Genomic DNA, 72,089 nt, shown 5'->3' with positions numbered 1-72,089 from the left:
AAGAGCATGATATTGTGTACTTTAAAGTATCAAAAATGTAACTTTTGTAAATTGATTCAAATAATCCAACATAGAAGTAAGTCACAAAGGAAAAGGGAGAACTGTGGAAGTGTTTTCCTTGAGAAAGGAAGGAAGGATAGACTTTAATCTAATACAAGTTAAGACACAGACAAGGAGAAGACGTGAAGTTTTACTCTGATTGCTTTTATCTATGAAACAGGAAGCAGGGTTGTGAGGTGGGAGTTGGTGAGACACATTGGAGGATTTAAACAGAAAGATATTTGTTTCTCCGCTCAAAGCTCACTTAGCAAGATCCACCTGTGATCCATTCTGAATTTCTGATTTTATGTTAATAGGAACTGTTAAGCAGTTTCTGGAATGTGAACTCTACTCTTCTGAGTATCCAGTTTTATCACAAGAATAGCAAGAAAGTCTCTTTAAGAGAGTGCAAAGTGCTGGTCTCCCCCAAAAGTTGCCTTTGGCAAGATCAAAGTATCAAGCCCCATTCCTTTGAATATGGATTCTGGCGCTTAGATGATTTTTGGGTCCCCAGTTTCTGATGGTTAGCTGCTGTTCTATTTTCCCTAAAAAATGTATGCTTGACAGACTATTTTTGGTTTTCTTCTCTTGGAGTTCCCCACCTGATTGCTGTGGCAGGAAGTTTCTGGTGTTAATAGATATCTCTGCTCACTGCAAGAAAAAAAGCAGCAGAGAGGGATACACAGAAAAAGCACAATAATTCAGGAGATGCAAGGAATTAGTAAATTGGTAGGATGGCTGGCAGCATAAAGTTCAGCCCCCAAATTAATGATCATGTGTTCAAAATGAAATCAATCATTTTTACTGTGCATTTTATTTCAGGTACCCAAGATAGTAGTCAGGAAGCTTGTTTTAACTTGCTTTTAAGATTGTGTGTTAAGGGGGTATCACAAAAGGAACCAGAATGGACAACAGAAAGAATTTATAAGCAAAGGCGAATAATGATTGACTATAGAATTCAAACTTGCTAAGGGATTAGGAGGGGAGATTAGAGAAAGCAAAAAAGCAATACCAAATATACAAGTATGAAACTGAAGGAATAAACTGGGAATATAGGGTAGTAATCATTTGACGAAATGTTTGAAGTTGAGATAATGTGACAATCCAGATAATAGAAAATGTTGAAAATAAGGCTAGGCCTCCTGAAACATTCTGGAACATGTCCATAATCTGACTTTTGCTATAACCTTGGGTTCTTAGAAAGTCCCAAGAAAGAAAAGTGAGGGTGCCTATCTCATCCAGCATGAGATCTTTTCTTTTACAGCTCAGGAAGGAAGCAATAAGCTGACTGAACCAAATTGTTTTCTGTAAATAGAATTGGAAGTTCCTGTTTGCCTGGTTCTGTTGCTCACTACTAGGTGGGCTACTAATTGGATAGTTCAAAGTGCATGACGTTTAAACTGGGTACCTGTGTTCCACATCAATATAGTTGATTGGGTCATTCATATTGTACACTGATGTGAGTTTGGTTGATTGAATGACTTGCTTAATGTGCTACTGCTCTCTTAGTTGATTGGATGATCATTGCTTAGGAACCCCTGAACACAGCTGATCGGGGCTGGCTCCCCTCTTCCATTTGTGGTGGAGTGGGATAGTCGAATAGTCAACACCAGCTAGTGAATAAAGACTCCTGAGATTCAATCAGTTTCCCTCTGACTCATTTTTGGGAACAGATTTGATCAACTCACAACAATACGCTTGAGTAGAGATATTTAAAAGATCCAAACTATGTAGCTGTAGAAGTGGTTCCTTGGCTGAGTATAGGATCAGAGGGATCATTCTCAGGAAACATTCCTGGATAGTGTTTTTACCCCCATAGTGAGCCTTTCACAGCACTACCATCACTCCTTGGTTTTCCAACACAGCCCTGGATAAACATTCTACAGATTTTTATCCCAACAGACATTTGGAAAAAAGTGAAAGATGGAAGCTGGAAGAAACTCTTGCCAGTGAATTGCTTGAGAATTTCTCATTTGAATACAAAGGATTTAAGACATCATGCTAAGCCTGCCACTTCTGTCCTATTTACTTAGAGCAGAGATGATGCATCCTGATTACTGAAGGTTAGAAGCTACCAGACCATAGCATGTGTCATGCTACCTAACGACATAAGTCGTATCAGTAGCTGAAACATGAAAGAAATGCAATTTATTAAAATTTATTATCAGTCCAGTAGGGAAGAGCCAGCTGGATAAATCAGCATAGACTTCAAATAATCATGATAGACGAACCTGAAAATTTATCCACATCCCTATCTCAAAAGCTAACACATTTTATGCTCTTTCTCATATTTAAATCTAGATAAGTGAATTTCCAATATCCTTTGAGGATGCAGCTGTTGTTTAACACTGTGATTTCATATTTACAAAGCTCTTCTGCTCATAGGATCTTAGGCAATTTTACCAGCATAATTCAGTATTGATAACTATAAAAATAATCATTTCAGCTACATTTTTCTACTGGGTAACTAGTCAGGAACACATTTATTTTCCTGTGCACTTAGAAGTTTGCACTTTACTATCAAAGAGAAAAAGCAACCAAATATTTTCATCCATGAAAGGAAAATGAAAATAATTAAATCCACCTAATAGACAAAAGAAGGATGTTTTCAAACAAACTCCACTTGTCAAAACCTTAGAAAAGTACTTAATATGATCCATGAAGGAGGAAATTGACTTAGCAATGAGGTGAAAATTTTTGACAATCATGTAGGAAAGAATAGCAAAATTATTATACAGATTAGACTATTTGGATAATATTTTTTGACTAACAGAATGTTCCCCAATATAATAATAAAAAAAAAGTAACTTGCGGATGTTTTTAACTGAATGAATGACTGGACCCAACCTCCTCTGGGAACCCCAAGGCGATTTTGTGTTCTCACTGTACCCCATGCTTTCCCCCCTCCAAAAGAGTAGCGGGACAGTTTTGGGGTCACTAACTACTGATGTTAATGCTGATGCAGTGTCATGTTTATTGTCAAATCCTCTGGTGACGTCCCTCTTTGCGTGCTGGATAAATCTAATCCTCTTCTATTTTTCTAACCCGCTCACCATTTATTTAAATCTGTCTCAAGATAGCTTTTTCTCAAATACTTATATATTGCTGCTCCCAATTTTTAACACAGGAGCATAAGCAAAACAGGCTTTGGCAGAGTGTACCAATTCCTGACTCCTCAGAGAATGACCACTGAGAATTGAAATCCAAATTAATGGAAAAAGAGGAGGAAGACCATCAAGCAGGAAAATGAATAAGTGCATTCTATTCAGGCTTTGTAACTGATATGCAGCTAACAAAGATTTTTAAATCGATCAAATAATCAGGACCACTATCCCTCATTCAATAACACTGTCCATGTCAAACACCTTCCTAGCGTTTTATTTTGGTTGATGTACATGTAAAAATCTTCTTGGGACTATACAATTTCTCACACTTTAAAATGAAATCTTCTTTTGAGAATATTCTTTTCTTCCCTCTTGTTTAACTCATTCACACAACAGTCCTTCCCCACAAAATGTATGTCATTCACTCAAATTAGATCACAAACTGAAGCAGGAGCATCCCAGAAGACAGGCTGAACACTGGACATTATTGGACTCTGTGGGGTTACTTAAATGGCTCCATAGAAAGAAACTGCATTTCCATGTCACGGTACTCTGAGATGGATTTAAGACGAGACAAGGCAAGTAATAAGGATGTCTGTTGAATGTCATGAATCCCACTCAACCAATTAGTTGCTAAGATATAAGAAGATTTTCTCTCCCCTCTTTCTCACCCCCGGTGCAGCAGAGGCCACGAAGTTATCAAGCACAGGGGACAGGAGTGCTCTGCCAGGGTCCAGCTGCTGCAGAAGGCTTCTAAATGGAAAATTACTCTGATTGTGAAAGTGCAATTTCATATGGCAAGCATCATCGACAATACCAAACCTCTCAGCTGAAACACAGAGAAAAGACCCAAGTATTTATCCCAACCTAACGACACAATTAGCTGAAGGTTTTATCTTCACATCTGAAGAGCCTAAATCAGACAAATGCCCTATGAGCTTTTCTGGTGGGGAAAGGAACAACAGCCTCACACTTGGGTTAGTTTCTTTTTCTTTCTACAAAGTGACTCTCTACCACTCAACCCTGTATAAAAGGCAAATTAGAGCTTTGTGTGCTAACTCCAGTTTGATGAACACTTAACAAAACAGTTTTCAATCTTTACAAAAGTCCATCATTTCCTCATAAAAAATTTCAAAAAAAAAAGTAACTATCATATCTAGGGGTTTATAAAGTTACAATACATATATTATTAGTGACTTCATGAAAAAAGTATGAAGAATATATAAACCAGGGGCTATTTTTTTTTTATCAAATAACACTAATTCTGAGAGGCTATAATACTTTATGCTAATTCTGAGAGATTATGTTAATCAAAACATTCTTTCATTTAACATTTTGGAAACTTTGTTTTTAATATAAAGATTACGGTGTGTTCACTCTGTCTATCCTTTGAGGCTGAATTTGATTTTTGAAAACTTCCAAAGTTCATTTGAACATTCATCAGTCAAGTCTGATGAACCAGAATCCCTGGTGATGACTTTTCAAAAACCAATACTCATTCCTTAATGAACAGCATGTTTATCAGGTCCATTCACTTAGAAACAAGCATTTATTGACTGATATATTGCTATACATCAGGTGCCAAGACTGAGAGTTACAAATAAGAAAACACATGCACTAGCCCCATTAAGGAGCTTAAAGTCTGTTGGGGAGAGAGAAATGGATATGTTGACAATTTCAATACTTTAAATGATTTACAAACAAAGTGTTCTGAGACCACTTACAAATGGGTGATTAATTGCAACTGAAGGGATCATAGGAAGATTGGTGGAGAAAGTTGAATTTAATCTGGGCCCTGAAAGATGAGTAAGATTTCAACAGGGGAAATCAGTCAAGGATAGGATAGGAAGTATATGCCAACAAATATAATAGCAAAACCACAAATCAAGGGATAGTGTAACGTTTATGATATTACAGGTATCCTGCAGTAAGTCAAGAGTTCCTTGTAAAATGTAAAGACTGGAAAACAGAATCATGGCCAGCTAGAATTGCACAGGTGGCTAGGAGCCATCAGAACGTCTAATGCTGGCTACAGAAAGTAGCCAGAGTGACTTGTAAAGGTCATGAGGAAAGCTGGTCCTAGTCAGAGCCAAACCCTTGTCTTTTGCCATCCAAGCCAATTGCTTGTGCACCATCTCATGTGTAGTGAGACATCACAATTGTAGAAAGTGACTCTTGCAAGAAATCATGAACTGGAAGAGTAAAAGTTTAGTACTCATTTGCTATCAACTTGTGATAACAGGGAAAGATTGTTATTCTCAGCAAGGTAGAATCAGTCAGGAGATGATATCATAGAGTGATATGATATGCAAAAGCTCCTAAAGACTATCCTGAAAACAGAGATAGAACTTTCAAGATATTGATTGAAAAGTTTCTACAGTCATCTAAGTAGGAGATAATGGGAGCCTGAACCAGAACCCGATGATTGACATACAAAGAAGTGATGGATTCAAGTGCTTTTTTCATGGATGAAATTGCTGTGATTTGGTGATGAGAGGGAAGGAAGGATTACAGACGGTGATCAATCTTGTGGAGCCTGAATGAAGGCAAATAGTACCCTACCTTCTAAGAAAGACATTTTTCTTTTAAGAGTAGAGGCTGTGCATCTGGCCTGGGCATCATGATGCCAGTTAAGACACTCTCATCCTGTCTCAGAGCACCTTGGTTTGAATCTCAGCTCTTTGCTGACCCTAGCTTCCTGCTCATGATCACTCCAGGAAGCAGCTGGTACTAGCTAATGTAGTTAGGTTCCTGTCACCCACCAGAAGACCACATTCAATTCCCAGCCTCCGACACTTGTCCAGTCCTAGATATTGTTGCAGTCTGGAGAATACACACACATTCTCTCCACTTGTTTCTGCGTAGAGGCCTCACCATGTTCTTTTCTCATTCAGTCTTCTTCTTCTTACTCATCTCCCTTTCAAATAAATTCTGAATAATCAAAAAAGGAACACAGAAAGATAAAGAGTCAACTCAATGGTCCCTTATCTAGGTGAATACCACTCAAGCACTTGCTATAAAAATTGGGACATAAGCCTCTACCAGTAAAATATGCATGCAAAGGTCAATGGCAACTGGGGAGAAAACAGACACTTTACTAATGGCTAATGAAAATAACAATAAGGAAGCTTTGGTATACTGGACCAGAAATTTCCCAAGAGCACCCATAGTTTTAACCTGTTCACCATATGAGTGATGTGTCTGCAAGGCAGGCCCTGAAAGACTTCGCAGTCAGCATCAAGAAGCAGCTTCCCACAACCAAATGCATCCAAAAGAAAGACATCACTCAAAAAAGAGAGGTTTTTGTCTGTGGATATTGATGGAAGCAAGATACAAGGAGGGCCTCTCCTCATAAGGCAGGACAAAGAAAGGGGAGGTCTCCTACTTGGTTCTGCTTTTTTTGGGAATAACAACTTTTCCCTAATGTCACAACTCAATGTCTAATGAGTACCAAACTCCAACAAAACCAACTAAACAATCCTCTTCCTGAAAAGAAAAAGTCAGAGAGGCAAGAGTTTTCTTTCTGTTGCCCTTGCAGAGACCAAATTCACAAAGAAATAAAAGAACAAAACAGGACTGGCCTTCTTTTCCAATACCTCTTTCTCCCAAACAGTCAAGCAATCCTATGCCCACCACTCAAGTATACCTTCTAAACTGAACACAGTCCAGTCACCCTTTGCCTAGCTATACTGTGTATTTTCTTATTTAATTTTACATCAGTGTAGAAGAGCCTCCTAAATAATATCTAGTCACTTTGTTTATAAAGCCGAGTTACTCTAAAATGTACTGCATCACACTAGCCTCCACTTAAAACCCTCTAGGCTGACATTTAAACACTGGCCAACATCATGCTTAATGTAATTATTTGTTGTCATGACTTTCTCTCCTGCTAAATTTTGGTTCCTTTTGCTCTATTCATTTTTGTTTCATCAATAACTAGCCATGCACCAAAGTCTTCAGAAAAGATATTTTGATCAATAAAAAATACTTCTGTACCCAACCCTGCCTATTTCTTCAACTTTCTGTCACATTCCTACAAATCCCTAACTCCCATACCAGTTCTAATTTCAGATTTACCAAATTACCTATAGGTGTCTGAGTATTATTAACTATCTTCTCCAACCTATGCACACTGTCTTCATCCTCTTCTTTATATTCCTAATTTCTAGCTATGTATATTTCTGATATATTGGCTATATCTTGAAATATCAGTTTATACCTTTCTTTATTCAAATAGTTTTTCTTATTCTTAATCCAAAGCCTTTCTTCTTATCAAAATAATGAGCCCAGATTGAGTAGAAATCTCTTTCCCCAAAAGCCTTTTTGTAATACTGCATTTATCAAACTGCTTTATACTGGTTATTTACCTTCCTTCTTCCAATGTAGATATTAAATTCTTCACTGGCACTTCCTCTGGAAGAAGTACTCAACCATGTATATAACCTAAATGAATGCTGAATGAAGAAGAAAAGCTGCAAGGAGGAAGAGAAAGGAGGAAAGGGGGAAAAGGGTGGAGTGATGTTCAACTTTCTACGTAGCAAGTTTTTCTACTGAATATTCCTATGAAATATTCAAAACAGCCACAAGTGCAGTGGACAGAAGTTTGAGTACTTATGCTCCTCTCTCCTTGCTGATTACTCGGCTTAATAGATTTTTCAGAAACAATTCAATAAAATAGAAGATTCATTCTAAATTATAACTTAATTTTTAGGAGACAGAGTAAAACCAAATAGTTTAGGAAAACTGATCTTTTTCTAGCAAGTAATTAACTTCTTTCACTTTGGCTTAAGGTTTATAGAGTAAAATAAGTATGAAAAGTGTTTACTACCCTCCAAAAAAAAAAAAAGCTATCCCTATGTAAAACAGGCAGGAGGAAAGGTGGACATTCATCGACACTTATAAAGTTCTTGGAAATTCTCAAAAAACTGGATAAAATTCTCAAAAAAAAAAAAAAACAGTGGACAATAATTGTTTAACTCTAGTACACTGCCTGATCGTGATTTTATGGTTGTGGTCACAATGACAAGATACATCATTCCAAAGACTAAACTACAGTCCCTGTTGTCTTGAAATGCAAGGTCCAAGTTTTGCTAACAGCTGCCACTAAACTGCCATAGCTGTCTCTAGCACAGAACTGTCTCTGCTCTCCGCTCCAGGCAGAGGAAGTGGTAAGCAAGGAGCCATTCAAACCTCAGCACCTACAAAGCAGACTGCCTGTAAACCAACTTGTAGCATAACACCTTGGAAGTCATTGTCTGTATAGGCTGCCAGCAAAAGAGCACATTTTATTAGAAGGGTATAGGAATCTCATTGCTACTCATCTGTTTTCATGGCATGCAATGGCATCAGATGGCATTACCAGTCCATAGAACTCCTGATTTCCAAACTCCCCTTCCAGCATCTGGTATGAGAATTTGTTCAAGACTTCAAAACAGACCTGCGCTTCTAGAATTTCACTCTGCATGTTTTACAGCAAGCAAGGAAGGCCTATCTGAAGATGCCAATTCATAACAATTATGCCAAAAAACCCTACTAACATATCACATACCTAGAGAATTTGCTCAAGAATCCACTATGATGCAATTTCACCCTCAAAAAAAAAGTAATCTTCCAGTTACTGGCAGTTCTGTCTTCATTTAAATGTTTTCTCCCTATTCAGTCAAAAAGAAACTAAGTACATAATTATGAGTTGAAAAAAAAGAAGACAGAAATCAGGTATTGGCAGTTTTTCCATTTTCATTTAGGTGTAAATTTAAATGCAAGTCAAAATGTTTCAGTGAGGAAAATTCAGTAGTCCAACTTTATCAGTTATAAACAAACCTGCTAATTTTTTTTCTAGATAAAACCAGCATTTTTAGCTTTTCAATAAGTAAATTTATTTATGGCAATGAAACAGTATTTGTATTATTCTCATCATGCAGAATATTCCATATATTCACTCTTCTTTTCTGAGATATCCTACATGAAAATACATGATTTTAACATTACCTTTGGTGCTAGTCTTATAAGTTTGCAAGTTAAGATATATTGAACTATAAAAATAAGAAAAAGAAATGAAGTCCCTTTAAAATTTTTACAGCAATAAATGTGAAGCTATGAAATACTTTTTAGAAATAAAATCATTACAGTTAATTTCCATGAGTTAAAGCTGAAGAGTTTATGATGATAACAGACACCATTTACTAAAACCAATTTAGAGTATTACATATAAGAAAGTTGAAGATAACAAGAAGCTTTAGTCTGCAAAGGGCTGCTGATAACACATTTACTTCTTTGGAGAAGAAAGCAGAGCAAATAAAATTAAGCTTCCTCTCGGTGACAGCTGTTCTTATTTTCATGACAAACTCTTTTGACTGGAGTTCTTTTTTCTGTTAATAAAGGTTCCTTGCATTCCTGTAATACGAACACAATGGTTAACAAAACACAGTCCTTGCCCTAAAGCTTAACAGTCATATCTTTAAAAAAAAAATCAAATACAAGAGCAAGATGCAACAAGTGCTAAACCGAGGAAGCAGGTGGAAGCAGTGAAAGTTGTTTTTAAGCCGCACACTGTGCTCAATGGCTAAGGATGGAGAGAAGGAATCTGAGAACAAAGAGAGGAATTTCCCATGAAGGACCAGCAAATGAGGAAACAAGGGAAAATATACTGCTAAGGGATTAATACACATCTCAGTTTCTTGCACAGCCTAGTATGGTGGAAGAAGGACTAGGAGATGAGGCTGAAAAAATAAATGAGTTAAGGAGTTTTGATTTTATCCTGATGATTGTGGGTTGCTCTGCAAGCTTTTAAGCAAGGAAATCAGGTAATTTGGGTTTTGGAAAGGCCACAGGCTATTAGTGTGGAAACAGATAAAACTAGACACAGCTAGAAGAATGTTCTGAAACCTCAGTTAAGAGGTATGATGGCCTAACCCTAGAGAGTAATAATGATTTGGACAGATGCAGACACATTGGAATGGTATTAGAGAGGAAGTAGCAATGAGACTTGAAATGGAGGATAAGAGACTAAAAAAGCAAAAAAATGTCTCTTCAGGTTTATACTGTCTTATTTTTGTTTGTTTTTATAAAGATAATCTCTGAAAATTAATCCCCAATGGAAGTTAAATACTCCCTGAAGTCACCCAAGCCTGTGTGGGCTGCAACTGGCCATTTATATTGTTGGGCTAAGAATACTGATAGAAGGAAGGGAAACTTCCTGCCCAATTAGCAATCAATGTTTTCCCTTGTTTCAGGAAAAAAAGAGTGTATAACATTCTGCCTATGGGAAAAAAGGAAAAACCAAAAGATAAGAACAGTGACTCAAGTTTGTGACTCTTAATCCCCTACAAGTTAATAGTAGCTTTAAAATCAGCCAGAATCTGTGAATCTGATTTGTTTCTGAATGTATTTTTGTTGTTTTTACTCAAATCAAAAGGAGTTTCTAGAGTTAGTATTTCAACATGAATTCATATCCCATGACTTTTTCTTTGTACTTAGAGTTCAATTGAACCTCAAATCTAATCTTTTGATTTAGGCTTTTTCCTCCAAAATCCTGGCAATAGACTGGAATCCTTTCCTTATTTGCATGAAATCTGTAGGGCAAACATAATTCCCTATTAAGAGACATCTCAGACAAAGGGGGACATAAGCCAACTTCAAAATATCTCAAAATCCATCCAATCTTTGTTGCTTTTAACCATGACACCACCTCCTCCCCCCGAAAAAAGAGTTTGTGCCTTTAGCAAACAGAAAGAATAACAGTGAAAATCCAAACAGACTACTTTGATCCTTTCTTTTAAAAAAAATAAAGGTAACACAGACTTTTGATAAGATATATGTGCCATGATGTACTAAAAATATCAGTTATATAACATGAAGGGAGAAGAGGCAAGAGAGTTGTTCATAAAGAAAGAACTCTCCCCAAGCCCTACATAACAGGCCAACCCACACAATACTCTAGAGAACTTTATTCTTTCCCGGCTCTTTCCCTGGGTGGTCAAAACTATAAATTTATTAAATGCATGTTGATGGAACTGGGTTTGGGAAAAGCAATATTGTAACATTACAATCTTTTGGATATTGTGCAGAAAATACAGGGTCAACCCAGAAAAGTATCCAATCATTACGAAAGAACTCTACAACAAACACCAGGATTATGTTAAATTCTGCTGCCTAGAAATTCACCACCATTATGACTCTAACAAAGATACTGCCTTGTGTTCTTGAGATGAAACTTGTTTAAGAAGTTTATTATTAGAGAAGTAAGAAATTATACAAATATAATTTTAGAATATAACATTCTAAAACCCTGCCTTAAAAAAATCATTCCCAAACAATAGAACATCCAAATTCCTAAAATGTGTGAGTTTCATAAAAAAAAAAGAAAGAAAGAAAAAAAATTCCACTGATATAATAAAGTTCATGATTTTGAGATGGAGAAATGACCCTAATTGCAATCACAAAGTAGAAGTAGTGGAAATCATAAAAACAAGTAGTGGGATTTTTTTTTTAAATAAGAGAAAACGGGATGAGACCACAGAGCCTGGGATGACAAGGATGCAGCCACAAATCTAAGTGACCATTGAAGCCACCAGAAGCTAGAAGAGTCAACAAGCTTCTGGATTCTCCCTTTGGACCTCCAGAGAAACACATTTACCCACACCTGGGTTTCAACCCAGTGACACTGGAACCTAATGCAGACCTGTAGGAGAAATTTCTCTCATCACTCCCTTTCCTACTCAGCTGTTCCATGAGGCCTTGGGCATGTAACCACTTCAAACAGGCGAAGCTGTAGCTGTTTCCACTGAAGACCATGGAGCCAAGGCAGTGCCCTGGCTATTCTCACACCAGCAAAAGTGCTCACAGCAGTGGAATCGGAACAACTAAGCCTAATCCACAGCAGTTAGGCAGGGGGTGGCAGCCCCATCCCTCTCTGTGCAAAGCACTGCAAGTTATTTGGGAGCTAGCTGGTATCTGACTCACCAGTGGGAAGAATTCAAGGACTGGCATGAGTGAAAGGAGGGCTTTTAGAGCAGGAAACTCCTCTCTGGCACAATGTTCTTAAGGAAAGTGACTTTGAGCAAGTTGCTAAACCTACTTCACAAGTGTCACAGGGCAGCTTTGCAATTAATTTTCAAGTGCCCTTTGGCCCAGAGAAAATCCATTCAGCCTGTGAGATTTGTATCTCCCAGAGCTACTGATTTGCATAACATACAGCTATGCCAAGAAAGCAAGTATCTACTGCAGTAAATACATGCTCAGAGTTCTCTTATACACAAAGATTTGCTGGAAGATTCAAAATAAAATTGAAAGAAAAGAGGAAGTGAAAGACTCCATTTCAGTTCCCACTGACTCAATTCTATTTGACGCATTCCAATTCTGTTTAGCAAACAGGTAGATTGGCAAGCATTTATTTCCTTGGACACTGTGAAATGAGGACTAAAATGTGCTGGGGTGCTTTCAGATCCTCAGGGAAAGGGCACTGTATAATTCCAGGCACTATTACGTGAGAGACACACAGCCTTTATCTCCAAGTCTTAATAAAGAATTGCGCATGAGGCCTATCTGACTTCTAGTACAGACATCAAATTGACCCCTCTGGGAGCTTGGTAAGTCTCCACCTCCTGCCCGCCTCACACAGCAGTTGTAATAAAGGAGCACACACTAAGGATTAACTAAAGTTCACATACTGCCTGGAAGAGAAAAGTCTTGATTTAAGTGCTGAAAATTTATATTAGTCAGAGGGGGAAGACTAAAGAATGGCAAAAGGAATGGAAATACAGAAAGTTATAATGAGAAATGTAAATTGATGCAGGTTTCAGGGAAAGAGATCATATATAAGGTAGGGATATAGGAAAAGCTGGCAAAGAAAAGCAAAAGAGTTCAGAATTTTTCACCTTATGTGTTCGTGGGGGTTAGCTGCTCAAACCCAGGAGAAAAGGACGCCCTTTGGGCAACAAAAAGCCATGTGATTCAAGGTGAAAAGAGAAAATGGTAGCAGAATTCTGGAAAATGAAAGAAAGAAAGGAGAGCAAAGAGCCAAAGTTTCAAATGGGGTTGGACATGACAAGAAAACAGAGAATGCGAAAGTAGACAATAGAGAATGTAATTCATAGATCCTCTAATAAGACCTACAAAGGAAAAGAAAAACCTTCAGTATCTTATTCATTGTAGGTCAACAGAGCTAGTTCAGCATGTCAACTTCCTGTCAACAAAAATTAGTGGCCAAATAACAAAGTATTATGGTCTAGAATATTGGCACATACCAAAAAGAAGTATTTTGCTCTGATTCAGATTTTCCTAATGTTAAAACACAATGATCACTAAGGTTGCATGTACATAAAAAAAGACAGCAATTTGGCAGAATTTAGTCAAAAAGTTGAACAAAATTAAATTGCTTTCTAGGAGCTATAATCAAGCAAATGTTTAGGTGTTTTTATGTTTGTTTGTTTTTATGTCCAAATCACTTGAACTTCACATACAAATTGCAAATGCCATTGGAGCTTATGAAAGATAAGCATTTTAACATTTAACTAAATTGTTAGGTGCAAAGATATCATACATTGCTATTTTTTTGTATATAGGCAATTCCAAAATCAAGCTTATGTTTTTGTAAAAACCTTGGTCAAAATTCATGAGATAATAAACACTTCACTGTTGGTGACATGAACTTAAACAGGGGGAGAGAGTGAATGTTATTTAATTGGTATCTGCTTCATTGTCCAAAGGAAAGTTAAAATTTCACAGATCTGAGACTTTGCATTCTGCCAAGTTCTGCTTTTTTCAAAAGAACTCAATTCTCCTCACCTGTTCCAAACATATAAGTAAACCATATCATCAAGATAGCATTATAAGCATCTCAATTTTCTAGAATCCTCATTCAGTTACTCAACAAAAGTATCAAACAAGACATATAGTTGAGAAATAGAAACAACACTGGTTATTTCAATAAAGAAGGTTTAATGCAAGGAACTGTTCATCAGGCATTTCTAGAAACATGGACATACAAGAGATTGTAATATTAGAAGTAACCATCCATCCTGCAACTGGAGAACAAGAGGGAGACATCGAGAATAGTAAACGCAGCACTCCATTATCTTAGATGGTAACCACTAGCCACATGTGTGTGAGGTTTATTTTTTAATAATCTTTGTTTGTTTATTTGTTTGTTTATAATTTGAAAGGCAGAGTGTCAGAAGGAAAGAAAGAAACAGAGAAACCTATTTCCTGGTTTACTCCCCAAATGGTCACAATAGCCAAAGATGGGAGATGCCAATGTCAGGAGGTAGGAATACCATCTGGGTTTCCCACATGCCTGCAAGGCGCTCACGTACTTGGATAATCATCCAGTGCTTAAGCACATTACTAGGAAGACAGATGCGGAGAAGAGCAGCTAGGACTAACACTAACATTTCAATCTGGGTGGAGGCACCATAATGGCAGGCTAACTCACTGTTTCATAGTACTGGCCTTTGTTTATGGCATTTGAGAATTTCAAATATGACCGCTCAAATTTCAACAGATGAAAACCTAATATACGCATATCATAATTCAAAATCTTTGTATGAAAAAGAAGATAAAATATTTCATTAATGGGCTGGCGAGGCAGCCTAGCAGCTAAATTTCTTGTCTTGAATGCACCAGGATCCCATATAGGCACAGATTCTAATCCTGGCGACACTGTTTCCTATCCAGCTCCCTGATTGTGGCCTGGGAAAGCAGTCGAGGATAGCCCAAAGCCTTGGGACCCTGCACCCACGTGGGAGACCCAGAAGAAGCTTGGGTTCCTGGCTTTGGATTGGCTCAGCTCCAGCCATTGCAGTCACTTGGGGAGTGAATCATCGGACAAAAGATCTTCCTCTCTGTCTCTCCTCCTCTCTGTATATCTGACTTTCCGATAAAAATAAATACATCTTTAAATATATATAGTCATAAAATGATATATAGTCATTAGTAAACTTTAAGTGATTATATGTTGAAATAATATTTTATGCACTAAATTAAATAAAACACACTATTCATTTCTTTTGAATTTATTGTATAATTTCTAGGAAATTTAAAAATTCATATACGACTTGCATTTTATTTCTACCAGACAATGCTCATTTGCAAGTCTCAGATGAGCTTGGGTTGTGTTTTCGGAATGACTCTGGAGGTTGGTGTGGGTGTATCTCCGAAAGAATGATGAAACTGGTTCTGAAAGTGTTAGGATCTGAAAATTGAAAGCAGTTGTTGCTAAATCAACTGTTCCTACCAGAATGAAGTTGTTACTTCACAGATGCAGATAGCAACAACAGAAAAACAGGAAGACAGGAGTCTTGGCCGTCCCTTGCTTTGCTTTGCTTGGCCATTCCTTGCTTTGATGTTTCCCTATCAACTCCCCACCTGCCACCCTAATTGGAAAGTCTAATAGGGAATCAACTGTGGAAGAGAATTGTGATTCTCTGAGTTCCAACCCAGCTGCACAAACTGTAATATATAAAGGCAAGTTTTTTGTCAAGACACAAACAGCTTAATAATTATACAATAAATATTCACTATTAGTCACAATCAACTAGACAAAGTCCCTTTCCTCGTATAGCTAGTAAGACAAAGTGGATAATATGCAAATACATAAGATGATTTCTGCATCAACACTACAGAACAAGATGATGATAGGGCAGACCTAGCTCCTGAAGGTCAAGGATACCTCGTTGCACAGCTGCAGGAAGTCTCAGCACACTTCCACACTAATTTTACCACCAGGATCTTTTGGAGAGAAACTGCCACAGTAGAGGGTTTCTGCTATACACTAATAGATTCTACAATTATCAACAGAGATAAAACTGTTCACCAAAGTGCAAGTCAATGTTGTCACTAGACAGGGACATGTCAAAAGAAACTGGACTGCAAGGTTATCTACCTCAGTATTCCAAAAGAAAAAAAATTAAATAATTTTTTGTTTGTTTCCATTGGTTGGACATATTTTTGTATAACCTGGATTCTAAGAGGTGTGAAAGCTATCTGGATCCACCAGAAAGAAGTCATTGAAATTTGCTTTTCTTTGGATGTGTCACAAGGCAAAACTAATAAGCTGAATAATTCCAAAACCACTCTTTGTTGTTACCAGCCAAGAATAATGCCAGCAAAGTTTTTGTGTATAACTTCTGATTTCTTACTTACAGAGATCATCCACTGGAACTTCTGTGCAACTGCTTTGAAGAAGCGAAATTCACTCTATGGCTAAATCATCAGATCAAATCTTATGCACAGCCCTCTTTCAGAGGGAGGGCATGAAAGTTGCTTTTGAAAAGGAAATGTTTTTACTATTTTGTGATTTTAAATGATCAAGGTTTTTTTTTTTTTTGGCTTCAGATGACTATTACAGCAAATAATGAATATCCATCATATAAAAGTAAAAAAAAAAAACTAATAGAAGATAATGATTCTGAAGCAGCAGAATAAGAGGTAGAGAAAGAAGGAAAATTGTTTCAGAATAAGGTGGACTTTAATAATACTGCTTTAAATAATAGGGCCAGGAAATGCTCCTCTGGGGAAAAAAAAATGACATTCAGACTAAAACCTAAAGAGTAAAGGAAAGAAAGAGGACATGTTTTAGGGCAGAAGGAATGAATCTTAGAAAGTTTCTGAAGACATAATGATTTGGGATTTTAGCTGGAGCAAAATTGTCACAGAGAAAATGACGGAGGGTGGTTAGGACCAGATTATATAGGGCCTTTTAAGTTATGCTAAGCAATGTAGATATCAACTTAATTGCGATGGGAATCAAAGTAGGATTTTAAGTAGGAGTGCTATGATTTGATTTACATTTGTAAAAGATTATTTTTGCTGCTGTGTAAAGATACAAGAAGATGAAGGATATCAGGAATCTGTTGCAACAGCCTAGATACAAGATATTGATGATGCCTGGGACTGTGACTCGAGTGATCAAAATAGTAAGAAGACACTGAGTTCAATAAACGGACTAAAAGCTGAGTCAACACTACAGTAGCAAAGAGAATAATCCATGCATTTACCTAAGTAGGTTTTCCAAACAGCTGACATTTGTGCTTTAAATGCCAAAATTCTCTTTCAAAAACTCCAGTTTTCATGGAAATCATTCAAAATTGTACAAAACATTTCTTTGATTTCTTCTATAGAAAACCCCAACCAAATTTGCAAATCGTTATTTTGATTCAAGTTCTTGTTCTTCATTTTTGTCTGCCATCTGACACATTCTCTGTCAATTTCTTGAGTTCCTCAACTCCAATTACTTTCATCCCATATGTTACAGCTCAGCTTGTTTTGAGGCAAATCTTAATTAGGATGAAAAGATTTTTTCCACATAATCGAATCCACCCATTGGCTATGCCATTTAAGTAGAAGCCGCACCTGTTTGACTTAGGTCAGCATCTGTTTCTGCAGCCTGTTCTTAAAGCCAGCATTTACCAACACTCTCAGCTAACCAAGAGGATCTTTGCTTTTGAAATACTAGCCACATTTTTCTACTGTCATCCATTAAGGTCAAAATCAAAATGACATCTCTAATAAAGCCAAGTAACGAGTAATTTAAAAGCTAGGTTTTCACACGGAGTCCCGATTCCTAGTCCTTATCTTTTTTTCAATAGATTGAACCAACTGACAAAGATATTGCAGTTTCAGCAGGCCAATAAATAGCATTCCTTTTATTCCTTTCCCAAGTTCTGAATGAGAAATTGAATTAGAAATCAAAATATCACTTGATGAATGATCTAAGCTACAGCCTGTAGCTTGAATCTAAGGGAATCCGAATATATCCTTTTAGAAAACTCAAACTATCAAATTACAATTCAAAACTCTAAATGGAATAAAGGTGAAAATAAGATTAAAGTGAGGAAAAGAGAATACAGCCAGTGAAGAGGTAGAGTCAGCAATAACACTCAATTGTTACAGAAGAATGGAGAATCATTGAAGAGGAATGTAGAAAAAGGTGGAGCCATAGTCACAGGGGATGCCAGATTGAGGGAAATTTCCCTTTTAAGAAGGAAAGTTGTGGGCTTTATTTATATACTCATACTGGTAGTCAATGAAGAGTAGAAGTGGAGAATATAGGAAAAATATGTAGATCATAAAAGGTGCTGGTCCCTAAGAGTTAGCAGATGGGATTCAAGGCACAGTGGAAAGATGGGCCTCATCAACTCATAGTAACAGTTGGAACATAATATGGATGGGGCAAATGAACTTAGGTTTCTAGATTTAGGTGTGAACAGATGGAGCTTTCATTATGTGTTTTCCATTTTCTGAATGAAAAAATAAAGTGAGGTATTCAGCGAAGAATGAGAGGGTAGGAGGTGTGAGAATAGACAAGTTTTCAAATTAAAACTTTGCACAGTAGGGAAGCAGAGTTACTGAGGAAACCACCTCTGTGTGGTGCTGAAGGTCCATTTGGGGTGTGCGATAATTAACTTTAAATCTGTAAGATAATCTTTTTAATAAATGATGCTAGCAAAACTGACATATAATTGTAGAACAATGAAGTTGTATCCCCACTCTTGTCATACACAAAAATAAACTCAATATGCAACAAAAACTTAATTTAAGACACAAAACTATAAAATTGTCAGAAACACTTCAAGATATTGGTATAGATGATGACTTCTTGGGTAAGACCTCAAAATATAGACAACAAGAAGCCAAACTAGACCAACAGAATTATGCCAAACTCAGAAACTTCTGCACAGTAAAGGAAACAACAGATTGAAGAGACAACTGACATGATGGAAGAAAATATTTGCAAGCTATTTATTTGCAAAGGACAAATATAAATGATATACCAGTGACTCAAAAAACTGAAAGAAACAACCAATCCAGTTAAGAGATGGGCAAAGGACACAAAGAGACATTCTCAACACAAGAAATACAATTATCCAGGAAACATATGAAAAAAAAATTGTTCAATGTTCCTAGCCTTCAAGAAAATGCAAATCAAAGGAACAAATGAGACATCACAACTTCCCTCTCAGAATGGCTGCCATGCAAAAGTGAGAGCAACAAATGTTTGCTAGATATGTAGGATGTAGATAAAGGGGAACAACTGTTGGATACTGTTAGTAGGAATACAGACTAGTCCAGAAACTATGGAAAACAATATGTAGATTGCTAGGAAAAAACTAGAAATAAAAGTTTCTTATAATTCAAAAATCCAATTACTAGGTATATACCCAAGAGATGTGAAATCATGGAATCAAATTATCTGCCTAACCATGTACATAGCAACACTATTCACAATAGCCAAAACATGGAGTTAACCATTGTGCACATCATCAGATGAATGGATAAAGAAAATGTAGAATCTTATTCATCCATAAAAGTAATGAGATTGTACCACTTATAGTAAAATTATTGGAACTGGAAGATACATTCAGTAGCATAAGCCAGGCAGAGAATGATGAGAGAGAGAGAAATAGAGAGAAGAGGAGAGTGGAGGAGAGGAGAGGAGAATGTTCTTTAAATACATGGAGGTTACGACTGAAAAGAAGAGCTCAATCTGAACACAGAATGTTAATCACTGAAAATTTAGAGGAGTGCCATAGATAAACATTGATAATAAAAAGGGATAAAAAGAAATTTTCAAAAGCAATCAATCAGTTGACCTGAGCAACATGCTCCAACAATGTTCAGATGATCATGGATAGCCTAGCAAAAGTGACGTGGACTCAGATAACTGCAGCCTACGGCAGGTGAGATGGAGGAATAACGGAGGGCCCAAGGATCTGAGAGCATTTGCAAAAATGTGATTTCATTAATTTAGTCAGTAGTAATCATTCTACGTCGAGGTCTTGAGGAAAATAACCAGCGAAGCATTAGGGAGATGTAGCTCCTAGCCACCATCTAGGCATTCCACTGAAACTGAGTAGATTTTTCTTTTCTTTATTCTTCCCTTCCCTTCCCTCCCCTCCCCTTTCTTTCCCTTCCCTTCTTATCCATTTTATTTTTCCTTTCCTTTTTTATTCAGTGTTCTTGAAAAAAATTAGATAATGTATATTTAGCACTTAATATTTAACCATAGTTTAAGCAATATTTCACACATTTTTAAAAAACATTACTTCATGTTCCACACATCAATACAACAAGGGAATTGGTATTATTGGCTCATTTGCAGATATTAAGATTGCAGAAGCTCAGCAATCTAACAGATAACTACACCCCTTTCAGAATTACTGGATTTACAAATGTTTACTTCACTATATTAGAAGTCTTCATCCTTTGGGGAAAAAAATGAGTATTTTTCACAAAAATATCTCAAATTTCACTTTAATACACAATAAGTCATTCCTTTATTTGGATAACTTTCGGGAAAGAAGAACTTCAGACTCTGAAATTAAACTAAGCTACATTAGTATACCACATCATCTATCTTCACAAATTGAGCAGTCTTCCCTACTCAATGAATGATTGAGTCTCCACAAATACTAAATAGTAACTGTAGCCTCCTTCCTTCCTAAACTCCCTATGGATTTTAGAGTGCTGACGAAAATATTTATGTATTATTTAACGCTTTTTACTAATAGGAAACAATACGAATTCCTAAATTTGGAACTGGAAAATAAACAGAAGTTTCGCCTACTTAGTGCCTCTTCCTTTCTTACTAAAAATAAATAAATAAAAAAAAATAATTGTTTTGTCCCAGAAAAAGCCCAATGACCACAAGATACTATTGTTTTATCCCACATGAGAACTTAAATTACAGACTTCAAGAAGTACCTCTCCCTATTCTTGAAAAAGAAAAATCACAAAATTAAAGGGGATTGAGAGATCTCAGGTTCTAAGGCAAAGGTGGAGGTCATTTTTATCGCAGAAGGTTTGGCAGGAAATTGGCAACAGTTCACTTGTTCCTTTGTTACTCCACCTGCTCCCAAAACCTCAGAATTTTAAAGTTGAATTATGTAAAACTCCATTGACTACCTGTATTTTCAGGTACACATTATCTTTTATTACACTCAATGGTCATTATCTGAGAAGGCACACCCAGGTAAGACAAATAAAAAATGAAGAGTGCTTCTTTAACAGCAAAATTGATTGTTCATGTGTGACATTTCTGCCAGATTTGCAAATAACGCCATTTGCATTCTATATTCTAAGACACATATTCTATTAGAATTACTGGGGACCCTTTTTGAATTTTTAATTTCACATTAATTTTAGGCTCATAAAAAAATCATAAAAATAATGCTAACAGTTCAGAAATATTTCTCAAGTGTTTTCTATAACATTAACCCTTTAAAAGGCTATGATACAACTGTCAGAGTAAAACAATAATACTGATACAATCCTGGTTAGATTTACTGGTTTTTCTGGTTTCCTTTTTAAAAGCTTCACTGATATTTCTTCTTCATATCATTTTGGGAAACTTCTTTGGTATTTTATTGCCCTTGAAAATGTTGATCATTTTGACGAGGACAAGCAGTTGTTTTTGAGAATGCTCCCCAATTTGGATTTTTCTGATTTTTTTTAAATGAGTAAAATGAAGCCATAAATTTTTGTAGAATTCCACAAAACTGATAAGTTCTTCTCCATGTATCATGCCAAGGAGTTCATGATCCTGATACGTTATTCCTAGGGATGTTACGTTTGGTGACTTTATATATCTACAGGTTGCTCCATAGTTAAGAGACTATTTTTCCTTTGATGTAAATAGATGTTAGGGATCATACTTGGAAGTTATGCAAATCCTGTTTCTACTCCAACTTATTTCTAGTCTTTTTAATATCCCTAAGGAGGTCTTATCTACAATATTTCCCGTGCTGATGGTAGAACATTGAATCTCTGTTTCTCTTTGTCCTTCTACACTTCTCATTTCTAAGTCAACAAATTAGGAGGCCAAGTTGAGATTTTTCGTGGCCATGAAGGAAGGTGCTGCTACCTTGCCCCCACCAAAGATGAGCTGAACTAAAATTTATTAAGCATATTATCACGAGTCTTCAAAGCAAGGCTAATAAGTAGAAACCAATATTTGCCTTTAAATATTTGATTATAAGGATAGCAACATCTTTTTAGATCTACTGACCACTACTATAGCCAAAAAAGAAACTCCAGGTTGTTCATTTCCTTTACTCATGTTTTTCAACTATCGCATTTTTTCTTTTCTTAAGCTCAATTCACCGTTTCTGATGTTAAAATCTGTTCCACTTAAATCTCACTCTCTCTACTAAATTTAATCATTCCAATTTTTGCCCAGATCATTCCAGGGTTAAGCACATTCTTTTTTGCAGAGCTTTGATATTTATGTTTCTAAAGAGTAAGGACAAGATGACCCCCAGACCATTATTTGCCTTTACTTGCAGAATAGATCAACACATCATTGAAGAACAATGTGTGGATAAAAGAAAATTTTGTAACACATAAACATCAAATAATTTAGATGATTAAAGGGATACTTTAAAAAAAACAAGGTTTATTTCTTTTTATGGGAAAGGCAGATTTAAAGAGAGAAGACACAGAGAGGAAGTTCGTCCATCCACTGGTTCACTCCCCAAGTGACCACAGTGGTCAGAACTGAGCTGAACCAAAGCCAGGAGTTTCTTCCAGGTCTCCCACATGGGTGCAGGGTCCCAAGATATCAGATCATCCTCCACTGCTTTCCCAGGCCACAAGCAGGGAGTTGGAGAGGAAAGGGGCTTCCAGGATTAGAGCCAGCGCCCATAGGGGATTTTGGTGTATGCAGGCAAGGACTTTAGCCACCAGGCTACTGCACCAGGTCCCTAATGGAATACTTTTTTAAAAATATTATCCAGATGCTCTCTGATCAAATTAAATTCATCAGGCATTAAAACTTATTAAAACTTATTAAGACTTATTTATTATTGTAGGAAAGGCAAATCTACAGAGATAAGTGAAGACAAAGAGAAAGATCTCCCATCCACTGGTTCACTCCCCAAGTAGCCACTGGGATCAGAGCTAGGCCAATTCAAAGTCAGGAGCCAGGAACTTCTGGATCTCCCATGCAGGTGCAGGGTCCCAAAGCTTTGGACCATCCTCCACTGCCTTCCCTGGCTACATGTAGGGAGCTTAATAGGAAGTGGAGCAGCTGGGACACAAACCAGAACCCATATGGTATGCCGATACTTGCAAGGCAAGAATTTAGCACGAAGCCATCATGGTAAGTCCACTGTTACTATTTAATAAGAGAAAATGTTTGGGCAAAATTGAAGAAAGTAATTTTTGAAAATTGAACACGTTTAAAAGTGCAAATCTAGGGCCTGGCATGGTAGACTAGCGGCTGAAGTCCTCACTTTAAACATGCCAGGATCCCATATGGGCACCGGATCTAATCCTGGCAGCACCGCTTCTCATGCAGCTCCCTGCTTGTGGCCTGAGAAAGCAGTGGAAGATGGTCTAATACCTTGGGACCCTGTACCCATATAGGAGACCTGGAAGTAGCTCCTGGCTCCTGGCTTTGGATCAGTTCAGCTCCAGCCATTGTGATCACTTAGGGATTGAATCATCGGATGGAAGATCTTCCTCTCTGTCTCTCCTCCTCTCTGTTTATTTGACTTTGCAATAAAAATAAATAATTCTTTTTTTTTTTTTACTTCCAATCTAGGGAAAATTTGCAGAAGTTTTTGAACTGCCAGGGGAGTCAAAGCACTATAACAGAGAATGAAAAACTAAAGTGAAATGTGTGTGATCTTTCACCTTGACTGATACCACTCCTGGAAATGACCATGGATTGAGAACTAAATGAAAGGACAGGCTAGCTCAGCTGTTACTACAGCTGCCAATGTGTAATGGTAGGCTGCTGAAACAATACATAAATGACAAAAACAGGCCCCATACTTCCCAAAGAATTTGTCTATTGTATTGATTTCTATATGCTAAAATTACTGCCTACTATAGAGCAGCTATTCAATACATACTTGTTGGATTAACAGATAAGATGTTGATGTATTATAATGACCATTGATGAGCTTAGCTGCTTAAATAGGATAGCATGTCCTATTACTTCCAGGTTTTCTCTCTTCCTGAGAGCAGTAAACAGAATTTTTTTTTCAGGTCTATGAAAAGAAGAATGCTGGGTGTCCTATCAGTTGCTTCTCTTTCTTATCCTTAGTAAGCTTTCAATGTTCTGCTAAATACTCATTGAACAAATAATGAATTTTAAAAAGAGTAATAGGGACTACCATAATGGCACAGTGGCTAAATTTTCACCTTGCACGTACCAGGATCCAATATGGGCACTGGTTTGTGTCTCAGTTGATGTACTTCCCATCAAGTTCCCTGCTTGTGCCCTGGGAAAGCACTAGAAGGTCCCAAAGCTTTGGTACCCTGCACCTGTAATGGAAACCCAGAAGAAGCTCCTCGCTCCTGGCTTTGGACTGGCTCAGCTCTGGCTGTTGCAGCTACTTGGGGAGTGAACCAGTAGATGAAGATCTTTCTCTTTATTTCCATCTTTCTGTAAGTCTGATCTACCTTTCCAAATAAAATAAAAGATAAATCTTTTCTAAAAATGTATCGAATAAGAAACCTGCTTAAAAAGGATTTGTATAAATCTTCTAGGCCTTGGCTATATGTCATTGAAAATTATATATACACTAAGAAAATCAGACATTGTTTGCCCCAATTATGAAAATTCAAGTTAAGTTGCCTGTGGCAGAAATTGAAGTTGCCTTTTTCTTTATTCATGCTGAATAAGAAAACACTGTTGTTTGCTAACCACATTTGTAAACAGAGGTGACAACTGAGAGGTAAAAGACATCCAGGAAACTCTTTTGTTATTTGCTTTTATTGTCCTTTCTGGGAATTAAGACATGATGGCAGGAGCTCTATGAGTCATCTTGTGATGCTGAGAAAGATAAAATTGCAAGATATTAGGAGACTGTGTCACTAATGATTTTCTGGAGTTGTAATTTCAGCTCTAAAATTCCTATCTGCAGATTTGAAATGTGAGTCAGAATAATAAATTTCTGTTTTATTTAAGTGACTGTAGTCAGGTCAGTTGCAAATGCAATTTCAATGGTATGACCATTAATGAAGTGTCTGTACAGTTGAATCAGTAGAAGTTAATTATATGTCCTTTGGAGGAAGATAGAAATTAGAGTTTTTACTTTGCTGCATTTAAATTACTAATATTAACAGGCAAAAATATTTAAAGAAATACTTATTATGAGAATACCATTATCCACTGCAGGGTTAAATAATAGAGCTTGTCCCACAGCAAGTGTTTTTTGTCAATAATTGGCACATTTCAATCTTGAAAAGAATCACAAATCCTCAAATCCAATTACTCATCTGATGCACAATTCTTTTCTAGAATATTAAGTAAGAAGTCATTCAGTTTACGCTTGGTTACATCAAGTGATGAATAACTCTCTACTTCCCACGCCAGCCCAATTTTATCTTTGGGTAGTTTTTGAAGTTAGAATATTCTTTCTTACAATAAGATAAAATCAGTTTTTCTCTCACTTCTATACAATCCTTCTAGTTATGTATTTTAAATTAATATTCACTATTTTCGATCCTGGTTCCAAATCACAATTCTTCAATTACCTTGCTTCTTCTGAGAAAGCTATCCTTCCATATTTTAATGACATGAAATCATTCTGAGTAAAAGGAAATCTACTTCCCTGGAATGCAGGGACATGTATGACTACACCAATGTGTTCCTCTCCTTGTTATTACACACACTGAATGGTACAGCCAAGTCCTCCATAATTACATAACTTCCATTTGTGCTGAGAATTACGTCTGCCATTCAACTACACATTGAAACTAATTACCACTCAGTGGCTTTCAGTTACTCTGAGAGATACATTTTGAAGCAAAGATAATAAAGAAGTAGTCAGATTTTCTACTATTAGATTAAAGAATTCTATTACACTTTAATGAATTTTTGAAATTCTTCTTCTCCATAAATACTTCCTCTTTTTTCTATACACTGTAGCTGTGAAACTTGCATAACCCTAGACACAAAGTAATAATTTAATTCTTATATCAACCCAGATGATTCTGGTATATGTTTGCAAAGTTATATCTCTTTCATTCTCTCTTAATTTATAGCCCAATGACCTTTATTAAATTCTACTTAGTATTTTAGATTCCTGAGCATATTAAAATGATATTGACATGGAATAACACTGTGATTTTCCCCAATAAACAAAATCTGTTCCTACTTAAAGGGAGTTATTCTCTCATTTTCACATTGCAAACATACTCTACTCATTAAGCTTTGAAGACATCAATGAGATACTTACCATCTGTGTTATGATATCTAATTCACTTGGTTATTTGTTAAAATAAAATTTTATATTACACGAATTTACAGGATATAACAATACCTAAAAATATGTTACCTAAAATAGTAATTTTCAAAATGAAAAAAAAAAATTTGAACTTGAAAGTTGGCCAACTAGCAAGGATGATGTAACTTTAATTTGGACCAGATAGTTTCATTCCTAAAGGCAGATATCCTGTAAGGAAAAATTACCACTCTGCTCTGCTTCCATACCAGTATTACACCCAAGAGGCAAAATGAAAATGGTCAAGAACCATAGCTACGCCAAAGCCAGGGAACAGAAGTCATTTTACAGGCTAGATTTCTTTTTTATTATTATAAAGATAAGCTCACCATTTAAGAGAAACAGTTTACCGTTCACAACCTGCCTTTCAGTCTGTCTGTTCTATTGCCAATATCAGAGGGTACAGATCAAATATAGGTTAAACACTGAATCCCTGAACCAGGCTTTCAGAGAGAAAAGAGGTCAAATGCTGATATACTGTATTACAAGGGAAGCTAAGAATTACAACAATGGCATTGTCAGCTATGAATTGGAATGGGATCAGCAGATGAGAATCGACTTACTGGAGCTTTATACAGTTTAAGCTAGAGACAGTTGTTCCAAGAAAGGATTGGCTAAATGGTATACTAGACAATGCAAGCTTGAAATTTAAACAAAGTCTCCTCAAGCTCTGAGATTCATCTCTCCTCTGCTAAATGCTATCTATGTGAGATTATTGTGATCTGTATACACTCTGAAATAATTCTTTTTGTCCTAATAGATTTCATACATAAATCACAGAAGGAAAACATGAGTTTTATTCATGTGCTTACTCATTTACTTCCCTGGCTGTCATTTCACATATGTCTAAAATACATCTACCATATGATACGGCTGTGCCGTTCCTGGGAATTTTCCCAAAGGAAATGAAACCAGCATTTGAAATAGTTATCCATATTCCCATACTTACTGCAGCTCAATTCACAACAGCTAAGTTATGGAATCAATCCTGATGTCCTTCAATTGATGACTGGATAAAGAAAACACGTTGTAATGTACACTATGGAATACAACTCAGTGATAAAAAAAAATGAAATTTCGTCTTTTGCAACAAAATGCAGGCAACTGGAAACCATTATGCTTAGTGAAATTTGCCTGTTTCCAAAGGACAAATATCATACTTTGTGGTACACAATGTAGAGTATGAAAAAATAATGTATATGAGTAAATTTTGGCATTTTGAGACTTTATTATTTATAGTCTTCGTCTATACTCTTGAAGAACAATGGTTTTTCTATTTACTATCTAAATTACTATTTGCTGTATCTTTACCTAGTACAGAAGCCTGTTATTATAAAATAAATTGAAAGAATGTCATCATAATCACTTTTTTAAAATGACAAAAAGGAAGGAAGAAGGATCGTGGGAACATGGGTGGGAGAAAGAGTAGGGTAGGAAATATCACTGTGCCCCTAAATCTGTATATTTTAAATAAATGACATCTGTTCACCTTATTAAAAATTAATAAAAGAGTAAGGCAGTTGACATTGTCACTCAGTGGGTTAAGCTGCTGCCTACAGCTCTGGTGTGCAACGTGGACACTGCTTTGAGCCTCTGCTGCCTCACTTCTGATCCTAGTACCAGTTACTACACCACAGAAAGCAGCAAAAGATGGCCCAAGAACTTGGATCTTTACACGCATGAGGGAGACACAAGGGAAGTGCTTGGTAACTGGTTTTATTATGTCTCAGCCCCAGACAGCAGCCATTCAGAAAGTGAATTCGTGAATGGAAGATTTCTCTCTTTCTCACTCTCCCTTTCTTTGAATCATTGCATTGCAAATAAACAAAATGAATCTTTATGAAATTCCAGAATGTCAATAGCACGATTTGGAATCATATCCCTAATTTAAGAATTCACACCTAAAGAGGAATGGAGAAGGCCCAGAACAAAGTCTCCAGTGGCTAAATCCTCACCTTGTAATTGCCAGGATCCTATATAGGCACCAGTTTGTGTCCTGGCTGCTGTACTTCCCATCCAGCTCCCTCCTTATGACCTGAAAAAGCAGTAGAGGATGGCCCAAAGCCTTTGCACCCTGTACCCATGTGGGAGAAAAGCTCCTGGTTCCTGGCTTTGGATCAGTTCAGATCCAGCCATTGTAGCCACTTGGGGAATGAACCAGAGGATGAAAGATCTTTTTCTGTTTCTCCTTCTCTCTGTAAATCTGCCTTTCCAATAAAATAAATAAATTTAAGAAAAAAAGAAAAAGAAAAAGAAGAATAGACAAAAAGTACCAGAGGGTCGCAGAAAGAAGAAACTTATTATGCAGGCTGGTGAGATGGTCAACTGGTTTATCAGCCACCCGCAAATGCCAGCAGTCCATATGGGCACCAGTTCATGTCCTGGTTGCTCCACTTCCCATCCAGCTCCCTTATTACGGTCTAGGACATAGAGGAGGATGGCCCAAATTCTTTGAATGCTGCACCTGCATGGCAGATCAGGAGGCTCCTAACTTGGCTTTAGATCAGAACAGCTCTGGTTGTTGCAACCATTTGGGAAATGAACCAGTGGATAGATCTTGCTTTCTTTCTCTCCTCTCTGTAAACCTGCCTTTCCAATAACAATAAGTAAATTTTCAAAAGAAAAAGAAACATTTGAAATGAATAACACCAGGGTCAAGGTGGGAATTGGTCAAACAATAGGATTCAAATACAGGCACAATGAAGGCTGATTTCCACCTTACTGCCCTGCCTTAGCCACATCATTTCACTATACATTAGTTTCCTCAATAAGTAAAAGAGAAGAGAAAATGGCATTCTTGCCCAAAGTAGTCATATCCTCTGGAGATGGCTCTGAGATGAACACATCAACAGACAGATCCCCAACCAAGCAAAAACATCGTATTGTTCATGGCAAGCTTCACAGTACTCAGAACAGAGCTGAAGTGGCACTCTTCTCTACAGCCAGCTTCTACATCTTACATCCTGAAGGACAAATCCACACACTGTGACCCTGTCATGAGGCTGAAGGAGGAAGCAAGAGATGTTCACATGCAGCCCATCTTAAAAAAAAAAAGGTTAATTTGTGTTAGCAAACTGTCAAGTAACTTGTCACACCAAATTATTCTTTTCACACATCAGAGCCTTTATTCCCTTAAAATACTAAATAATACAAGATAAATTTTTTCAAGATCATCTGGTAACTGATCTTTCAAGGCTGCTTTGTGGCCAAATAAAAAAAACTACCACAAAATAAAAACACTGTTATTTCTTTCTTTAGGTAACAATGCTCATATAAAATTCCAGGGCAACTGTTTTTCCTTTTATAAACATGAATTTGTGTGTTGATCTTTACCCAATGTATTCTTTTAAGATTTTTTTTAATTGGAAAGGCAGACACACAGAGAGGAGAGACAGAGAGGAAGATCTTTTGTCCGATGATTCACTCCCCAAGTGACCGCAACGGCCAGTACTGCGCCAATCCGAAGCCAGGAGCCTCCTCCAGGTCTCCCTCGCAGGTGCAGGATCCCAAAGTCTTGAGCCATCCTCGACTGCTTTCCCAGGCCACAAGAGGGAACTGGATGGGAAGCGAGGCTGCCGGGATTAGAACTGACGCCCATATGGGATCCTGGGCATGTTCAAGGTGAGGACCTTAACTGCTATGTTATCGTGCCGGGCACCTACCCAATGTATTTTTAATGCACAGAGGGAAAATCTGGTAAGTTCATGAAAACATTTAACTTAGTAATAAAAAAGTAAGGTGTGTCAATTCAGTTAAGACAGCTTCAGTTATGAAATAAACCTAAATGCAAAGAAAGTGATGGGGCTCTATCATTTTAGAGTACCCCCCAAAATTTGTGCAAAATGAAGCTAAAATATGAGCTTATGCTGATGAAATCCATGTGTAATCCATTCAAGCTACATATTCTCTATGAACTCTTTGAGGTACCCTCATAGTATATTATTCTAAATATTACAGCTTATATTTCAAAGACTTTTCACAGAACAGAACCTTTTCAAATCTGAATATAAGGAAATATTCTCCTAATATTTAAAAAGGATGAACAGAAGGAGGACACAGGGAAGTCTGATACCAGTTAACAATACACAGAAATAATGCATTTGACATCCATTTCACATGAGAATGACTATAGTTTACATGAATTTGTTATATATTTTACAAAGAAATAGAACAGTTTAAAGATTCTCAGTGCAAATTAACAATAGGTTTTGATATAAAATTGGTGAGTATCCTGATTTGATCATTACAGATAATATGCATGAATTATCACAGTTTAGCCCATAAACATTTTATTTTAGATTTTATTTATTTTTACTGGAAAAGCAATTTTACACAGAGAAAGAGACACAAAAAGAAAGATCATCCATCTGCTGGTTCATTCTCAAAATGTGCACAATGTCCAAAGCTGAGCCAGGAGCTTCTGGGTCTCCCATGTAGGTGTAGGTTCCAAGCTTTTGAAGCATCCTCAGCTGCTTTTCCAGCAGGAAGCTGGATGGGAAGTGGAGCAGCCAAGACATGAACCAGTGCCCACATGGGATACCAGCACTTACAGGCTGATGTTTAGCTAGTTGAGCCATTGCTCCTGCCCTTATCCCGTAAGATTTACAATATATAATAATTTTGAAGGAAAAGTTCTGGACAGGTGCTTCAAACTAGTTCAATAAGCATCCAAGATTCACATGATTCTAATTTCTATATATTCTATACTTTGCACATACCACTCATGCATGAATTTCTTGCAGTATTCTCTTATGTCTACCTGACTATTAACAAGATAAGCCCATCACCACAAATGAAACATATTGAAAAGCAACAGCTCCTTCATTTATGAGAGCTGAGATCACCAGTCAAACCACCTTCTCCACAGCTTGAGAAAGCAGGAGTTGAAGAATCACAGCTCACTAGTAGCTAAAACCTCACAAGCACATAAAGGATGGCTGACTAACTGCAGAATAGTGTGCTTGAACTAGCTTGAGACATAGAAATCTCTTGAAGGCCAAACCTTGGCAGTATCTCCAAACTTTCACGGATTTTACCTGGAGTAACCCACCAGTTTCTTACTGAAAAATCAGAGAAAAGAATTCCTCATGTGTTGGTATGGACCAAGGAAGGGTACCATTTTAAAATATGGCCAGAGCATTCTGGTTTATTCAACAAAGCTTCTCTTATGAAAAACTACCTTACCATAGTCTAGCATTTGTTTTACAGACCATAAGAGACATTAAAGAAGGGAAATATCAAGCTTCAGCCACTTCCCACCACCCTGACTCATTTAGGATGACAAATAAAACACAACAGAATACACCTGAGGAGCACTTGTCACAGCCAGGGTCACAGGGTCACTAAAAGTCTTGGATGCAAGCATTATTCCTGGATACTGTCACAGAAGTGCAGCTTATCACCATTTCATCAGGGTTCCTAAATTACAGCAGAAGATTAGAGCTAAAAAGAGCTACAAAGCGCAGCCTGTACTTACAAAGGAGCCCAGAGGAAAACCCAAGACAGCAGGAAAAAAGGAAATGGGAAAGCGCGAAGTAATTTCAGCATCGAACATTTATAGCTGGAGTAAACGATTAGTATTCCCTAGTATAACCATCCCTATTAGATAGAAATCTATCATACAAATAACTAATAGACTAACGGCCAATCTAGACATTGACTATACCTGGCTTAGGTTCTAATTCTTGATCCTATCATTTTCCATCCAGCCAAACAGATAAAAACATTGTAAGAAAATTACTTCCTGGTTACATTTGGAAGTGACTATCAGTGCAGTGGTCTTAAAGTTATGAAATTAGGAAATTTGTAAGCATTTGCAGATGTTTTCAAAGAAAACTTAAGTGCATCCATAAATAGTAACCATGAATTAATATGTTGCTCATTTTGAGCTCCATTTGCAAGGTTACACTACATATTTCCCACTAATAATAGCCATTAGTGGGGATGGATACCCCCAATAAAAATGACACCACCAGAAGGAAGAGAGTATGAAATTTAACACTGCTGAAGACAGGCATTAGGTCCATTCTGAGAGTCATCAGCAGCAGGGCCAGGCTCTACTGGCCATGCAGAACTCTCTCAGGGAAGACCAGTGAGAATAGGTAAAAAGATAAAGGTCTTGACACAAACACCTCATCAGCAGCTGGCACATCCCTGGGAGTATCACCTCTTGAATTATTTCATTGTGTAATCTGTTCCCAAATATTTTCAGCTATGCCACTACTAAACAGTAAACTGAAGCAGCAGAGGGAAGCATGGACTATTTCTCTCTCTCTTTTCTCTCTCTCCCTCGTGTGTATATGTGTTTATGTGTGTGCATGTATCTAATTTTCATGCTAAGAGCACAATATGTTTTAAGAAAATTATTTTTCATCTACCTTATTTCAGTCCAGACTGTTAATTGTTTGCAAAAGATAAAATCAACGTAGGCAGAAAATACAATTTTCTGATAGTGCTCACTTTTCACTTGGCTTCAAGTTAAATGTAAATATTCTTCCTTTTCTCTGGTTTTCAAGAGATCATATGAAATTCAGTTCTCCTCCACTCACAAAACCATGAGGGAGAACCACCAGGGCAATAGGCTATTTTGTTACAGTGCCTGGCAATTTTTGACCTTTAAGAGCATCTTTTCTGGAGAGGATCAGTATTCTTAGCTCTGCCTCTACAAGGCACTCACAGTAGGGGCAATGAGATAGAAGGTGAGAACCCTGTTCTCATTTAGCTCTTTCTAACCTCAGAATTATAAAAATGGATGCCTTCCCTCATATATCAAATTTTTCTGTTTTATTTGTCCAGTAGGCATACTGATTCTTGGCAAGCAGTAGGAATCTTCAGTTTCTGCCTGGAAATATGTCTATATGTAGGCATAACATGTGTGCCCATTTTATCAATCTTCTCTGATTCTATACAACTTATAAAATGATTGCTACACTGCTGTAAGAAGATAGCATTCAACCTAAGCTATTTTTTGTTTGTTTGTTTTACTTCTTTTTGTATTATTATCATTTTATGATACAGTTTCATAGGCCCTGGGATATCCCTTCCTCCCTCCCCAAGTTTCTCCTCCCCCAGTGAGTTTCCCTATATTATTACTATAGTAGAGTTCGTCATATATAGTCATATGTATATCATTGCAGGCATTGACAATGGCAGAGTGCAGCATCGTATTATCAGAATATAGTTAGCAGTTTCACTGGGAGTCCATCTTTGATCTGGAAGTAGAAATACATACTGCATTGTATTCTCACATCTGGATATGTTGGTCTCCATTACATAGTTACTATACATCCCCTTAAATGAAAAGCCACAATACAAAATAAACAACAGGAAGAAAGAAATTAAAAATGTTATGATATTAAATGACATGCTACTGAATGACTAATGACACTGAAGAAATGAAAAAGAAAATCAAGAACCTTCTTGAAGAAAATGAAGCTATTGTATGATCTATGTGTCATTGAAGAATCTAATAAAAAAGTGTTTTGAAAAGTTGAAACTAAATTTTAAAAAAGTCAAAATCCGTGAGATATAGTTTCCATTGATCTTTGTTGGTGAAATATGTCTTCTCTAAAACTGTATCACATAATACAATGTTAATAACAAATAAATAAAAAAAAAGAAATATGTCTTCTCTAGGCACAAATAGATGGTTTTTTCTAATCCAGTCCACTTATCTATAATGTTTGATTGATGAGTTTAAGCCATTTAAATTTAGGATTAATATGAATAGATATAGAATCTGCTAACCACAGATGCAATGATCATGAGCAAAAGAAGAGACAGAGGCACAATAAATATTACTGAAGACTCCCCTGCAAAGAAGGAAAAGCCTTTGCCAACCTCAGAGTTCACTGAGGAAGACATCAAGAAAACGCGGGATGCAGAATTCAAGAGACTTGTTATAAAGCTTCTTATCAACAACGAGAAGTATGTAATACAAGAGTTTAAGGAATTTAAGGAATATGTCACATGAAATAAATCAAATGAAACCTGATACATGAGAAATTTAGAATACAGTGAAGTAAATCAAAAGCACAGTGGAGGGCCTTCAAAATAGAATGAATGAAGCAGAAAAATCTCAGAATTGGAAGATATTTCCTGTTATCGGGGGTGAGGGGACAAACAAAAAGCTGGAAGCAGAGCTGGGTCAAGCTATAAAAAGTATTCAAAAACTGAACGACACCCTTAAAAAGCCAAATATAAGAATTTTGGGAGTCCCAGAAAGTGCAGAAAGAGAAGCTGGATTTAAAAATATGTTTAATGAAATAATAAGGGAAATTTTCCCTAATTCAGAGAAAGAATTGGGAAACAACATCCAGGAGGGGCACAGAATTCCCAACAGTGTTGAACTAAAGCGATACTCACCATGATACATGATAATTAAGCTCTCTTCAATCACACATAAGGAAAAGATCCTTACATGTGCACATGAAAAAAAAAACATCAATTGATATATCAAGGAATTCCAATTACACTCATAGGAGACCTCTCACAGGAAACTCTACAGGCCAGAAGAGAATGGAGTGACATATTCCAGATTCGAAAAGCAACAAATTGTTGGCCCAGGATAATGTAGCTAGCAAAGCTTTCCTTTGTCTTTGAAAATCAAATCAAATTCTTTCAAAGTTAAAAAAAAAAAGTTAAAGAATATGCCTCTTCCAAACCTGCCCTACAAAGGATACTTAAAGATGTTCTCTTGACTGAGAAGAGGAATAGCACCTGCCAAACCCAAGGGAAAAGTGAAGAACATACCAGTAAAATAACAGAAGACTAAATCAATTAAGAACCCATTGCTAAATGACACAACCTAAGCTATTTCTTAGGATACACTTTCAGATAACACAAGATACTGTTTTCCACAATATGTTGTCTTATGAAAAAAATCTGTCACTGTTCTATGTGATATATAATATATAATGATTTATTTATTTACTCAAATTTAACAGGGTCTTAAGGACTCAAGTGATCTTCAAACATGTCTCTAGGAACTGAAAATTATCAGTAACCTTTTCCATTCTAAAGCTTAATAAACTGAGTTTTCCTAAGAAAGGGAGTATAATTGCAAAAGTGAAGTCCATTTTTTGAAAGCCACCTCGACGACTGCCAGCCAAATCATTTCACTTGGGTTTTTACAGAATAGCTACAAATGTCACCATCCTTTTGGACACATGGTATATTCAAACAGACAAACAATAGATGATAGATGGATAGACAAATGATCACATAGCATCATGTGAGTTTATCTGTTACTGAAAATTTGCTATGAATTTATACTGCTTTAACTTAAAACTTATTCAAAGCCAACATTTTTCATGATACAAAACAACCAAACAAAAAACCTCTTAAAACTCTCCCTAAAATTAAGAGAGAGAAAAAAAAAGCTGATCAGGCTTAGTCCGCTTCCTTTCCTAGGCTCTCCTTTCCTGACTTCTCATGACTGCAGGAGTGAGCAGAGCAAAACTCTCCGAATCTGAAGAATAAAGGAAACTCCACCCAGACAGAGCAGTTAGCGTACGTGCTGCACAATGCTATCCCTAAAGAGTAGTGAATCCTGTATACAAGCATTTAACTAACAGCGTATCTGAATATTGGATACTTCCCTTTTGAAAGATGAGCTGCTCTGATTGTTGCAGGTTCTCATTTCCCAGTTTCAATACACAGTAGTCACATATGCAAACAGGGACACTTTGCCGGGAGTCTCAATATAGATCAATTATTTCTGACTGCCAGGAACCACAAGTGGGCTATGCTGTTTCCGCAATCAACCCTAGCCCTCTTTCACTCAGATAAAAGCAGCACACACCAACAGGCTGCAGCCTCAAACCACGGCTTTTTCACCTTGATTAGACTTCTTGAATGAAACCCTTTCATTTGGCTTCCTATATTAAAACATTAAAAACCCAAAGAGAATTTCAAATCTTGTTTCTCTTCATGAGGGTATTACAAACTGCTAATTAGAAAAGATTTCTTTTACTAAATGATTTAGCTCTTATGTCTGTTTTAACACTTGAAAGGTTATAGCTTCAGGTAAAGAGGGAAGAGCCTTAATTAAAGAATGAATTATTGAATATTCAGTTTTAATTGATGTTGCCCCATGCTATTATTTTGCCTGTTTATAGATGTTTTCTATGATTCTGTTATCAGAATAACCAGGGAGAGAGAGAGAGACATTGACTACTGAGCCTCAGAAAAGAGGAGGGTTTTCGTCTGATCACATTCAGTCATTTAATTTCAAGAGTCATCTGAAGCATGGTTCCCATGACAACAAGTCACTAATTGCAAACATAAAATAAAATTTAAAAATCAACCTTCCCTGAATTTAGTGGCAACAGGGAGGACATTTAATTTTTTAGCACACAAATATAGGAAAATGGGTTTCCCTTAGGAAATCCTCTCAAGTCACTTTCTGGAATTAAGACAGGACTCCATTGTAGGGTTAATTATGGCCTGGCAAAGGTGCCAGCTTAACTGTTCAGATCTGTCAGGCTCTGATCACCAACACTGTTCTGCTGCTAGAGAAAAGGGGAAATGGTGGCAATGATGAGTGAAAGATTTTTGCACCTTTGAGCTAGCTACTGAATAACACAGAAAGATGCTGAGGCAGATGAGGGAACCCAAGAAATGACTAAATTCTGGATGTGAACATTCTTTACACAAAGAGGCAAATGAAGCAAGTTGAAGGGGAAAGGGTGAGGCACAATCTAAAATCAGCCACTTCCACGAGGCTATTCATTCATGTTCACTCACTAGCAAGATTTCTGGTTTCTCCGCTGGCAAATCTGAAAACAAACAAAAAAGTGAACCCTTTGAGACTTGGAAACCTGTTCAACCCAACACAATGGCACCATTCAAAATTCACCAATTTATGAACTGCAGAATGGCATTTGTAAAACTGCTTCAGCCTGAGTTTCCTTTCGCCAGCTCTCTTAGTCTACTCACTGGGTCACTAGGAGTGAGCAAGAACATTTTGATAAATTCTGTTTCCATGACGATGAATTAACCAGTGAAAAGGGGGAGGTGTTGAAAGATCTGTATTCTGTAGAACACTCTCAAATGTTTGCCTGTTTTCATTTTTAGCCATTTAGTTCTCGTGGCTCTGTTCCAGGACTCTTTAATTTGCCAGTAGCTGTTTTTCCTACACAGATTATGGGAGTAATTCATCAGTGAACGTTTCACTCAGTGGTCCCATCTAATGGAAGGAAACATAAAAATGAATTTTTCCAATTATGCCTTTTTGTTTGTTTAGAAAAATGGGGTGAGCTTTTTTCTCTTTCTTTTCTCACAACGTAGTTCTAGTACTCTTATTCTTCCTTATTTATTGACCATTACCTTACAAAGCCTGCAACTGCAATCTGTAAGATGTTGGGATCTGCTTTTAAATACCAATAAATTCTTGAAAGGCAATGATTTTTCTTTAATTTAGTGTAGTGAAATCCCAGAGAGGGATGTAAAAAAGAAAACAGAACATTAAACCATGTACGCCAAGTACATGTTACATCAAAACAAAGTGTTCAAGGAAAAAAAATTAAAGCAATAGAGCTGTTCCTGTGCTAAATTACTTTGAACTGGATTATTTAGATACAATAGAACATGTTTGTGTCATTTCAGCATTTATCTATTTCCTGAATTTAGTGATAAAATTACTATTTTTGTGGAGGCCAAAAAAGTAACTGGGATGGTTTGTTTTGTAAATGATGAAAACAGCAAGGAAAACTCATTAATTTGCATCAGAAAAAAACTGAATATGCAACTGTTTTTGCTGAAGTATGAAGTCAGAATATTGTTTCCTCAAAAGTATGTTTCCATCTAGCTTTACTTTACGTCATGGTAAGTAACTAATTTGGTTCATTTCAAAAATTCACCATTTTCTCCTTTCTTTTTTCACCTAAAATAAGACAGATAACTAGATTTCAAGTCACAATTGTTTATTCTAACATTGTACAGCCACAAATTTAAAGAATAATTATTTTCTCTCTCAAGTTCATTTATCCTTTGCTCAAAACATGAAGAAATATGCATGGAAGAGATTCTGAACCATCAACCATTAACAAATGTGTCTGATTTTATCCTTATCTAAAACTGAAAATACAAAGAATCATGATATTCAGAGGAAGAAAGAAACCTAATATTTATTATGTGAAGCTCTGCCAATCAGAACTACTTTTTAAAAATTTTCAATAAATAGTAATGCAATAATAAACTTTTCTGTTAAGAACAGCTCTTCAGGGTAATATTTTCTCTGGGAGCTAATTTCCCTAGCAAGAACGGAGAGAACTTTCACTCTGAGAAGAAGATGGTAATTTCCATTCCCTCTTTATTTAATACACATGCAAGAAAAAGTTAATATTAGCAGATTTCAGAAAATGTACATGATTGGAAATCAAAGTAATTGTTTCAATGAATATACTCTAGCTATTTTGCAGAAGACATTTATAAATCTTAAAATAGTGTCATTCCAAAATCAGTGTTGTAAGATCAACTAGATTTGATCAACTAGATTTGAAATACTAGGGGCAGTAGTGTCAGTTGACTGGAAATGGACAAGGGGAAGGCAAATGAATTCTTTCGTCTACCTGCTTTATGCAGCTCCTTGTTTCTTATGGGTGATGTGCGTGGACTCTAACCATACCCTGCTTTACAATCTAGACCTTAGACTACTATACAGGGCGCTGGCACTCAGTTCACATTGATGTTAATAGTGTGAGATCTCTTGGCCAGCTGCTCATGGCACAAGCTAACCCAAAAGGCAGCTGCCTTCACACCGATGTGACCCCCATGGTTGACACCAGGCAGTTCAGGAGTCAGCCTGTTAATGCTAATATCTCCAGTGAAATAAGGAAAAACAGCAGCTCTCTCAGTCCTGTAGATTGAAAGTGCCACAAAAGCAATGTCAAGCTTAGTGACTGATCATTAAAAATGAGCATAAATGAGAGAAAAAATGGTTTCTTAGTCCCCAAAGACAAGTTTGACATCCTTATGACACTATCTGCCACTGTACAGATTTCTTTCAGTCCTGTGAGATTTCTGACAAGAAAAAATAATCGTGAAACTTCGTAGTTTTTATTAGAACTGATCAATAGTAAAACACACTAAAAATCCCAATGGTTTTATTTAGTAATACCCAGCAATTGATGTATTCAACAATTATTGCATATACTAGAGAACATTTAATACATAAAATTTCTTCCAACACTAACAGAACATTACATAAATATTCAGAGCAATAACACTTTAAAAGTCTTTTTACCTTATGTTTATACATGATACACATACATATAACATATTTCATAAATATGGCCATATTAAAACCACAAGGTAATAAATATTAATATATAGTCATACAGCAATATAACCACTAACAAGAATTTGATCATTCTATTGTGAAATAGTGAAACAGTGATGTCTATAGAGTTAGCTGACTAGATATGGACAAGGGGAAGACTAAAGTCTTAAGGAGCTCAACATCAGGTGCCATCTAATATTTACCTAATGTTCCCTCAAATTTTAGTGAATTTAGTGAATATTTTTATTAAATGATATTCTATTCACTGAGGTTTTATTGTTTACATAAATATCTCAGTCATATGTTTAGTAAATCCAGAAATATTTTATGATATGAATGACTATCCTCTTTATACTATTCTAAAATTTTACAACTTTTACACTTACAATTTTTAAATTACATGTAATTTAAACAATTTAAAAGCACATACTTACATTTGTTACATTTTTCCTATTCTTTTTCCCACTCTTCCTTCCCAAGGCACTACTAAGAGGTATTATTTCAAGGGCAGCATATGGGAGTCCAGCAATTTGATTAAGAATGCTACTCCAGGATCCCACACCCCTCTTTATCATTCAAAATCTAATTCTCCTGACCACATATTTCCCCCTGTTGCCTAAGAGATTTATTCCAACATCTGGTTTCACAAGGCAGAATCTCTGCCATAAGCAAAGAAAACATCTAATAATTTATTGAGGGTTGTTATATAAATAAAATAATAGTCTTGTATTTAAGTTATGGATCAGGTCAAGGTTCCATTGGTAAATCACATACAATTTTAACTGCATTGAGATTTCATTATTTTAAAAAATCTTTTTAGCGAAGTAGAGTACTACAAATGTGCTATCAATGAAATAGCTGATGTAGTCATTTATTCACCAACATTTGTGAAGTTTCAGTTCTTTCTTTACACCAAAAGTCTTGACTGTGTATATTCAGGAAATTTAACATTTATAAAGCAATACAAAAGTGTAATGATAGAAAGGTTTAGGAGATGATGGCATTAGTTTTGATGGAAAATAATGACACACAGTAAATATATAGAGAAAAGAGAAATCAAAGAGTTTAGAAAGGGGGATTTTCAGAATTTCTTGACTGGTTGGGCATAGAGAGGTAAAAGACTGCAAAAACCTATATATGCATAAGTTCTGGTCTAAGCAATTGGGCAGATGGCGCTGAAATCAACAGAGGAAAAGTAGACAATATAGGGTGAAGATTTAGAAGCAGGAATGACTATAGAACCATCCTGTAGAGATGTCTCATTGGTAAGTCAACATTTGAGTCTGAATCTCCAAGCACAACCCTAAATGAAAGACACAGACTTGGAATCCACTAGTACATGATGGTAACTACATTAATGAGACTAGATATTGCTCAAATAGAGAAAGTGAGATGAGGTATGTACTGAAGAGGCAACAGAGGCATAATTAAAGTGATCACTAACAGAAATGTAGCCCAGAAAGGAAAGAGAAAGGAGATGATCATGAAATAAGAAGGATCAGTTGGCATATTAGTATTATGCAAGCCACAGGGGAGAAAACTGTGGCACAGAGGTCCAATAATCTAAATGAGGAAAAATAACTGTTAACATCTCTCTGTCTCATATTTCAATACAAATCTAAATTATTGCAAAAAGAAAGAATCATGTGAGGGATGTTTGTGTTAACTACTAGCTTCCTTGGTCCATCATAGTAGGTATACAGAACTCAAAATATAACAGCTTGCAATACAAATTTATACAATTTTGTATTTGTCATTCAAAAAGGCATTTTTAACCAGAGAGAATTTAGAAAGGTAATGCAAGGAAAGTCTAGGTCCACATGTAACACATAAGGATGTAAACATGCAAAAACAATGTGAGATTAGCATCCTGGCAACTAACCACTGTATGCAGTATACTCATGTATAAGAGTAGAATTTCCATTTCCATTTTAGTCACTTTTATTAAATGTAATCTTATTTTTCTCTTTTTTCTCCTCCCTCTAGTTATTATGTCATGACATATTTAGTTATTTGAAAGGGAAGCTTGTTACTGTGAAGAGAAAGAATATGCTATTATAATAATTTGAGAAAAATAAGGAGATGTAGGGAGAAAAGAAAGGAAGAGGGAACAGAACTTACATACTACTAAATCAAAAATGTGAAATCTCATTTTATGTAAATTAAAAATAAGAAAAAAAAGAAAATGAAAGATAAATAATTTAGAGTAACAATACCTTTAAAAATATCTGTTTCTCAATTTTCAAGCAAAGAAATAAGCAAGTTTATTTGCTTATCCTACATCCTTATAGAACTAGAATTCCTTTGGTTAATACTTCTCAAATTCATTCCTCTCAATTAAAACTGTTAGAAATTTTTTCCATCAACCCAAAATGCCAGGTGCAGCAAGTCATGTAGGAGGTCTTTATTTGGCGCAGGGAAAGGAGGCTGGGAGGAAGGCAGCAAAGGCAGAGAGAGAGAGAGAGACAGAGGCCGAGAGAGATGAAGAGAGGTCTCCTGCCATAGTTACAAGAGAGGGCTCCAAGGGAGGAAGAAAGAAAAGGAGGACACACTTAGGAGTGTGCTTTTTATGGCCAAAGGGTATGTAACACAGGCTGTGAGGGATTGGTGGAAAGGGCCATGGGAGGGGTAGATGTGGCAACAGGCCATATCTACTAGGGAAAGAGGGTGCAAGGGCTTGGTGGATAGGGCCATCAAGTATAGTGTCATGAGGTTACAGTGGATCGGCAGCAACAGGGACTGGTGGAGAACAGGGCTGCAGTGTTACAGTGGGTTGGACAAAAAAACTTGAACCTAAAGGGTGGGAACATTAAATGGGAACCAAGACCTAGGGGACACAGATATTTAAAATGGTGCCAAGTCAAAAATGGTGGGGGTCTTATCCATCTTTGGGGCCAATGTAGAAGACACTCCTCACAAAAACTAATAAATGTCAAGCAAAATAAGTTCCGTGTTATTGTCAATGACAACCACTGGAAGTTCAGATTGTATCTGTGGCCAGTTAAGTAATTTTTGGTTTAATGTCAAACTGAGAGTGCAAATGATGTTTTGTGAGTTGGGAAGACTGACTTGTCAACTGAATCTTAATGGAAAAGTACACCATTCCTCAACACAGGGGCTAAGAGCAGAAACAAGTTCAGAAGAGGAAGAACTGACAACAAAGAAAGAATAAGCTCCTAGGATATGGAATAGCAGGCACGCGACGAAATGCTGCTTTGTTGATATCCTGCATAGTAACAAAATTACCTAGACATATTACCTAGGACAATCTGAATTAAAGTCAAGGCAACCGGTGCACCATCACAGCTTTGTTGTTAAGCAAAATCAGAGTCTCAAAACAGCTCATTTTTCACCAGCTGTGTCTTGGGGGATATCAGATGTTCCTATCTTTTACTTCCTCTGTTGTAAAAACAGCATAATATTATTACGGATCCAATAAATTTGAATAAAAATTAAATGACATAACATACGAAAATCTCTAATCTAGCACAGAGGTTCTCAGCAAAGGACAATTTTGCCCCTCACCCTGGGTTTGGGCTTCTTCCAAGGTTTAAGGACATGTTTTGTCCCCACAGCTGAGGTGGCTATTATTGGCATTTAGTGTACAGAAGTCAGAGAAACTCCCAAACATCCAGCAGACAGCCTTGCACCACACAATAACAAATTATTTAACCTCAAGGATAAGAAACTCAGGTCAGTAATCATGCCTACATTATAATATCAGACATTGCTTAGCAATCACATTATTTAAATGCCTAGCATTTTATGATTTGACCCTTATCAAAATCCAGCAAAACTTGTAATAACACTGGTTTACTCCCACTTTTGAGATTCAGAAAATGACACACACACACAATATAAGTTATGTACACATGGTCATAAAACTAGTAATGGCAGAGCCAGAACTGCCTAAGTGCTATTATTACCATAAGTTTTGAAAAACCAGAAACAAAATCTTGTCAGATATTTTCAAATGTTCAGTTCTTGGCATCAAAATGATAGACAGTTTTTCAACTTTCATTCAGACATTGATATGATCCAGGCAACAATGACGTACTCACTGCAACTGAAATACCAGAGAGAAATTTCTTAGGAAGGATGGTTCACTTTCTTTTACAGTTCAGAAGCTCACAGTCCAAGATCAGTGACCCTATCAAGAACCTGATGAGAACAGAACAGGTATTATGGAGGATCACAGAGTGAGCCAAGAAACGGAGACACGGAACAAACTCTTCAGGCACATACCTACGTCTCTCTTTATAAAGCCACAATGATTCAATCACAAGAACTGCACTCTAACAGCCTAATCCAATCTAATCACTTATCAAGGCCCCACCTTCAGATGTCCTAATTCGATTATGTTCCATCTTTACTAACATAAGACTCTAGAGATCAAGAATTTAGCACATGGGCCTGTGGGGACACAGAAAGTAATTTCCAAACTGTAACTGTATTGCATGCTTTTATTTCCACACTTTTTCCCCCTGAAGTGAGGATAAAATGAAATGAATTGTTAAAACAGAATTTAACATTTTTAAAGAATTAACTTAAACATCCAATTGCCCTATCTACTTTGAGGGAATTCTTTTTGTGGAAAAAAAAAAATCACTAAAACCTGACTTCAATATCTGGCATTCGGTCCTTTGTAATGCTGAAGTCAATAGCTCCTCTTGTAACAGTGTTATGGCTTAAGCACTGCTTCAGGCCTATGCTAAACTTGAATGTGGGATCAAAAAGATAAAAGCCACCTGACTCTATCACTTTCACTTTATAGTCTGAAATTCTTAGGATCTGCACATTTATTCAATTGTCAGTGATGTTTTATTGATTGTTTTTAGCAATCTTTTGCATCAATGTGTTTGGGAAGGTGTTTTTCTTCTCCTTAAATCTTCCTTTAGGGGAGCTGAAACATAAGCTGTTGACTGTAGATGTGTGTGAATCTTAGAAAAAATCCTTGAAAGGAATGAAATGTGAACACCTACACAAATATTCTCAAAGTTTTAACAAAATGTGTTACAGGGGAAGCAAGGTAGAACAGTGGATAAAGCCCTACAACTTCCCAACAGGTCTGTTTTCAAATCTAGTCTTTAACATGGCTAATTATGTGATCTTGACACAATGACTTGAGTACTCAGAGTCTCAGTCATTCTCCCATAAAAGAAGGAAACTTAGCGCACAGAGATGACTAACAAAATGCATTCAATCTATTATACTACATGCCAACTATACACAATTATATATATATACCAGTTATATATATATACATATAACATATACTATTATATGCCAACTGTATTACAACTACATGTTGTAAGTGTAATACTTAGTATTCTAAAGTGAACTACTCTTCTGCAGCTTACAATGAAAACAAGAAAATGAAATAACATCTCAGCAATAGTTGTTCCAAGAGGCTCATGAAGCTTCTGTTGGAAGTGTCATCTGAACAGAACACCAAGGACAGCAGACAACCTGAAGAATTGAAGAACAATTCAATGACCTCTAAGCTGTAATATTCTAGTAATTTTAGGAAAAAGCAAGGTGATCATGAGGGCTTCAGTGACTACTGAGTTAAAAAAAAAAAAAGCTAAAGGCCAAACTAAAAGGGGCCCTAGAGATTAATCCATAAAGAAATTTGTAGGCCTAAGTAGCATTCTGTTCTATGATGGGAAGCCACTGGAATATTTTAAGTAGGAGAGTATTATTTTTCCAGTTATGCTTTGGGACATTCATTCTAGTGCCCTTATAGAGAATAGTGCCTAGGGAACAAACAAGAAATACAGAGGGACCAAGTAAAGGCCATTTCAGCAGTGTAAGCATAAGATGGAACTGGGGACAGACAGAGCTGAGCCAGGCTACACCTACTGGCAAATGCCGAGGTAAGCTGGGACACGCCAGACTTGGCCTGTAGCTCTCACCAGCACACATAAGACCCAAGGAGTGTGTGTGTGTGTGTGTGTGTGTGTGTGTGTGTGTGTGTGTGTAGTAGGGTGGTGCATGGGATTGTAGAAAGGAAGGAGAGGAAACAGTGTAAGCCTCTAGCAGGCAGCAAGGATTCCCCTGCTGGGCCACTGCTCTAGCTGGTGACCAAGAGAACTGAGACTGAGGGCAGACAAGGCTAGGTAATCACAACACATGAATAGGTTTGGGGGTGAGTCAGGCTGAGCTAACCAACCAACTGTATCCACTGATGCATGCGTGAGCCAGAGTAAGTTCAAGCTGGTCAAGACTTGCCAAAGCTTCAGCTGCCTACTGCTTGGATTAGGGACAAGTCCTGTCAAGTTAGACTGCAGAACCACCTGGAAGTCAGGCTGGGCCAACAACTCACTGGTGTGCATGAGACCTGCGACTGAAACATGACCTGATAGAGGAGCATGGGGAACTCTTCTGTCAGGATACAGTCCCTGCAGGGGAACACAAGAGCTAAAACTGGAAACAGCCCAGTCCTGGCCAGGTTATCGTACCTGCCCGCATATGTGTGGCTTAGGTCTAGGGGCAGGCCAAGCTGGACCAGTTCATGATGAATTTGAAAGCTGATTTAACATATGCAAGATTATGAGTTGTAAAAAAATACAAATGATTCCAAAGTTTTGAGCCTAATTAAATTAGTAAATAGTGATATCACTTACTGAAGTGGAAAAAAAACAAATAACAGGTAAAAAGAGGGAGAATCATTAACAGTTAATTTAAGAAATATTAATTAGACATGCATGTGAAAATTGTTGAGCAGACTATTAAATATCTGAGTACACACACATAAACAAGGTGAAAAATGAAATTTAAAATCTGGACATTATCAGTATAACTGGGAAGGGTAACCAGAGATTAATAATAATAATAAAAAAAAACTCATGCTCCAGAGTAGGATTTGGGATTTTCTTCTACATTAGGAACCAAGTGGACTCTTTCAACTAATATTTTTTAATTGAAATCTCTATAGGAGCATATCAAAATAGAAAACAAAAGAGAAGGAGGGTCTGTGTTCTGATGATCTCCATTAGTAAGAAGTTATAAAGATGAGAATAATGAAGGCAAACCATAACCATAAAAGGGTTCCATCACAGAGCCTCATATATAAAGTATTTCCAAAAAAGAGTGTTCAACTGCCATATTCTACAAAAGAGTCAGATCATAGCAGAAAGGCCATTAGTGACACTAGAAATGAAGGTGCAATAGAGTGATGGGGACAAAACACCTTATTTAGTAGAGCTGTTTGAGAGTGAATGACAGAAACAGAAGTGGGTTATGAACATAATTTTTGTGATACTAAAATAAGAAGTCACGCATGATGAGTGTGTTATCATTTTTTCATGTAGCCATCACATGTTACTCAAATATTAACTATATATCAGACAGGTTAGAAGAAATAAGTCGCGGTCAGTATTGTGGGGAAAAACAAACACACAAAGAAAAAACTAGTAATGCCACCATCTTTAATGTTGTGCTGCTTTATGTCCTGGATGCTATACTTTCCATCCAGCTCCCCTCCCTGATGTCCAAGGCATATGGGAGACTCAAATGAAGCTCCTGGCTCCTGGCATTGATATGACCTAGCACAGACTCTTACAGCCATTTTCAGAATGAAACAGCACATGGAGGATTTCTTCATCTCTGTCTCCTTTTCTTTCTATATGGATACATCTCTTTTTAAGAAAGGAAACAATTAGATATTTACATATGAATATGTATAATATATATGCATTTAACATACACATTTAACCAGAAATAAGTTGAATTATCTCAGTATATCCTTACAACATTCTAGGCACAGTGGGTTGGAGTAGGTAAATATAGTCATGTGGATTTTCCCTCATTTTACATTCCATGAGGCTTGGGTTCACAGTTTATGGCTTGCCCAGAGTAACATAAAACCCAAAATGAAACCAAGTTTAAATGACATCTATGTCTTTATTGTTTTTAACAATGAATAAGAGAAGTTCAGTCATAACATCAAAGAGAAGACTCAGACAATATCAGTGAGAATTAGTTCATGCAAATATCTGCCTTGAATAATGAACATCAAAGATGTTTTAAATTCATAAATAACTTACACACGTACTGTTAAACATCATGTACAACTTGTTCATTGTAGATATGGTCAGAGTCCAATCTCAAGTAAGAAAACTTGCAGTCTTAAGAACAGATTCCCTCACAGAATATATATGTAGGAAAACAGAAAATGTGAAAAATATTTCCGTAAGGATACATTTAATCAAGAAATGTATTTTCTTATGCAACTACCCAGGCCAAGTACTATTTTAGGCACTGCGAACACAAAAGAAAATAGAATAATCATAATTATTCCTCTCTAGGCATCCATAGTGTAATAAGAAACAGATATAAATCAACTTTTGTTTATTAAACTGTAAGTAAATGGAGGGAAAAGAGCAGCGTACCAGGGAAGAAAAATATAGAAACAATCCAGCTTCACTGTAGTTAACATGTTTGAGTCAAATGCTCAAATCCCTCCCTTCAATGAGTATAATGCCTTCCAAATTCTTGTGATAAAGAGTGACTCATAAAACAGAGATTCACTAAGACATGCTGATTTTACAATATGAAAGGAAAACCAAGTTGATTTTCTAAGGAATCTATCTTTATTGTTTACAGATTATTGAAAGACAATGAGCATTATTTCTTTTCCTTCTAATGGACTACTGAGGCCAAGGTGAAACATTGCAAGAAAGAAGCCCTGAACAATTCTGAAATGCTTCCAAGATGTGTTTACTGTCCTCAAGACCCCAAGTAATCAACAAGTAACCCTGCTGACTCTTTCCATAGGGCCAGAGTCTCCCATTCATGAGAGATTAAACTTCCTTCAGGGCTGTAATCAATCCAAGTCCTTGGTATTTTCTGAGAAGCCTGAGTTTCTCCATCAACAAGGATATACTCTAGGGTAAACTTCAAATCAGTTAGGTTCTACTCCAGTCATCTGTGTTAGCCATCAACCTTCTTATGCACCCAGTTCTCTAGCCCAGAAACTACTGGCTCCTTGCTCTCAACAACTTCCACCCCATCCCTCTCCCCTCTCAAATTTCTCAGCTCTGTTCTCAGCAATCTCAATCGGATTAACCATTACAACAAGAAACTTCTCCCGACCAACCATCTTCTGTCTTGGCTAGAAAACAGAGATTCTAAAGAAAGGTCAGTAAACTGCTTAAACATTTATTTAGAAGTTTTCTAGCTGTTATTTTTGAAATATGTTTTGATTAAGCAAACCTTGTCTCTGTACTGTAAGGATAATGCCTTGTTCAAATAATCTAGGTTGCTTAGTATATATGATCGATCAATGTGTAACCATTAATACCATAAGGCGATGTTTATTGATAAAAGTTAAATGAAATATTTCTACCTTTCGGCTAACAGATTCAGTCAAATGGTTTAAGCACAGATGCAATTATAAAAACACTCAAAGATTATGAGAATCCTTCCATATTCTTTGGTGTTGTTTTTCTCTTTGAAATGGGGCATGAAAGCCACATTCTTTCTTGCATTGAAAGTTTGTACAGATGGAAGCATAAAGACAACAAGCAGGGAAGTTTACCTTGAATTTGTGATCCTTCATTTTCTATGAAAACACTTGCATTGGAAATACAGGAACACTGCTGACAGTTGGCCAGGCCAGGAGTGAAGAGCTCTTCTTGATTGCTCTGTATTCCTCAGCCTTTATCCCATTATTTACTCACTTCCCAAATCCTGTGGATTGAACCCCACAAATGCCTTTCAAATTAACCCACTGGGCTTGTCTGGACAATAGGATGCTGGACTCTATGCTGGGTATATACTTGCAACGAAGGAATCTCAACTGAACTTGAACTGTGGTTATGCAGCAAGGTGGAAGAATCCATCATGGATGGAGGGTTGTGGGAGGGGTGGGGGGAATCCCAGTACTTATAAAACTGTTTCACATAATACAATGTTACTAACAATAAATTTTTAAAAAATTTAACCCACTTCTGCCCATTACCCACAGCCATCAATCTTTTCTAAGGCAATTCCATCTGCTCCCAGGTTATTATAGTTATTATCATCTTTCCTGTGCCTCTGCTGTTGTTCCTCCCTATCCTCATTGTGCACTTACACAGGGTGATTGTTGTGTTAAAAAAAAAAAAAAGAAAGAGAGAGCAAGAGAGCACACACTGAGGTTATTTTTGAACCCACAACTATTTAAACATTCTGAAAAAGAGCTGTGATAGAGAAGAAACTGCATTGAGTTGCAGAAAAGATTTAAATAATCACTTTCTTTATGGAAGATTAAAGTCAATGGATTTAATTTACACTGTAATCAAAAGTAAGACAATGCAATAAAGAAATTTGGAAGTGTCGTTTTGACAAACAGGAATTATTGACTTGCTTATTTTTTCTAATGTTAAGCTGTTTTTAAGTTATCAATAAGGAACTGTTTGCTTTCTCTGAGTTTGGGTTTCATGGGGTAAGATTGGCTCAGTCAAAACAGGAGACAGGAAAAGAGGCTCCAATATGAAGAAAAACAAATCAGATTTACCAACCTGTGGCAAGCAAAGAAGCTATCAATGAATCACAGTGACAGATAATGACAAATGAACTCAGTTCCAAGTTTTCTTTTCCTGCTATGTAATCCTGTTAAGAGAGACTTGCAAACTTAGCAAAACATGTTAAGATAGCCTTGAAGAAGGAAACAAATAGGCTGTATTTATGCTTGAGGCAGAACAGTGTAGGGAGGGGACAGCAGCTCGTGAGTGTGATGGAAAGGCCAGAAGTGCTAGTGAGCACCCTCAAGCAGTAGTTAAAAGTGAGCAGTGAAGGGGAACAGCTGGAGAAAGTATAAGTCCTTCTTTTCAGAATATTCTCAGACATTTTGGACTCCGCAGAAATCTTTATTGTCATGCCTGATGCACTTCCTGGTGCTGAAGATAACAGAAGTGAACAAGATGACCATATCTTGGGACCTATGGAGCACAGATCTGTGTAGAAAAAGACAGATGATAAACAAATGAATATCCATTATGTCATATGGTGCTAAGTGCAATGCAAAAAACATGCACCAGGGTGCAAGGGAAGCAGCTGCAGGGGTTGGCTTGAAAACACTTATAAAAGGAGATCAGAGGACCTCTCTAAGATGACATTTGAACAGAAATCTGATGAAAGTTCTAAGTATTTTACACAAATGTCTGGGAGAAGAGTGTTCCAGGCAAAGGAAAGAAGTGAAAAAGACTTGAAATTGGAATAGGCTTGATATTTTTGATAGCTTAGTGAAGAAAGAAGCTCCATATGTCTCTATGAATCACTGCTATCTCCATCAGTATATGTTGGCACCAAAACTTGTTTTCCACAGAGAAAGTCAGAAACTGAACAGGATTGAGACCAGTATTTCCTGAGGTTTCACCAAGAAATGAAAGCAGAATGTGATGTTACTAGTACACCCGAATTTTATGATTTCCCACAGAGAAAGTCTTGAAGCATCTGGTTAATGTCTGGGCACATATTTCACTTTTGTTTTGCTGTCAAGACACAAAAGAGAACTCCAAGAACATTGCAATTCATATTCTTCTCTATCCCAGATTCTTCCATCAATCCCAAAGAATTGAGCATATAGGTATACAATATCTCCCAAAGATGCCCTCAGAAGTTCTTTTATTTTCATGATATCAATGATGTTTTCAATCATCCAAATTCTACTTCCACAATCCATGAGGATGCTCTGGTCCTTTGTCATCTCTTGAAAAGTTCATGTCTGGTTTCCCAAATTAAAACATTACAATTTACAGCCACTACTCCCAGGGTTTCAATTCTCTCATTCAGCTCTTTATACAACACTCAGCTGAAAAGTAGCTTAATGGGTAGAGCAAATGCTCTGGTATCAGATGTCCTAGACTAATAGCAATTCTAGTACAGTCAAGATGTATGAACATGAGTGAGTGTCTTAACCTGCCCAAACCTTCATTTTCTGTTATGAAAACAATAGTTGTTGGGAAAATAATACTACCTGTGCTATTTGACAGCACTAAGGAAGTATACAGTGAGTCACAGCACTTTTTATTACTACCTAACATTACCAAAACCTGTACTTGCTCTACTCTTCAAAATCCAGAGAAAGGACACAATTACTTTAATAAATCTTCTGACAACACTTTCAGTTATTACCCCCATTGTACTTTCAATTCATTTTGCATTCTCTCTGTAAAACTCCAGCCACAGAGAACCACACACAAACACACACGGGCACGCAAATTTGTATGATTTCCATGGGTAAAGCAGGTAGATGTTAAGTAACTAGCACTGTGGGTGACTGAATGAAGTAACTCTAAATACAAGACCTCTATACTACTTATAAATGGCTACTTAAAGCCATTCAACAGCTTTATTTCTTAGTCACCACTCTCCTTTTATTCAAGGAGATTATTTCAAACACTCTCTAACCTTCTCAGGCTTAAAGCCCTACCACCTGACTTTCAGCGGTTATAATCTGTGTACTTCTGTCTTTCTCCTGTAGTAGACTACTGGGTCTTCTCCATCTGCCTCAAATCATATGTGTCTCTCATTTTCAAATGAAAGCAGTGCCTCAAAGATATACCCATCCATTTTTCTCACATGATTTACAGCTTTTTGTCCTCTTTTCCTACCAAAATCTGAAAAGCATTCAGTGTACACAAAGTATACTATCTAACCTTCTGATGGCTCTTTAATATAATTTACACTCTCAAAGCACAACTGAAATAGTGTCAATGCTACTTGTTACAACAGAAACTTAGCTTGTTGGTGATGCTACTTGTTGCAGTAGAAACTTAGCTTGTTGCTAGCAACTGATATTATGGCCTCCAGATATTTTGTTTGAATGCTTCATTCCATTGTTTCTTTTTTAAAATAACAATGCTTTTGTGATTAAATTCAATGCTATAACTTTACCCTTTTAAAGAATACAACTCAGTGGAACTGAGAATATTCCAAATTTGTACATCAATCACCTCCACACAATTCCAGAATAGCTGGTTATCCCAGAAAGAAACTTTGTGCCTATTCCCATTAATATTCAATTCTTGTATTCTTTCCTGATGAAAATTATTCTGCTTTGTCTTCATAAATTTTCCTCTTCTGGACACTTACATAAATGGAATCATATTTTATATTTGGCTTCAATTAAAAAGTTAGCCTATTAACAGTTCATCTATCTGATAGCATACATGTATCAAGCTTCATTTTTTATGACTTAATAATATTCCTCCATATGGATATATGCATATGATTTATCTTCCCGTCACTTGATGGATATTTGAGTTCTCTCTACTTAATGTCAACTATGAACATAAGCTGCCAGAGCTTTCATATACAAGCTTTCTGTGGACATGCTTTCATTTCTCTTTGAGAATATATATCAGATTGGAATTATTGAGTCTAGTAGCACTATTTAACTTTTAGAGAAAGTGCAAGACTGTTATCTAAAGTTGCTATATCAGCAAATATGAGAGTGGAATACCTCTGAATACTGTCAAAGATTTGCTAGGGTTCACCTTTTTGATTATAACCATTCTAGTTGGTAGGAAATATCTCACTGTGGTTTTATTTTATATTTCCCAAAGGATTAGTGATGTTGAACATCTTTTCAAGCACTTACCACCCACTTGTAGATCTTTTTTGAGGGAAGAAGAAATATATATTCTTCCCATTAGGACTGAAATCATACACTACTAGTTTTCCCGTCTCGTGTGTGGGTTCTATTTCCTCTGTCCTTGCTTTACAATTGATGTTTCTCATTATTCTGCCCCAGATCCTCTCTCTGGGTGACTTCATCTACTCTCAGGCATTCATTAATGTCTGAAAGTCAATTATTTCTAAACCTCCTCTTCCAGCTCACTTCTTTCTAGTGCTATCTAGATTTAGTTATTTAACTCTCTACTTAACATGATTAAACTTTTATTTATTATTCTCCACATAAACCCTAACCCATTCCTCCCAACATCAATGGTCTAACCCATTCAACAAATCATGCAAGCTCAAATTCTAACAAACCTCCTTTTATCTTTGAGTCTACTGCACATATAAAATGATCAAATCCACTTTATTCAACCACTTAATTTCCTAAACAGAGAGCTCCACCTTTTGTAATGTTTAGCCTTGTTCATTATCACTTAATATCACTTCACTTCATCACCAATTGGATTTCTCAGCTGAAATTTTAAATACTTGACCACCTCTCATTCTATCCATACGAAATTATTGGAAAAAAAAATATGTAGGCTAGCTTCTTTAATACCATTTTATTCCCTTTTACTAGTACAAACAGGATTATATATTCAGGGACTACATTTCCCAAACTACATTCCACTTTCATTTTTCATATGGAACGTGCAAGCAGCATCATCCTACAGGTTAGAGGACAGACATGTATACACTGAAGTGGCAGTCTCTCATGGCTTCACAGAGTACCATCGAGGAAGTGATCTGGTTGTCCAGTGACAGTTTTGTGGAGGTCCTTCTGCAATAGTTCTTAACCTTGACAGAGTACCCATATCTCACAGTCTCTTTGTTTTCTTTTTAATACTATGGCTGGGCCCTGATCCAGATCAATTAAACACAGTTTCTAGCGGTGCTGACCATGGTACTTTTGTAAAGCACTCCAGGTGATTCTGAATTGCAGCCAGGAACGGGAAATGTTACTCTGGTCTCCAGCTGGCCCCTTTGTTCCTGTGTGCCAAGATTAAACTGTAGTAGCAGCAGCAACAGCTCCTAGTTTAGCCACTTCTTGAGCATGGGCAAGCCTGTAGTGTTTGAGTAGGTGGCCACACAGTAGTTTGTGGGAAGTTAGCAGGGCAGTGTGACACAGTGGCTATTTTTCTTCTGGAAACTTGACATAGGACTGGTTTTCTTAGCCCTTTCAAAAGATGTGTAAGATCCTTAATATCCTGGAATAAATCCTTTTCTGCTGAAACTAGACAGAAAGCATTCTTTCTTTTTTTCTTTTTTCAGCCAAATCCTGTTCAATACAAGTCAATTCTGATGATATCATAGTTTTTTAAATAATTCACTAGTTTACTATTATTGTTATGATTCATGTTTAAAATATACACTAAAACATATCAGAAACGCATGTCTTCATTAAGTAATTCCTAAAAAGATGTAGGCCTATGGGCAAATTTGGGTTTATATTAATACAACACACCTCAACATTACTTCAGTATTTTTATAAGTAAACTGTAAACAAATATCCATCAGTAGCAGTCTGGTAAGAAATGGCATGGTACATTCAGAGTTGAACATTTTCCATTAATTAAAAGAATCTCCACCAACTGATAATCCTTTGATTAGGTTCTATGTATTTCTTATACTTTGCTTGCACGTTTCTTTTTTTTTTTTTTAGAGACTTGTGTTATATTCACTAAAAATTAACAGACATTTTCATTTTAGGAGAAAGATTTTTATGTTTACTGGGCAAATCAAACCAAATCAGCAGTCCCCCTGTCCAAATTTGGTAATGAATGTGGGCCCTGAGTCACCAATGGTTTATTGCACTACTGACCAACACCACAGCCATTCTCAGACAGGCAGAAAGTGAAACAAATTATTTCAAAGGCAAGAAGCAACTCTGATAGTTTGTAAATGGAGTCTATTTGCCTGCTCAAAGAATAGAGAAAGAAGAGTCTTCAGCAAAGGAAAGTGATCAAAGCACACCTCAGGGCATTAGAAGACATTCTCATATTCTCTGCTATCTCTCGCTTGCTTTGCTCCTCCTACAGCACGCACTATCCAGGAAGGAAAAGTAATTGGTATTGACTAATGCACATACTAGTAAGAAATTATCAAAATGTATTTCAGTACCTGGCATGCACCAACAGCGCTCCTTGGAAAGCTAGATAATAAATGGATATCACTGTTCTCTCCTGGAGTATTTCACCTGATCCCTAATAACCCTCGTGTTGGAGATTTCTGCTTTTAGGTAGGAAAACTGAAGCTGTGAAAAACCAAAATCTCTTGTTCAGACCAGCACAACTCTTTATGTAGCAGGTCAGTTTTCATAGTGAGCATTCTTGATAAATTCTAATGTGAAAATTTACAGAAACATTCCAGGTCTAATCCAGGTCTGCAAGTGACAATGAGGGTAAAGGAGGGTAAGAGGAGACATCCAAAAGGGCAAATTGCACGGACAGCATCCATCACTTTTTTTTATAAAAGCAAATGTAAAACTCTGCTCTAGCAGCAAAGTGATGATTAACACAGGCATGTGTCTCTCTGTGTGTGCAGATCCACTCATGCCAGATGACAGATTCGCCAAACTCTGCCTTGTGTGTCATGCTGTCCTGCAGGGAAAGACCATCCTGACACCAAGGGGCTGCAAGAATCAGCAAGAATACATCTTTCTGCCAGAGAATAGCTAGCTTCCTCAGTTGCTAATTTTAATTTGAAAATTCATCTTACCTTAGGTGTTCACTTTAAAATATAAATTTCTTGCAGAATATTATAAGATGCACAAGACAAAGAAAACTCTCACCTCTCATTTCTTCCAGTTTCATCCACTTGCATCTTTTCTCTCAAGGTGAGCCTGGGAAACAGGAGCACTTCTCCTGACTTACTGAAGGGACCTCTGCACAGAACAGAGCTCTGCTTCTCTCTTTCCAGGAATAAATATGAAAGAAATTACTGAGTGCACAGGTGCATCATGGATGTGGATTCTCGTTGTAGCATTATTGGTAATCATTTTTAAAAATTTAGATGCCCATCAATAAGAGTTTCTTAAATAAATTATGGACAAGCCATGCTTCAGAGCAATATAGTGCAATTAAAATAATAAAAGAGGAATATACAAAAATAGCTGCCCAACAGCCCATCTTCTTCAGGATGCTGACACCTTTTTGGGAGGAAGCTCAGACGTGGAAAGTTCTAGCAGAGGCCTTTTTACTCTTTACACTGAAAACAGCTAATAACAATACTCTTCAACCCTGATCATTACAGGAACTGGAAAGAGCAGAGTGAAAATGTACCTGACAATGTGAAAAGTAAATGGCCTGCATGGATTGAAAGAGGCTGACACAATAAAACCACACTAGTAAGACCTTTATATTATTTTTGCTACTACCTCTGACTCCATCCTGGCATCCAGAATTTTCACACTATCTCTCCCTTCTCACTATCAGCTCAAAGGCTGATCTGAAATCAATCATTTACAGCTTAGTGGGAATATGTTTCAGAGCCAAGGTATACCTGGCTGAATTGCTCAGAGGCCAATTCCCAGAAGTTATTGGACTAGAGAAATATATGTAGAAAGAATATTTCATACACTTGAGCAATGAAATTACATTCTATTTTAACTGTTTTTAATATTTTTACTCTATAATTTCTGCTGTAAGATGCCAAATGTGTGTTTTGTGGACTACCATGTGAAATAACAATCATTTTAATATTGTTTACATTTTAGAACCACTGACATCTGTACTTTTAGAAAGCCATGTGTTTCTGTTTCAAATTACATGAATTCTAAACCAGAAATTAAAGACATCTAAATAGCACAAATGGCTCTGGAAGACAAATTTGCCTTTGGAGCAGGGTTGTTTTTTGTGTTATTGCTGAAGGTAATGGGAGCCACTGAGGTTATGAGCAAGAGTGACAAAATAAAAGTGACATCTACAGGAAATCAATTTGTTAGTGATGTGTAGAATAGAACAGAAACGATAGTGGTGGAGAGAAGCGAATTAGAGAATTCTGTATTGTATGTAACCAAACAGTGCATTTCTCAATCGAAGCTCACATATTCATCACAATGAAAATGTGACAAATACTTGATATTCATTTGACAGATGAGAGAAATGGGACTCAGACATAAAATAGCCTTCCTAACATCACATCACTATTAAATCTCAGTACCAGTTTTAGGGAAGAGTATAGTGTACAAATGAATTTATGGTATCTTAGGACCATAAGGGATCTTAGATTATTATTATGATAATCTTTTTTATAGTCTAGCACTTCCAACTTGGCTGATCCCTGGAACCACCACAAAAGCTATTCAGAACACTGAGTCTGACATTCTATGCCAGATTTTTTTCTGACCAATAGTCATGTTATACAAGTCTTTTTTTTCAATCTGGTTGATGGTCTGTCTAATCATTCTACAGAAAAAGAAACTAAGTCCAAAAGATTATTAATTCAGCATTACACTCATAGAGATGATGGCAGGGCATTCAGGAGGGTTCAATGAACAATTTACCTACAGAGATATGGGACCAGCGCTCAAAAGAGATGTCAAGATCACAGGAATAAGTTTTGGAGTATATGCAAGGAAGTTATAGTAAGTCATGAAGAGAGGCTGAAGTCAGCACTTTAAGAAATATCAAGGAAAAATGGGAAATAGGAAGTAATAGACAAGAAGTAGAACAAATGAATCAGGCAGGACTGTACAATCAGCAAGGGTAACACACTAAGAAAACAAAAATTTGGATGTGTAGTCTATAATCTGGAACATAAGGCAAATGACAGGGCATTTAATCTCTGTGAAAGGCAGCCAGGAAGGAGAGGTAGCCTGTGCATGGATCAACGGAGTTTAACACTGAGTGCAAACAAAGAAAAACTGTTGGAACTTAATCAGCAAGGTTTATGGAGCAAGTTCTAGTTGTTACTGTCATTGGAGTGCTTGCCCATCACTAAGTGGAAAAGCATAACATACATTGCTATGAAAGAATTTACACTAAGTCAGGAAATGTTCACCAAATTCAAAATCGTATGTAATGTTAATATCACATTTCTCCTTTCTGTCACTCTTCATATATTCCTCATTGAGAAAATTGTGTATTTCCACCATTGAGAATATTGACTTCGATCTGCAGTAAGATTCAGATTTTTCTGTATGTCCCGTCCATCTGGCCACATCAAGCCCATACCAATATCCAAGATCGTATTTAGACAGGGATAAGCAGTGCAGAACAGGAAAGACAAACAAAATCAAACTCCATAGGACAAAGTTAAGGTTCAAGCAACACACAGATACAACAGAAACAACCACCATCTTTTTTTTTTTTTTAAGCTAATAACCTCTACTCCCATTTCAGGGAGAGAAAAAAAAAAAGGAGGCACCTCATGGAAACTCCACCCCTCAAGACAGTAAGACAGTCTGCCTCACACAATGCAAAAGAGTTCTTTGTTTTAGATCAATGACTTTGCATGAACTTTCAGCTTAATCAAACCTATATCCCCAGTACCTTTCATTTTCCTCTAACCTTGTCAATTATTCACTGTTTGCCAAATATTTTCATCTTTATCTTCTCAACTGAACATTTTTCATCTTCAAAAATGTGCAAGACTCTCTTTTAAATTCACCTCAGAGTAACCTCTCTTCTCAACTCCCAATAACAATAGATTTCTCAATAATTGAATCAATTTTGTCAGCAGTTTCCCAAAACCCTCCAGACGCCTTCAAACCCATCACCCTTCTAAAGTGTACCCTGGTTCTCCTTATGGTCATTTAATCAGTTTCCATTTTCAGTTCCCTTTCTCCTGAGAATGGCCACTCCCTCATTTTAGAAACTCCTCAACTTAAATAATAGGACTCAGAATGTCCTTCTTACATTATTTTGTCCTCAACTTCTTTCTTGGCTACTACCTTTTGGCTGCATGTAGCATCATGTTCACTCCTTTTCTCTATATTGTCTCCTAGGAAGCAATCTACAAAGTGCACTTTAAAAAGTTCCACACAGAGAACGGCCTTCAAAAAGTTTATGTAAATGTATATTATGAAAACCATTTGTAGATTTCAACATCTTTGTACCAAAATCTCATTTAATCACATTTAACATGAACTTTTTGAAGTGTCCTTATATTTTGTAGCTATAACACCAATGGCCATCCACTTGTTTAAATCTTGTAAAGCATATATTCACTCCAGTTCTATCTTCTAAACTCTAATTGTGCAAATCTACACTTATGCTTCAAAATTTCCATTAATGCAAAGACTCTTTCAAATCTATCCTGACTCAAATTGACCTTAAGATCTCTTTTTATCCCAAACTTGGTTTTCTTACTGTATTGCATCACTGGATATAATTTCTAAAATTGAGAAATTTGTAAGTATCATTTTTGGCTTCACATCTAGTTACTCTGTAAACCCTGAGATTTCACTTCTGATTATCCATGGAATTCATCCACTTCTCTGTATCCCTGCAGCTACCATTCTAGTCCAAATAACTGTTACCTTTCCCTGACTTTGCCATATTTAATGCCCAATCTCTGTGTCTATTCTTAACTCTCCCTAACTGGTTCTCTGCATGGTTCTTTATACAAAAGTGACATTTTTCAAATTTGATCATGTGATTCTCTAAAACTCTTACGTGTTTCCTTTAGCTCTTAATATTTTGAAAAGCTGTGCATAATCTGATTCTGTTCACCACTCCAGCTTCATCTTTCATCCTCCAACCTCATCTCACATACTCTTCCTTGGTCAACACTGATGTATCAACTGTGCTCTCTGCTGACTGCACTTTTTATGTGGATTTCACTCAGTTTGGAATCAATTTCTCTCTCTCTCTTTCACACACACACACACACACACACACACACACACACACACACACACAGAAATCTCTTACTTGATTCCTACACTATCATTCTAAACAGGAGCATAAATTCTCACTGGAAACCATAACCTGTTCTCCTTCAACAGTGAACGTCCGGTATAGCTTTTCACAATACAGTGCACCTTTCCTCTACAGAGTAATTACAGTGCCATGGTTTGAATATATCCCCTAAAAATGTTCTAGAAACCTAATCCCCAGTGCAACAGGATTGAAAGAGCCCTTTGAGAGTTTTTAGGTCATGGGAGTAGATTAATACCAGCTACACAAGCTTTTGCTCCTGCCTTTCTACTTGCCCCATGGCATAAAGCAGCACAGAGTACTCTCAGCCGATGGGCCTTTCCTTCCATCTTCCCACCAGGAGAAGTATTTTTGAAAAGCCTCTGTTATGTATAAGTTACCTGATTCCAGGTAGTCTGTTAAAATAACACATAACAGACTGAGACACACAGTGTGTGTACATTTCAGATTACAGAAATGTTTTCCTCTCTGAGGATGTACTAATCTCCTTGAGGTGGCATTGCTAATATTAAACATGTCTTGGATCAAGGTAGCAACATACATTGGTTGAATTTGATCTTTTTAAGAACTTGACCAAGGCACAGGCCACAGGCAGGATTCAGTTTAAAGTTCAATAAATCAGTGTTCAGGACTGTACCAGGATCAAGCTAGAACAGCAATGTTTTTCTGAATTCCGCTACTCACCTTTTACAGATCATATATTCAACCCATTCAGAGCGCCTCAAAGTGGAAGGATAAGACATGTTTTGTCACCATTTCACAGGACTGTCATGAAAATTAAATAAAACTATACAGGTGGAAATTTCTTATAAGCCAGAGAATCCATTGTTCATAAACATTGCTTAAATCTGTAAAGTTATAGAACATTGATGAGGTCAGAAGAAGTCATTTATTCACAGCTCCAACCCTGTATATCTGACTTTGTAATGAAAATAAAAATAAATCTTTTTTTTTTAAAGATTTATTTTTATTATTATTTTTTTATTGGAAAGGCGGATATACAGAGAGGAGAGACAGAGAGGAAGATCTTCCATCCGATGATTCACTCCCCAAGTGAGCGCAATGGGCCGATACTATGCTGATCCGAAGCCAGGAGCCTCTTCCGGGTCTCCCACGCAGGTGCAGGGTCCCAAAGCTTTGGGCCGTCCTCGACTGCTTTCCCAGGCCACAGGCAGGGAGCTGGAAGGGAAGCGGGGCTGCCGGGATTAGAACCGGCGCCCATATGGGATCCCGGGCGTGCAAGGCAAGGACCTTTAACCACTTGCGCCACCGCGCCGGGCCCAATAAAAATAAATCTTAAAAAAAAGAGAGAGCAGTGTGTTCCCAAGCTGTGAGTGGGCAATAGCCTATGTTGTACTTAGGAAAGTGTTATACTGCTGGGAGAAAAGCAGCTAATAACTGGAGGGCAAACTGGGCCTGGTTATTGACAAATATATCTTAAACATACCAGTGTGCCAGCATAGTTGTCCAGCCTATTCTATTTTTTCTTCTATAGATATGGGGAGGGGAGTGGCGGTCCATAAGTCCCAGTGGTTAGGGGTCCAGTGTGGCCAAGGTCAGGTAGCCTGGGATGCCAATGGTGCCAGGTGAAGCCCACTGGTTGCCCAGCAGTGCATTACAGCTTGAAGTGTGGTGATCTGGAGGGTCTAAGGGAAGGCAATGGTGGGGGCATGCGGGAACATGAGGGCTTACCTCCAGGATGGATGGTCTAACTGGAGAGCGCATGTGTCAGAATTGGACCTCCTCAGTGGAAAAGATGGAGCAGTGGATGGCAGATGCACAAAGAGTATATGGCAGTCCACTGGGGCCTGCAGATGACATCTGGTATTACAGCAAAGGAAGAAAGGCACAACAAACCAGACAACTATCCCAACCAAATAATGACAGCAAATATGTTGGCAAATGGAAACTCTAAGGTTGACTACATCAGCCAATGGACATTCGAAGGATTTCCTTATCATTGCAGTAGTGAGACTGACAGTTTTCAAGACTATTAAAGCCACTGAAGCAGAACCCTCGAAACACGCTCTAGATCGAGGACCCTGCGTTGATATCAGGTGGTCATACTGGGACAGTTGGGAGGTTGGATATGTTTTCTCCCCTTTTCTCCTTGCCCCTTCCCCGAGAAACAAGAAGAAAAAGAAAATATGGAAACAATGGTCTGACCCACTTTCCCCTAACCCTCAATCAACCATGTAAACATCATCAAAAATAAATATTCTTTAAAAGACCAGTGTGTTTCAAGTACTCATCACTGTCTACCCCCAATACAAACACACACACACACACACACACACGCACACACTAACCCCAAACCTCTGTCACACAGCGACATTCTTTTACAGCACACCTCCCATTGCTTGAAATTCACTGATGTCTCTTCCACAAGACTGTGAATCCCTATAATTTATACAATGTTACACTTCTAATGATGACTAATTCCCAACATAGTATCTGGCACTTAGTAGATGCTAAATAAGTTGTTACTGGAATGAACTGAATGACTGAAGACTTTCATGGATCGTATCAATTCTATAACCTGATTCATTCATGCATTAACTTTCAGACCGTTTTTCAGCTAATCTCTGCTCATACCTGGAAGGAAGGGTAACATATCATTCCATAAAGATTGTCTGGACCACTTTCAAGGTACCAAATGTCATTTTAAAAGAATTCTGATCAATACAAGTTTAAATTAGATATCAGAAAAATCCAATGCATACTTGACTGCTTGCAGCATTTATAAAGCTAAACTCAACAGTTTCTTCCATTTCCTTTCCTTCATTTAGCATGGCATTTTAGCTGATATTCCTAAGCTGCTGGATAGAGTAAATGCATTTCTATTAGAGCCAGGATTCCCTCGTGGGACTCTGCCAACAAGTGTTCCAGCCTCTTCATTCTATGTACACTTTATGTTTACTTGTTTCATTATGAGAACAAAAGAATTTACTGTGATTGCTGTAAAGGCCAAATCTATTTGAATAAATCAGGATGTTCTGGCTTTCATACATACAGGGAAACATTCAGAAGGCCTAGCCATTGCCCAATATTGTACACTGTGGGGTATACCGCTGCTTTCTTTTTTGCACTGTTACTCAGCTCTGACCATCTAGACAAAACAAGATATTCTGAAAACACATCTTTATATTCACAATTCTTTACATTTTTAAATGCAAAGGGGAAATTTCATGCTAAGAAAATACAGCCTAAATTACCCTTTCCAAAAACAGACACAGCAGCCTCAACTTAGACCTTTCACATGGCATCTCTTTGGTAAATATACGACTTCTGTCCTTCACCTCTGCTATTGCTACATTAAAGCACCACAATCACTTAAAACTGACAAAATAGTGAGATAAGTATACAAATGCTTGTTTCATCTTCTTGGTAAGGATCTCTCCTCCTTCCCCCCACCCCTCAAAAAAATGACTGCAATGTTTTTAAAGTATATTGGTTATATTTGGAAAAGAAAATATAGAATGTGTTTACATTACTACTTTGCTCCAATATAGGATGCCAAAAACACAAGCACCAGTTTAATCTACTAAGCCACTAAAACCAGCCTCCTCAATTTGTTTCTTGGAGTTGGACCTGCCATTTTCAGATTTAGAAGTCTTTTGATGCTGCTTCATTATTTTTCCCTTTGGACTTTAGTGGTTTTCATTTTTTGTTGTTGTGCACTAAGAGACTCCATGCTCACACACTCACATACACTATCTGAATTCCTGTATCAACAAAGAATTCCGACAAGATGCTTCCAAAGTTTGACTTTCTGATTTCGGTTGTACTCATTGTCATCTGTCATTTCTCCCCTCACCCAAATTTCTTGCCCTAGTGTTCTATTTTGTATGAACAAACTGAGAAAATTACCAACTGCGCTGCTCAGCAGCAACCCCTGCTGGTGTTAAGACACAGCACCCAAAGCAGCTGCCATTTCTCAGCTGTGCTGGTCAAGTCTGGTGCTTCATCCCCAACCAGCCGTGCCACAGTCTGGCTGCTGGTGTCTCCCAGGGCGAGCTGATCCTGGAATGGGGCTGCCAGCCAGCTGCAGGGTAGCAGCTCTTTCTAGTTTTGCAGGGTAAAGAGAGGATGCCAGAGAAATGCATAATCTTTGAGTCTCTATTGTTCATGTTCTGGAACACATAAGAAAAAAAGGGATCTGAAACCCTTTGTGACTAAAATGATAAAAAGGAAATCAATGCAGCAAAACGCAGACCACCTGAAAATCCTCAGATGAAGCACAAGTTGTGACATGATGTCAAGGCAGCATTCTCTTCGCAGAGAAGGCATATTAAATTATGCTAGTGCTGACTGCTCTTCCAAGGACTGTTGATAGATGCTTAGGAGAAGAAAATCTTCCTTTCTGCTTGACCTTAAAAGCCGTCATACCCCAAGCCTGAACTGCTTAAATGCAAACATAAAACATTTTTCCATTGATCCCATAAAAATTTCTTTCAATCTGTTTTCTTTAGTAGTTGTGTATCATCTGCCCAGGTATATAGAAAGATACATGTGCATATAGAAAGACAGATGTATAAATATATTAATTCTGAGCTAAAAAGAAATAAATACATTTATCATTCAGAGTGACTGAACCAGAGTGGAAAACACCCAGGTGATTGCAATTTGTTTTGCCATGCACCCATGAAAACGCCCTGTAGTGGAAAGAAAATAGAATAGGCAAGTTATAAGAATAGAATATATTTATTTTTCTCACATTTATCATTACATTTAAGCCAATCTTCCCAAACAGTGTGAAACACACATATTTGCAGTAGGGATACTATTCCCCAGGACCTAGTCGAATAAGAGAAAAAAAAGTGCTGCAGAACTAATCTACATGAGCTTGAATCATATAATGGAGAAAACAAGACATCAATGGGGAGAAATAAAACAGACAAGAACAATGGGAAACAGGAAACAGGACACAGAAGACAGGCTGGTTTAAAGATTTGGAGTATGTGGCTATTTTGGAAACAGGAAATCTATCTTTAAAAGGAAGGGCGAATAAGCCTAAAACAATAGGAGATACAATTTTTTTTTTCTTTTTGTACATAACCTCAACAGGAAAATCATCCCTTTAATAGAGTAGCCTCAAGGTTACTTCTGTTTCATATTTATTGGACAATGTAATCTTTACTTAATAACAAGTAACAACACTCCAAGTGTTCCTGATAGATCAAGTTGTGATTTTTGCAGTCTTCTCACTTAGCAACAGCACATGACAGGCAAGCCAGGGAAACAGTTCCCACCAAAGCTTGATTGGTGAGAGTAATATCTATTTTAATGATACTCAATCAAATCCATGCCTTTTTCAGGTTTAGTGGCAATGTAAGTGTGACCTCAAAAGGTTATCTTGCTATACTAAACTATCACAACATGGGATGATATATATCAACATCCTCTTAACAAGGCTGCTTAAATATTTTATGTATTTTATTTAAAACACAGAAAAAAGAGCTAGAGAGATGGAGATGTAAGTGAACAGAGATCTCCCAGATGCCTGGAGCAGGCAGCACCAAGCCAGGCTAAAATCCAGAGCCAGGGGAGCCCAATCCAGGCCTCCCACTTGGTAGCAAGATCCCCTCTCCTTGAGCCATTTCCTGCTGCTTCCAAGGTCTTGAATGGGAACCTGGAATCCAGAGATGAGACCCAAATGCTAGCACCCCAATTTGAGATGTGGCCATCCCAAAGCACATCCTAGCTAGTGTGCCCAACACCTGCCCCTAATTGTAACTTTTGAACAAGAAACAAAGAGACCAAAACAAAACACTGTAGATTCCATCAAGACAAAAGACAAGCTTTTATGTTATGATAAGGAACATTAACAGCAAACTTTGACAAAGTATCAGGGTGCAGATGAGAATCTGAGTCATCTGATCTCCATTTGTATTCTGTTTAGCAGACAGTCATAAAAAGACTACCCAAGAGATACAACATGCATAAAGCAATAAATCACTAATGTGTTAGAGTATCAGGCACGAGGAATAATCTAGAATTTATTCCTTGTTAATGAATTTAACAATAGGAGTATATTTACATGCTTTCATGCAAAAACAACAACAACAAAAAGGAGTAAAGCTTCATTATGCCAAAGGGTATATGCTCTTTTGACAACCTATTGGCAGTGATTATAAAAACACAATCTTGAGGGTGGGGAATGTCATGAGGGCTCAGCTTATTAAATTTTGTAAATCATAAAGCTTGTCTGCAAATGCAGAACACGGAAGCTGATTTAGTCACTGGCCTAGAAACTCTGCTGCTAGGACCATTAAACAGGTCCAGAGTTTAAGTTGCATGGTAAATTATACTCAAAAGAAACAGACAGACTTTAGCCTCATGTTTTCTCTGTGAGGTTCAGACTGACTGCGCCACAGCAGCCCTGTGAGATGGTGTCAGATTTTTACAATGATGCGTCAAGCTCGTGCACCTTGATTGAACCCACCTGAGACTACTGCGGAGCTCTGTGAATTTTAATATCAAAAATGGAGAACCAAATTAAATTAAGCGTTTCCTATTGAAAAATCTGCACAGCTGGATAAGATACAACCAATCTTCTTTTTAGGCTGTGCCAGCTCTTAGAGTCACTTTCAACAAATAGCTATCATCAGAAATAGCAAGGACAATGCAGCTGGTAGTTCAAAAATCAAGAGTCGTCATTTTGACTTTTTTTCCTAAAAGGAATAATGCATTGCCTATAGCTACTATGACTGAAACACCCAGTTAGAGGCCACAAATAAACAAAGCCAGAAAGAAAACAAATCATGTCAAAGAAACCTGATCCAATTAATCATTCTCCGTTGAAAGTCCATCATGAAAATTTCTAACGTTTTGTTTCTATTGGAAAGCTTCTTTTTTTAAAGATTTACTTTTATTTTATTTTTATTGGAAAGGCGGATATACAGAGAGGAGAGACAGAGAGGAAGATCTTCCTTCTGATGATTCACTCCCCAAGTGAGCACAACGGCCGATCCTATGCCGATCCAAAGCCAGGAGCCTCTTCCGGGTCTCCCACGTGGGTGCAGGGTCCCAAAGCCTTGGGCCGTCCTCGACTGCTTTCCCAGGCCACAGGCAGGGAGCTGGAAGGGAAGTGGGGCTGCCGGGATAGAACCGGCGCCCATATAGGATCCCGGGCGTGCAAGGCGAGGACCTTAACCACTGCGCCACCGCGCCGGGCCCGTTTTGTTTCTATTGAGATGTAAACCCCTAGCTGGCAATTTGGCACTTTCTCAGTTATTTAAAATTTCATATTCATTGTATAAAGTTTTTTTAAACAAGTATATGATTGTATCTTATGATTAGGTTATTTATAGCCAACAATTTCACTAAAAACAATGAGAAAATAATTATTTATAACACAGAGATTAAAGGAAAATGGTTTGGAGTTTGTAACATACCTTAATATTTAAAGAAGCATTACACCCAGTAATTTTGTACTGTTAGTACTGATTGACTAAAAAATAAACATCAATATTGTCTCATTATATAAATATAATCTGGTAGTATGCTTTTAAATCATCCTAAAGAAAGAACTACACTATTCTAGATCATTTTTAGAATGAAACCTTAAAAATAATAGATGCTCAACAGATGTTGCTTGATAAAAAAGAAAAAACATGATTCTGTTACTCTATACACTTGGTAAATACAAAACAATCACTTATTTTGCCATGGTAAGTTAACCTAAACTAAGTGTCACTAGAAATTTTTGTTGCCAAAGTTCTCTTCATGGCAAAAAAAAAAAATAGTAATACCAGGCCCCACACAGTAGCCTAGCAGCTAAAGTCTTCACCTTGAACTTGCTGGGATCCTATATGGGCACTGGTTCTAATCCCGGCAGTCCCACTCCCCATCCAGCTCCCTGCTTGTAGCCTTGGAAAGCAGTCGAGGACCGCCCAAAGCTTTGGGCCCCTGCACCCATGTGGCAGACCTAAAAAAAGCTCCTGGCTTCGGATCGGCTCAGCTCCAGCCGTTGCAGCTGCTTGGGGAGTGATTCAACGGGCAGAAGAGCTTCCTCTCTGTCTCTCCTTTCTTTCTCTCTCTCTCTCTCTCTCTCTGTCTCTCTCTCTCTCTCTCTCTCTCTCTCTCTCTATATATATATATATATATATATGACTTTCCAATAAAGAGAAATAAATCTCTGTAACTCTGACTTTCAAATAAATAAGTATAATCTTCAAAACAAGCAAACAAAAGAATCTTATGTAATTTTCCCAACAAGCTCCCACAGTTAGGATTTTATTTTCTATTGGGCTGGCTGCAAGGCTTGTTGGGCTGTGCTGCTTCTCAATCTTATAACAATAATCCACAGGAAAGAAAGAGATGGGCTAGGACGACACTTTGAATATGAGAAGTGTTCAAAATTTTATGGAAAATACATACAACAAAAAATACACGCATTTCAAGAGTGTGTCTATCAAAATAAATTTACCTTTTAATTCCATTTCCCATGCACTTTTTGAAGTATCCTTGAATGTATCAGTAGGTAATCACAGTCAAAATCACTAAAGAAATCATCTCATGAGGAACAAATTAAAAGAGGAACAAGAAAAATTTTATGCTCAATGAATGATATTCACAATACAGCACATACTGTGAAAAGCTAAGGAATGTTCTCCCTGGAGACTTCCTAAAATTTGAAATACTAGATTTTAACCTTTGTCTGATGACTTTGGGAAACTTTTTTTCTCAATTCAGAACACTAAAGTTCTCCAAACTCTTTCATAGCACATGACTTACATAAATCATAACAAAGCTTTGGAAACATCATATTCACAGACTTCAAAGAGAATCTTTAATTTCTGTCTGATATAGATTAATATTTAATTTCTGTCTAATATAGATTAAACTTATTAATAGGGGCAGCAGACTACACAAATCACAAAGCCAGATTCTGCATCTTTTGGGTACCATGAAAAGAATAAGCAATTAGAAATAGGAATCACGTAACAAGCCGGAACATGATCATGATTATGATAATTACTTAAATCGTATCACAACACAAGCATCTCCATTCAGCTATGTTATTCCAATATGCAATCATAGTATCAGAAAGAGCATCTAGCTGTGAAAAAGACTTTTTATTCATATTCCTCTCCTAAAACATAATGATTTTTAGCTAATTTCTTCTTGCCTGTTTAGATTCAAATATTTCAATATGCTTTGATATTCTGTTTCTCTTCTTTCTTCCCTTTCCCTAGTAACATTATAAACATATATATTGTATTTCTCACCAAAGTAATATGAACAAATGAGAAAGCTATGATCGTAAAGCTAATATGGGTTTTCATCCTTCAGTTCTCATCTCCATTGCCGCTTAAACATAACCACAATAACTCAAGTGTTGTTGAGGTTCTTGCCCTCCTACCCTGGTGTTCTTCCTTACTATCCAAGGATCTTTAAGGACATGGAGAATGACATCATATTTTTTTCATAATAGGTCCATTTACCTATCCCTGTGGATAAAGTAGCATAAATAAAAGGTCATCCCTTTCTGTTCAAAGAATTTTCTGAGAGATAAAAACTATTATCCAAACGCACATTTTAGTTCTCACACAAATCTGTTAATTATGAATTTAATACTAGAATTAGAAAAACCAGTTTTTCTGGATCCAAGATCCTGAGTCTTCTCAAAATCAAAACAAAATCATTGCATTGTTTATATAAGCTGCTATATTTTTATTGTTTTTCACTGAATATTTACTAATGACAAAACATATTCAAACACAAGCAGATTCAGAAAAGACAAGTGTTGAATATCAGTTGTACCACTTACTGGCTGAATAAATTTGCAGTTAACTCTGCAGTTGTAACTGCATGTCTAATGGGCAGAATTTCACTTATGATGCAGGGTTAGAGATCATATCACATTATTATGGTGTCTTACACATAACAGATATCCAATGAATAGTCACTCTTAAGACTATATTTGTAGTTTAATGAAATACTAAAAGCTTCTACAAATCCCAAAAAGGCTATGAAAGTTGGAATTGAAAGCATCTCTGACTATCTGTCATTCCTGTATCCCTCCTTTCTGTCTCTTGGGTTTCTATAATGACAGGAATTTCAAGAACATAGTTTCAAAATCCAAATTCACACCCTTTCCATCAAGGATTCCCAGAGATTTTACTTGTTTTGTGCATTAAGCTTCCAAATAGGATTTTATTCTATGAACAATTCTTTTAGTAGAACAACCTTAGCAGCTGTTAGATGTCTAGATGTCCAGAGTGTGTTCCTTTTTAAATTCCTAATAATTGAGGCACTCTTAATGTACAACCTTATTATATACAGGGATCTCTACAGCTAAAAGTAAAGACACTTAAAAAATGGAAAAGAAACTCTGCACACTTTAAAAGTCAAAGGAATGGCACATCTAATCTATAGGAGCAAACACCAGGGCAAGAATGGGGATTCTGAGTAAATTCCTCAGTATCCAAGCAAAATTGGTTCCAGCTTCCCCAACAGACACCAAAATAGGTGGATGCACATTCCCTTATATAAAATAGTTCGATATTTGCATAACTATGTATATCTTCCCATATACTTTAAATCATCCCCCAGATTACTTATAATATCATATACAACAAAAATACTTTGTAAATAGCTATTACAGATAATCATGGTTGACCTAAATGCATTTCCTGTTGGTAGATGATTGGACACAGTTCACAAGGGAACCTGGTAGGATCACCAAAAGCATTACTTGAGAGGATCACTCTATAGTAGACAAATGCACTAGAGCTGTGCCTCCCAAAAGAATTTATTCAAAAACAGGCAAATTTATAAATAAATATAACATTTAAGACTGTCGTTTACTCTCTTAGGTGTTCATTTTTCTTTTATTCAACAAGTGTTTATTAAGGGTGTGTTATGTGTTGGGTACAATTTTGGGTAGATACATCAATAAACAAACAGAAAAAGGTTCTACATTTATAGATCTTCCAGGCAGGAGATGGATACAATAAACATAGCAAACAAACATAATATTCATGCTCTCCTCACTCATTGATTGAAGGATATCAACTGTGAACCCTCTGTTGAAGCACTGGATATACACACTTCCCATACTCAAGGCAACACATAAATGACAGGGTTGAGTTCCTAAAAATAAAACTCATCCAGTGACAGCAGGCATATTGAAAGCTGCACATACCATCTTCCTTACCACTTTATGAGAAGCGATTGCACTTCAGTTGTCCCACAGACTATCTGCTTACTAACATTGCCCTCCTAGATTTACTCTCCGACTCCCTGATTTTTCTAAGAGACACCTCCAAAATGAACAACTTGTACTCAAATTTTACCATAGGATCTGTTCCTAGAACATCAAATAAGTTGCACATTACATTAAAAGGCGATAGATTAAGAAATGGGCCAAGGACATGAACAGACATTTTTTTTTTGAATGATAAAATCCAATGGGCTAGTAGACACACAAAAAAATGAACCATCCTAAAGAACAAGAAGTTAGCAGGGGGAATCACAGTTCCAGACCTCTGGACATACTACAGAGCAGTGGTTATCAAAACAGCCTGGTACTGGACCAAAGATAGAGAGGAAGATCAATGGAACAGAATAGAAACACCAAAAGGGAACCCACACAGATATAGCCAAATAATCGTTGAGAAAAAGACCAACGACAGTCCAAGCAAATGGGAAGGCCTCTTCAGTAAATGTTGTTGGGACAACTGGCTGATAGCCTGCAGAAACAAAAGGATAGATTCGCATCTATCACCATACACTAAGATCCAATCTACATGGATAAAAGACCTAAACCTACATCCAGAAACCTTCAAACTCTTGCAAGAAAATGTTGGAAATACCCTGCAAGACCTAGGAGTAGGTCCTGACTTTCTAAGAAGGATGCCAAAAGCAACAGCAGTTA

The sequence above is a fragment of the Ochotona curzoniae genome, unplaced genomic scaffold (genome assembly GCF_017591425.1).
Source record: "Ochotona curzoniae isolate NIBS_2020 unplaced genomic scaffold, NIBS_Ocur_1.0 contig_64, whole genome shotgun sequence".
Classification (NCBI taxonomy): domain Eukaryota; kingdom Metazoa; phylum Chordata; class Mammalia; order Lagomorpha; family Ochotonidae; genus Ochotona; species Ochotona curzoniae.
The sequence above is the reverse complement of the archived record's forward strand: the minus strand, read 5'-3'. Positions refer to the sequence as shown.